The sequence below is a fragment of the Coregonus lavaretus genome, assembly GCF_964263955.1.
Source record: "Coregonus lavaretus genome assembly, chromosome: 22".
Classification (NCBI taxonomy): Eukaryota; Metazoa; Chordata; class Actinopteri; order Salmoniformes; family Salmonidae; genus Coregonus; species Coregonus lavaretus.
In genome coordinates this window covers 44,731,988-44,802,095 of record NC_140009.1, presented here as the reverse complement: position 1 = coordinate 44,802,095, position 70,108 = coordinate 44,731,988, and the positions used below count along the sequence as shown (strand labels likewise).

The 70,108-nt window shown below is 41.8% G+C and overlaps 1 protein-coding gene across 1 annotated transcript; it reads right to left on the bottom strand.

The window, feature by feature from the left end:
* Positions 1-9,531: 9,531 nt before the first annotated feature.
* LOC311149742 (beta-catenin-interacting protein 1-like) lies at positions 9,532-49,846 on the bottom strand (the record flags this gene model as incomplete). The annotated part of the gene is made up of 3 exons (XM_084186954.1): positions 49,736-49,846; positions 34,721-34,811; positions 9,532-9,590 (listed from the first exon to the last, which is right to left on the bottom strand). The coding sequence occupies exons 1-3, from the start codon at positions 49,829-49,831 to the stop codon at positions 9,532-9,534; spliced, it is 246 nt and encodes an 81-aa protein (XP_084043080.1). The 5' UTR covers positions 49,832-49,846.
* Positions 49,847-70,108: the final 20,262 nt, after the last annotated feature.

Below are 70,108 nucleotides of genomic sequence, written 5' to 3'. Positions count from 1 at the left end.
ATACACATTACTCTTACAGAATTTCCGCTAGGGCGAGGATATTGGAAATGTAATCAAAACCTACTGGATGACAACTTGTTTTTAACCAAGACAGAAGAATATAACTGGCTTTTTCCTACATAACATACAGTACCAGTCAAAAGTTTGGACACACCTACTCATTCAAGGGTTTTTCTTTATTTTTACATTGTGGAATAATAGTGAAGACATCAAAACTATGAAATAACACATATGGAATCATGTAGTAACCAAAATAGTGTTAAACAAATCAAAATATATTTCCTTGATGACAGCTTTGCACATTCTTGGCATTCTCTCAACCAGCTTCATGAGGTAGTCACCTGGAATGCATTTCAATTAACAGGTGTGCCTTGTTAAAAGTTAATTTGTGGAATTTCTTTCCTTCTTAATGCATTTGAGCCAATCAGTTGGGTTGTGACAAGGTAGGGGTGGTATACAGAAGATAGCCCTATTTGGTAAAAGACCAGGTCTGTATTATGGCAAGAACAGCTCAAATAAGCAAAGAGAAATGACAGCCATTATTACTTTAGGACACGAAGGTCAGTCAATATGGAAAATGTCAAGAAATGGAGTAGCAAAAACGATCAAGCGCTATGATGAAACTGGCTCGCATGAGGACTGCCACAGGAATGGAAGACCCAGAGTTACCTCTGCTGCAGAGTATAAGTTAATTAGAGTTACCAGCCTCAGATATTGCAGGCCAAATAAATGCTTCAGAGAGTTCAAGTCACAGACACATCTCAACATCAACTGTTCAGAGGAGACTGTGTAAATCAGGCCTTCATGGTAAAATTGCTGAAAAGAAACCACTACTAAAGGACACCAATAAAAAGAAGAGACCTGCTTGGTCCAAGAAACACAAGCAATGGACATTAGACCGGTGGAAATGTGTCCTTTGGTCTGGAGTCCAAATTTGAGATTTTTGGTTCCAACCGCCTTGTCCTTGTGAGACGCGGTGTGGGTGAACGGATGATCTACGCATGTGTAGTTCCCACCGTAAAGCATGGAGGAGGAGGTGTTATGGTGTGGGGGTGCTTTGCTGGTGACACTGTCTGTGATTTATTTAGAATTCAAGGCACACTTAACCATTATGGCTACCACATCATTCTGCAGCGATACGCCATCCCATCTGGTTTGGGCTTAGTGGGACTATCATTTGTTTTTCAAAAGGACAATAACCCAACACACCTCCAGGCTGTGTAAGGGCTTTTTTACCAAGAAGGAGAGTGATGGAAGTCTGCATCAGATGACCTGGCCTCCACAATCCCCCGACCTCAACCCAATTGAGATGGTTTGGGATGAGTCGACGGCAGGGTGAAGGAAAAGCAGCCAACTCCTTCAAGACTGTTGGAAAAGCATTCCAGGTGAAGCTGCTTGAGAGAATGCCAAGAGTGTGTAAAGCTGTCATCAAGGCAAAGGGTGGCTATTTGAAGAATATCAAATATCAAATATATTTTGATTTGTTTAACACCTTTTTGGTTACTACATGATTCCATATGTGTTATTTCATAGTTTTGATGTCTTCACTATTATTCTACAATGTAGAAAATAGTAAAAAGAAAGAAAAACCCTTTAATGAGTAGGTGTGTCCAAACTTTTGACTGGTACTGTATTCATTCATTTGTATGCAGATGATACAGTGTTGTATTCCATTGCTCCATCGGTTGACCAAGCCTTTTCGAATTTGCAATCAGATTTTCTAGAACTGCAGAGTTCACTATTGGATCTAAAGTTAATGATAAATGCAAACAAAGCAAAATGTATGCTTTCTTTCTAGGTCCCATAACCCAGATTTAAATTGATTGTAATGATTAGAACGGTACACAAATTGAGTGAGTTCCTTCCTTCAAATATCTTGGTATCTGGCTTGATGACAAACTGTCATTTCAAAAACATGTCACTGAGCTGATGAAAAAGTTTAAGTTCAAGGTTGATTTATTTTACAAAACAATGCATGTCTGACTTTTGTTAAAAATATTTAAATTGTGTTAATGATGGCGGATTGATCGATTTCAACGTTTTTAGTATACATTTTTTCAAGATGAGTGATGAGAAGAGAATCGTCCAGCCCATTGGGTATCTCACTACACCTCCATATGCCATGTCTTGAAATATGCAGACAGACGGATTAAAAGTAAATTGTAATACTAACTGACCTAAGACAGCCAACTTTCTAGCACCACCCATAACTTTTGGACTTCACAGCATTCCCAGAATGCATGGATTATTCTATACATTAGTTTATTAAGCGTACATTTTCATTAACTGCAATTTTGTTAGTTATGTTCCAACATTCCCTCCATCTTATGCAAACATCTGATCTTTTTAAGTCTTGGTTCCAATAGTTAAAAAAATAATAGAGATTGTCAGTTGGATATGCTCTCTGCAAGGTTTTGTATATCTTACCTATCATATGAACATCCTTCTCTGACTCAAATAAGATTCCCTCAAGGTTGCGCTGATGTCCAAAATATTTCAAATCGAAATTTCATGATATGTAACTTTAAGATCTACATTGGTCAGTCCAAAATTGCTTTTTAATTATGTCATGGAAATACATCTATTTCCTGTTACCAAGTCATTTAAGCTTTCAATGCCTTTAGTTTTCTATGTGGACCAATTTATCGGTGAATTCTGAAAGGCTGTCCAAGGATTGTTCCATAGGGTTATGTTTTTAGGGAGTGATATTGGTTCTTGTAGAATACGTTTCATTTTCTTCCATATTGTTATAGTGTTCTTAACTATGAAGTTGTTAATGTTCTTAGCTTTATCCTTTGAAAATAGACACGTAAAAAGATTCTGGTGATGAGCATGCGCATCTTCAATATGTACCCATTGTTCCTCTTTATTGCATTTAACTATATGTCGCAAGTTAAAGCCTTGGGTAGCGAGTTGATACAATTCCAAGTCTGGAAGGTTAAAACCACCCTCAGACTTAGGAAGATGTAAAACTTTCCTTTTTATTCTATGAAAATAATTTGCCCATATAAAGTCTGTTATGAATGTCTTAGGATGGGTAATTGGTATTACCGAAAAAAAGAAAAAAAACTTTGTGAGCCATGCCATTCTGAAGAGGTTTATTCTACTTATAAGATTTATGGGGAAATTGTTCCATTTAATTAGATCTGCTTTCATATTGTTAAGTAATGGAATAAAGTTATTTATATATATATATATATATATATATATTTGTAGTTTGTTTTCACTTAGTATTGTTACAAGTATTTAATATTTTTGTGGTCTACGTGAGTTATGTTTTTCCTATTGCCATTATTTAGTTATTTCCACGTTAATTGAAATTTTACAGTATTCTGAAAATATTTTTAATAAAGAGGGCATTGAGTTTTCAATATTGGTCAGGTATATCAGGAGATCATCTGCAAATAAGTTTTGTTTCTTTTCATGTTTACCAATACTGATACCTGTTACGTTATGGTCCTGTCTAATTCTTTCTGCAAGTGGTTCAATTGCCAGTACAAATAGGTTGGGGAAGAGGAGATATCTCTGTCTTGTGCCCCTTTCTAAAGTAATTTAATCAGATAATGTATTATTTGTGTATATTTTTGCTTTAGGACATTCATATAATATTTTGATCACATTTATAATTTCAGCTGGAGAGCTGAAAGCTTCTAAAGTTTTGAATAGAAAAGGCCATTCAAGACGATCGAAAGCCTTTTCGGCATCAAAAGCCATTACTGATGAATCTATATCTTGTTTTTTTGCGTATTGTATTAAACTGAAACATGTTCTTGTATTTATAAGTCTGTATTTTTTATAAACCGTTTGATTGATCCACTGCTAAAGGCATACTGTCCATACACACTATTATATACAGTATATACAGTTGAAGTCGGAAGTTTACATACACTTAGATTGGAGTCATTAAAACTCGTTTTTCAACCACTCCACAAATGTATTGTTAACAAACTTCTGGCAAGTGGTTTAGGACATCTACTTTGTGCATGACACAAGTAATTTTTCCAACAACTCTTTACAGACAGATTATTTCACTGTATCACAATTCCAGTGGGTCAGAAGTTTACATACACTAAGTTGACTGTGCCTTTAAACAGCTTGGACAATTCCAGAAAATGATGTCATGGCTTTAGAAGCTTCTGATAGGCTAATTGACATTATTTGAGTCAATTGGAGGTGTACCTGTGGATGTATTTCAAGGCCTACCTTCAAACTCAGTGCCTCTTTGCTTGACATCATGAGAAAATCAAAAGAAATCAGCAAAGACCTGAGAATAATTTTTTTTTACCTCCACAAGTCTGGTTCATCCTTCGGAGCAATTTCAGAACGCCTGAAGGTACCACGTTCATCTGTACAAACAATAGTACGCAAGTATAAACACCATGGGACCACGCAGCCGTCATACCGCGCAGGAAGGAGACACGTTCTGTCTCCTAGAGATGAACGTACTTTGGTGCGAAAAGTGCAAATCAATCCCAGAACAACAGCAAAGGAACTTGTGAAGATGTTGGAGGAAACAGGTACAAAAGTATCTATATCCACAGTAAAACGAGTTCTATATCGACATAGCCTGAAAGGCCGCTCAGCATGGAAGAAGCCACTGCTCCAAAACCGCCATAAAAAGCCAGACTACGGTTTGCAACTGCACATGGGGACAAAGATTGTACTTTTTGGAGAAATGTCCTCTGGTCTGATGAAACAAAAATAGAACTGTTTGGCCATAATGACCATCGTTATGTTTGGATGCTTGCAAGCCGAAGAACACCATCCCAACCGTGAAGCACAGGGGTGGCAGCTGTGGGGGTGCTTTGCTGCAGGAGGGACTGGTGCACTTCACAAAATAGATGGCATCATGAGGAAGGAAAATTATGTGGATATATTGAAGCAACATCTCAAGACATCAGTCAGGAAGTTAAAGCTTGGTCGCAAATGGGTCTTCCAAATGGACAATGACCCCAAGCATACTTCCAAAGTTGTGGCAAAATGGCTTAAGGACAACAAAGTTAAGGTATTGGAGTGGCCATCACAAAGCCCTGACCTCAATCCTATAGAACATGTGTGGGCAGAACTGAAAAAGTGTGTGAGAGCAAGGAGGCCAACAAACCTGACTCAGATACACCAGCTCTGTCAGGAGGAATGGGCCAAAATTCACCCAACTTATTGTGGGAAGCTTGTGGAAGACTACCCGAAACATTTGACCCAAGTTAAACAATTTAAAGGCAATGCTACCAAATACTAATTTAATGTGTGTAAACTTCTGACCCACTGGGAATGTGATGAAAGAAATAAAAGCTGAAATAAATAATTCTCTCTACTATTATTCTGACATTTCACATTCTTAAAATAAAGTGGTGATCCTAACTGACCTAAGACAGGGAATTTTTATAATAATAATTATATGCCATTTAGCAGACACTTGTATCCAAAGCGACTTACAGTCATGTGTGCATACATTTTTTAAGTATGGGTGGTCCCGGGGATCGAACCCACTACCCTGGCGTTACAAGCGCCATGCTCTACCAATTGAGCTACAGAGGACCTTTTACTAGGATTAATTGTCAGGAATTGTGAAAAACTGAGTTTAAATGTATTTGGCTAAGGTGTATGTAAACTTCCGACTTCAATTGTATTTAGGATCAGCTTCCCCTCCCCCAATCCTAACCATAAACATTAGTTGGAAAAATACAAAACTCACCCAAGTTCAAGTTTATTTGTCATATGCACAGGAAAACATGGTATGCAAAGGAAAACATGGTGTACACAGTAAAATGAAATGCTGACTTGTAGGTTAACCTCTCAAAAATGCGACAACAATAAGATAGGCAAATAAAGTAATAAAAAATAGAAGCTCAATGGAATAAAAATAGCATCTGCATCTAGGGACAACTTCAATCCTGTCTTCTGCCTCTTGAATAATTTCATATACTAAAAGGTTGATATGTGGGCAGAACGCTACTAAAGTTAGTCTTCACAAAACAATGTCTGTGACAATTAAATTATAGAATATAATAGTGTTTCAAAATTCCTTTAATGGTTCAGTTGGCTTAGGATATGGAAGCATTTAGTCAACACATGGTCAGCAGCTATAAAGCAAGAACCAACTAATCGATATCAACTGAGAGAAATACAAAGGCAATACAAAAAAACTCAAACGACAACTAGGTACAGTGGGGAGAACAAGTATTTGATACACTGCCGATTTTGCAGGTTTACCTACTTACAAAGCATGTAGAGGTCTGTAATTTTTTATCATAGGTACACTTCAACTCTGAGAGACGGAATCTAAAACAATAATCCAGAAAATTACATCGTATGATTTTTAAGTAATTAATTTGCATTTTATTGCATGACATAAGTATTTGATACATCAGAAAAGCAGAACTTAATATTTGGTACAGAAACCTTTGTTTGCAATTACAGAGATCATACGTTTCCTGTAGGTCTTGACCAGGTTTGCACACACTGCAGCAGGGATTTTGGCCCACTCCTCCATACAGACCTTCTCCAGATCCTTCAGGTTTCGGGTCTGTCGCTGGGCAATACGGACTATCAGCTCCCTCCAAATATTTTCTATTGGGTTCAGGTCTGGAGACTGGCTAGGCCACTCCAGGACCTTGAGATGCTTCTTACGGAGCCACTCCTTAGTTGCCCTGGCTGTGTGTTTCGGGTCGTTGTCATGCTGGAAGGCCCAGCCACGACCCATCTTCAATGCTCTTACTGAGGGAAGGAGGTTGTTGGCCAAGATCTCGCGATACATGGCCCCATCCATCCTCCCCTCAATACGGTGCAGTCGTCCTGTCCCCTTTGCAGAAAAGCATCTCCAAAGAATGATGTTTCCACCTCCATGCTTCACGGTTGGGATGGTGTTCTTGGGGTTGTACTCATCCTTCCTCTTCTTCCAAACACGGCGAGTGGAGTTTAGACCAAAAAGCTCTATTTTTGTCTCATCAGACCACATGACCTTCTCCCATTCCTCCTCTGGATCATCCAGATGGTCATTGGCAAACTTCAGACGGGCCTGGACATGCACTGGCTTGAGCAGGGGGACCTTGCGTGCGCTGCAGGATTTTAATCCATGACGGCATAGTGTGTTACTAATGGTTTTCTTTGAGACTGTGGTCCCAGCTCTCTTCAGGTCATTGACCAGGTCCTGCCGTGTAGTTCTGGGCTGATCCCTCACCTTCCTCATGATCATTGATGCCCCACGAGGTGAGATCTTGCATGGAGCCCCAGACCGAGGGTGATTGACCGCCATCTTGAACTTCTTCCATTTTCTAATAATTGCACCAACAGTTGTTGCCTTCTCACCAAGCTGCTTGCCTATTGTCCTGTAGCCCATCCCAGCCTTGTGCAGGTCTACAATTTTATCCCTGATGTCGTTACACAGCTCTCTGGTCTTGGCCATTGTGGAGAGGTTAGAGTCTGTTTGATTGAGTGTGTGGACAGGTGTCTTTTATACAGGTAACGAGTTCAAACAAGTGCAGTTAATACAGGTAATGAGTGGAGAACAGGAGGGCTTCTTAAAGAAAAACTAACAGGTCTGTGAGAGCCGGAATTCTTACTGGTTGGTAGGTGATTAAATACTTATGTCATGTAATAAAATGCAAATTATTACTTAAAAATCATACAATGTGATTTTCTGGATTTTTGTTTTAGATTCCTTCTCTCACAGTTGAAGTGTACCTATGATAAAAATTACAGACCTCTACATGCTTTGTATGTAGGAAAACCTGCAAAATCGGCAGTGTATCAAATACTTGTTCTCCCCACTGTACATTGAAAAATACACAGCTCTAGTCATACTGAACAACATGTTGAAAAATCTGATTGGTAGCAATTTGAACGGAGGAAACCGGGCACACACACACACACACACACAAAGATTAGAAATGAAGGCTGTAGGTCAACCATGACAGGTAGAGTATACAGTAAGCCATATATTTCTATTGTCTTTAAGATTAAGGAAAAACAATGCATAGACAAATTAAGTACAATAATGTTTTAAAACAACAGTAAATGTTAAAAGACTAACTTCTTTGCCATAGGTGGACAGTGTAACCATTTGTTGGCGATGTAAGTAACCATGATCGCGGAGGACATTCGATCGTAAAATTATTGGCAACAGGATAACGTGGATGACACTTTTTTTTTTACATAGATTAAAATGTTTCTTTAAAGAGCTAGTAGCTTCCAGAAACTTTGAGAATGTACAAGCAATGGTCATTGTGGCACGGCTTTCAAGACCCTCACAGATCTACTTAAATGTACAGTACACTGTTAACCACAAGGCAGGCTTGCTTGGTTTCAAAACATTAAGTTATACAATTATTTAAGTTAAGTGAGTTAACAAAATGTACTTACACACATTAAATATAGAGCATGTTACAAAAACAAACTCAGTTGGATTGAAACAAACAAAAAATATTCAATCGAATTGAAAGATTCCAGTTGCAATCGACGAACACAGAAAACAGATCTACATGTATTTTGATTCCAGCGCGTCAATTGCTGAAGGGTATTTGGAGGCAGTAAAAACACTGTAGTTTTCACTATGTTTCTAGTAGCTCCATGGAGTTGATATAATTACATTAGTGTGAGTCAAGAGCAACCTAGTCCAATCTAAAGAGTGCTGACATTATGCTCTTGGCTACTTTTGATAACGTTAGGAGTTTTGATTCGGCCCGTTTAGATTTGACAGTTTGGGAGCGAGTCAATTCAATCAATAATAAATTAGAACTACAGTATGTCCCTCGTCAGACACCTTTTAAAAATCATGTTAAATGTATCTTACAAAAGAAAATAAATATACAATTGGCACAATCAACTCATTATTGTATTTATCCCGTCTGTACAATAAAAAGGGTTATATCACTTCACAATAACCCAAAACCTTGTTTACTTTGGGAAAGGCCATGTGCAGCTGTGCATACTGTATCTGTGTTTGTGTGTGGTAGTGTCCTTGATTCTAATACTTGTCCCAAATTGGAAGCAGAGTTGCCCTCTTGACAGCCTATTGTTCAAAGCAGCAATAAGCAGCAAGAAGTACAATCGGTTTGACAGAATATGAAAACTATTAAACACAACAGTGTACAGTTAAAAAATAAACAAATTCAACCAAAAAAAGTAAACACAAATATTTCATTATCTTCCCGCAAGGTCATCAGGTAAAACACTCACATTTCGTTTGACCAAACAACAAGGTTCTACCATTGACCAGAGCAGATACGAAACAACATGGCCCAATGCCAAAAACAAAAAAACAAGACAAAAAAACAAGGTTTTGAATTTTTCAACGGCTTGCTCGACACCAAGGACCTAAGCCAAGGTAATGTATACCTACTGTGTCTGTGGCAATGGTGTGTGTCAGTTTGTAGAGGAAGGAGGCAGGATAAAAGGAAGGGGGGGAGAAAAGGTAAACAACACCCGGTGTCACCCTCTGTCCTTCCATCCATAACAGTTGCCCATTCTCTCTCCAGAAACTCAACAGTGTTGTGTCGGTCAGTGGAGTTTGGTTTGCCGGGGACGGGTCCAGGGTCACTGCCGCCGGTCTTCAGTTTCTTGTCGTGAAAAAGCCATCACCACGTCCTCCGCACCTGGCGACCCACAACCCCAATGGAACGTCAGGAGAGAGATATCAACAACACTCACAATAACAACAAACGCCATCTAGATATTCCTTCCACCTATACAAGTCCTATAAGTTCTGTGAATAAAACACACATAGTAATCATGAGCATGAGTAGCATACCTGTATCTACATTACATTTCAATAAACACTGTTTTTAGGAGGAATCTCTTGAAATCGTTGCTTGTATGAATTAATAGTCCATCTATTCTTATTGTAGGGTGTCCAACCACACGCGCTTTGGCAATGAAATGTCACTTCCTTATGTTCCAAAATACATTTTACCAAGACAAATATGATTCTTCATGTTCTGAATCGTTCAGATGGGTCTTTCTCTAACATATCATTAACATCATATGCAAAAAGTCAGATTTCGCAGCCTAATTCATCTGATAATAAGCACCGAGCTCTGTTGACAGAGCGGTGCCGCTTTCTCATAGCAACTTTTGAGGACTTTACATGATGTGGCGTTGTCCGCAAACTTGTTTCCGCGGGTCGCAAAAAGCTACATTTGCATGACACAAGCTGAAATAAATGTAAAAAGCGTTGACAATAAAAAGCTTACGGTATGCTCAGTGCTTCGTTGACATTTCAGAGATACGCTTATTTTTGTGAGAATCTTTTAAAAAGAACAGGAATTTTGCATCAATATGAAAAGTGTATACTAAAATATGAAAAGACTACATGTCATGTCTCAAAATTGATATCTATCTTACCTCTATATTGTTTTATGTCCTCTGGATTCGAGAAGAAAGATGACGAGTTCAACGGTGAGCCTGTCAGTTAGCTTTAATTCTTGCACAGCATCCAGCCTAGCTGACGCAATGCTATTTTCCAGACTAAATCAATGGCCTCCAGAAAAACACAGCAACCCTCCCGCTAGACATGATTGGCTGAGATAATGAGTGGGCTGGACATGCCGAGAGATGAGTTTGGATTGGTCTGCCATATAGCACGCTTCTGTCAATAACATGAGCTGGTCAGTATGTGTAGGTAATCCTTTCTAACGCAGATTTTTTGAAAGATATCACGTAGTAGAACTGCATAAGTGTTGCTCTCCACTTTCGGGAGGACTGAGTTTTGAAACCAGTGGAATTAGAGTATGATAGCTAAGGAGATGGAGAAAATTCTGGCGTTTGATTGAAAATATGCAGACGGAGTTGAAAAGAGAACACATAGAAGGCTGTTGTATAAAACACCTGTCTCCGGATTACATCTTCAAACTAAGGGCAACCATGGCATCCGTGACAGAGAGGGAGAAGCTAGCTAGCTACATTTTCAGATATTACACGTTTCTAATTTTGTCAGAAAGTAGTTTTAATTTCAAGTTAAAGTGTACTGTTAGTTAGCTAGCTAATGTTAGCTGGCTGGCTTGCTAGCTAACGTTACGTGTAGGATCTGTGTAGTAATATTATTCGTATCTCAGAGCCATTTGCATTGGTAGTTATAGCCTAATGTTAGCTAGCTAACATTGAACCTGGTTGGTTAGCTACCTGCAGATTCATGCAGGGTAGTAACGTTATGAGTTGGGATTATGGTTCATTGTTTAGCTAGCTAGCTACATGTCTAAACAAAAGACTTCACTATGCAAGTAACCATTTCAATAGCATGTTAATGATGTCATTGCGACAACTGTCGATAGACGTAGCTGGTAAATTCGCTCTGGCTAGCTGCACCAATTTCAGAGCACACTCGTCTGAGTGTGCTAGAGTGCAGAATAACTGACAAATTTACATTGACTATGGCCAGTGTCAGTAAATGTTGCCAAAAAAGCATAATTAAATTGTTAAATTAAAATGTGGCCAGCAGCACAGTCACAGTCACCAACGCTCTGGATAACATAAAAACAGCCTAACCAGCTCTGCTAAGGCGAGTAAATTGGTCAGTGAGCTTTTCTCTCATTTGTGTCTGGAAGTAGCTAGCAAGCTAGCCAACGTTAGCCAGTTAGCTTGGGTGCTTGACTGCTGTTGTTAGGTCAGAACGCTCGGATCAACCCTACTCCTCAGCCAGAGCGTCCAGTGTTCGCTCTGAACGCTCCAAGAATGAAATGCTCTGAGTTTATGAACGCCCAGAGCGCACTCTGAGCACACTCTGGCACTCCAGATTAAATTTAAGAACACACCCGTAGTATAAACCAGCCTTTAGTCTTGAAATCTTTGGTTGTTTAGTACATGGCCTCACATGTGAATCCTTAAGAGATGGATGGGGCTAAGGCTTAAGAAGGTGTCAACGATGCTGAATGGATGTAGACAAAGAAGAGCTCTCCTGTAGTTTTACCAAAACATTCAAGTAACCTTTTCTCAAAAGTGAAGTTACAAGTTAATCAACTTTCAAAGCAGAATTATTTTCCCATTGTTCCTCAACTGTAGTGTATGATATACCATTTTCTAGCTCTGAGTCTCTACTTTTATCCAATGTAAAAAATACAATTTTAAATGTTGTTACATAAGACCGAATCGAGCCGGTCGGTCACATACAGTGGGGGAAAAAAGTATTTGATCCCCTGCTGATTTTGTACGTTTGCCCACTGACAAAGACATGATCCGTCTATAATTGTAATGGTAGGTTTATTTGAACAGTGAGAGACAGAATAGCAACAAAAAAAATCCAGAAAAACACATGATAAAAATTTTATAAATTGATTTGCATTTTAAATGAGGGAAATAAGTATTTGACCCCTCTGCAAAACATGACTTAGTACTTGGTGGCAAAACCCTTGTTGGCAATCACAGAGGTCAGACGTTTCTTGTAGTTGGCCACCAGGTTTGCACACATCTCAGGAGGGATTTTGTTCCACTCCTCTTTGCAGATCTTCTCCACGTCATTAAGGTTTCGAGCCTGACGTTTGGCAACACGAACCTTCAGCTCCCTCCACAGATTTTCTATGGGATTAAGGTATGGAGACTGGCTAGGCCACTCCAGGACCTTAATGTTCTTCTTCTTGAGCCACTCCTTTGTTGCCTTGGCTGTGTGTTTTGGGTCATTGTCATGCTGGAATACCCATCCACTACCCATTTTCAATGCCCTGGCTGAGGGAAGGAGGTGCTCACCCAAGATTTGACGGTACATGGCCCCGTCCATCGTCCCTTTGATGCAGTGAAGTTGTCCTGTCCCCTTAGCAAAAACACACCCCCAAAGCATAATGTTTCCACCTCCATGTTTGACAGTGGGGATGCTGTTCTTGGGGTCATTCCTCCTCCTCCAAACACGGCGAGTTGAGTTGATGCCAAAGAGCTTGATTTTGGTCTCATCTGACCACCACACTTTCACCCAGTTCTCCTCTGAATCATTCAGATGTTCATTGGTAAACTTCAGACGACCGTGTATATGTGCTTTCTTGAGCAGGGGGACCTTGCGGGCGCTGCAGGATTTCAGTCCTTCACGGCGTAGTGTGTTACCAATTGTTTTCTTGGTGACTATGGTCTCAGCTGCCTTGAGATCATTGACAAGATCCTCCCGTGTAGTTCTGGGCTGATTCCTCACCGTTCTCATGATCATTGCAACTCCACGAGGTGAGATCTTGCATGGAGCCCCAGGACGAGGGAGATTGAGAGCTATTTTGTGTTTCTTCCATTTGCGAATACTCGCACCAACTGTTGTCACCTTCTCACCAAGCTGCTTGGCGATGGTCTTGTAGCCCTTCTAGCCTTGTGTAGGTCTACAATCTTGTTCCTGACTTCCTTGGAGAGCTCTTTGGTCTTGGCCATGGTGGAGAGTTTGGAATCTGATTGCTTCTGTGGACAGGTGTCTTTTATACAGGTAACAAGCTGAGATTAGGAGCACTCCCTTTAAGAGTGTGCTCCTAATCTCAGTTCGTTACCTGTATAAAAGACTCCTGGGAGCCAGAAAACTTTCTGATTGAGAGGGGGTCAAATACTTATTTCCCTCATTAAAATGCAAATCAATGTATAACATTTTTGACATGCGTTTTTCTGGATTTTTGTTGTTGTTATTCTGTCTCTCACTGTTCAAATAAACCTACCATTACAATTATAGACTGATCATTTCTTTGTCAGTGGGCAAACGTACAAAATCAGCAGGGGATCAAATACTTTTTTCCCCTCACTGTATGCGCACATACTTTTTTTTCCAGTTCTAAAAAAATATATTTTTCTCCATAAAATAATTATGTGAGTACTTGAACAGTCAAAACATTTCAAATGCCCACCCCTAATACCAATCCTGGATTACAAGTTTTGCCGTGCTAAAGTCAACAATAAGGTTTTGGGGTGTGGAGTTTGGAGAAAACGACTGAAAACCGAACTCTACACCCCCCCCCCCCCCCCTTGAAGCTGGTATTGATTTTGATATCAATACCAGCTTTAGTATCACGACTCTCGATACCATCAAGATACTACCAAAACATGGTAAAGTTGGTTTGAGATTCGATATTCGCCAGACATTCGGAACTTCAAACATCAATATTTTCATACTACGATTTGAGCTACAGTGGCTTGTGAAAGTATTCACCCCCCTTGGCATTTTTCCTACTATGTTGCCTTACAACCTGGAATTAAAATGGATTTTTGGAGGGTTTGTATCATTTGATTTACACAACATGCCTACCACTTTGAAGATGCACATTTTTTTTGGGGGTGAAACAAACAAGAAATAAGGCAAAAAAACAGAAAACTTGAGCGTTCATAACTATTCACCCCCCCAAAGTCAATACTTTGTAGAGCCAACTTTTGCAGCAATTACAGCTGCAAGTCTCTTGGGGTATGTCTCTATAAGCTTGGCACATCTAGCCACTGGGATTTTTGCCCATTCTTCAAGGCAAAACTGCTTCAGCTCCTTCAAGTTGGATGGGTTCTGCTGGTGTACAGCAATCTTTAAGTCATACCACAGATTCTCAATTGGATTGAGGTCTGGGCTTTGACTAGGCCATTCCAAGACATTTAAATGTTTCCCCTTAAACCACTCCAGTGTTGCTTTAGCATTATGCTTAGGGTCATTGTCCTGCTGGAAGGTGAACCTCCGTCCCAGTCTCAAATCTCTGGAAGACTGAAACTGGTTTCCTTCAAGAATTTCCCTGTATTTAGCGCCATCCATCATTCCTTCAATTCTGACCAGTTTCCCAGTCCCTGCTGATGAAAAACATACCCATAGCATGATGCTGCCACCACCATGCTTCACTGTGGGGATGGTGTTCTCGGGGTGATGAGAGGTGTTGGGTTTGCGCCAGACATAGCGTTTTCCTTGATGGCCAAAAAGCTCAATTTTAGTCTCATCTGACCAGAGTACCTTCTTCCATATGTTTGGGGAGTCTCCCACATGGCTTTTGGCAAACACCAAACGTGTTTGCTTATTTTTTTCTTTAAGCAATGGCTTTTTTCTGGCCACTCTTCCGTAAAGCCCAGCTCTGTGGAGTGTACGGCTTAAAGTGGTCCTATGGACAGATACTCCAATCTCCGCTGTGGTGCTTTGCAGCTCCTTCAGGGTTATCTTTAGTCTCATTGTTGCCTCTGATTAATGCCCTCCTTGCCTGGTCCGTGGGTTTTGGTGGGCGGCCCTCTCTTGGCAGGTTTGTTGTGGTGCCATATTATTTCCATTTTTTAATAATGGATTTAATGGTGCTCCGTGGGATGTTCAAAGTTTCAGATATTTTTTTATAACCCAACCCTGATCTGTACTTCTCCACAACTTTATCCCTGACCTGTTTGGAGAGCTCCTTGGTCTTCATGGTGCCGCTTGCTTGGTGGTGCCCCTTGCTTAGTGGTGTTGCAGACTCTGGGGCCTTTCAGAACAGGTGTATATATACTGAGATCATGTGACAGATCATGTGACACTTAAATAAAGTCCACCTGTGTGCAATCTAACTAATTATGTGACTTCTGAAGGTAATTGGTTGCACCAGATCTTATTTAGGGGCTTCGTAGCAAAGGGGGTGAATACATATGCACGCACCACTTTTCCGTTATTTATTTTTTTGAATGTTTTGAAACAAGTTATTTTTTTCATTCCACTTCCCCAATTTGGACTATTTTGTGTATGTCCATTACATGAAGTCCAAATAAAAATCCATTTAAATTACAGGTTGTAATGCAACAAAATAGGAAAAACGCCAAGGTGGATGAATACTTTTGCAAGGCACTGTAGAAACCTTTGCAAAGGGTTCTACCTAGAACGAGAAATAAACAGCAATATAGCAACAAGATCAATCAATCAATCACTGTGTACAGTGTGTGTGTGTGTGTGTGTGTGTGTGTGTGTGTGTGTGTGTGTGTGTGTGTGTGTGTGTGTGTGAGGAGAAACCGAGAGATAGAAGAGGATCAGATGGAGCATGCCTAAGATCACACATTACACCAGATAGAAAAGACTGACCCTAGCCCCCCGGCATATAGGCTATTGCAGCATAGATACTGGGGACGGAGACGGGTGGATTGAGCAACACTGTGGCGCTGTCCAAAACTACTCCTTGACAAGGCCAATCAGGCAGGATAAACACCACCCACTTTGCCAAAGCACAGCCCTCACACCACTCAAAGGAAATTGTGGAGGAAAAATGTATAGTCTGGAGAGACAGCCTTGAATGGTACATCTTGTCTCATACAATCATTGGTTCCTGTAGGTGCTGGGTAGAGATATGAGGGGGAGACGGTCATGACACCCTCCAGAACGCCCAGAATATGTTCTATAAGTTAAGATAGGAGACGGTGCCAGACACATGCAGGAACCAACCCTATGAACCATGCCTATGTAGCTTGTCTGTGCAAGCATTATAAGAGAACTAACGGGACTGCCCCAGGAGAGCTCAATTCAGACCGGTACTTTATGCATCTAAGTTTGACTGTGACCTCTCCAGCTTGCTGACAATAAAGAGTGATTCATTTAATATTGACTTAGTGTCTCCCTGTGTTGAATTTCCTCGACAAAATCAACAGACCAGGTCGAGTATAGCCCAGGAAGATCTCCCCCACCGCGCTAGCCATAGGGGGCGCAAAACCGGACAGGAAGATTACGTCAGTGAATCAAACCGCCCAAGGGAGTCAAGTATAGTGAACAAAGCCTGGCATGACGTGATGTGCCCTCATAGGGACGGCATGTGAGAGCGTGAGCAGGCCAATGACTCGGCCTCCGTAATAGGGTCAGAGAATCCCAGGAAAGAGAGGAGAGCTGGCCAGGAAGAGACAGCAAGGGTGGTTCCTCTCGCCAGTGTCTTGCCGTTCACTTTCTCACCCCTGATAGCACTCAATCATAGGTCCCACTTAAGAGATGAGTCTTCAGTAAAGACTTAAAGGTTGAGACCGATTCTGCTTCTCTGACATGGATTGGCAGACCATTCCATAAAAGAGAAGCTCTATAGAAGAAAGCCCTCCCTCCAGCTGTTTCCTTTTAAATTATAGGGAAAATAAAGAGGCCTGCATCTTGTGACCGTAGTGTACGTGCAAGTACATTATGCTTTGTAGGTGAACAGTAAAACCTTGAAATCATCCATAGCCTTAAAAGGAAGCCAGCTAGAGAGGCTAGCACTGGAGTAATATGATCAAATGTTTTGGTTCTAGTCAAAACATCTAACAAGAAATGGGAGACTGAAGGCTGAGTGGAGGGTAAACATAGGTGTTGTCTGAAGAGATGGTTTGTGAGTCTGGTTTTAAATAGGCAAATTATGTGATGGTGGTTGGAGAAGTTTTAGAGGAGTGCAGCTGAGCTGAAGGCAAGGTCCCCAGTGGCCAGGTGTCTGGTGTTGGGGGTGATATGGAAGCAGGAAGTCAGATTAGTAGAGTGAGTGACAGGGGATTTAGGTGTGCAGCATGTCAGAGGTAAGAAAGAGCCAGGACAGAGAGGCTATAGAGATTATCGTTGCAGTAGTCCAGGTAAGAGGTGACAATATGACAAACTGTTCAACACAATACTTTTTAGAATGCCCAAAACCTGGCCGTCCAACTTTGCAGAGTGTTGAGTCTTATTGTTGTGTGAAACTGAGGGAGTCAGAGAGTTGGGGCTCTAATGTTGTGCTTTATGGGAAAACCAAAGGCTTTGCAATGTGTGTCCCTACCCTGTGAACATTTCAAATTTGGTTTGAGGTGTCTAGGTCACATGGTCAAGGAGCTTTTGAAAATTAAGTATTTTATATATATATATATATATATATATACAGTGGGGAAAAAAAGTATTTAGTCAGCCACCAATTGTGCAAGTTCTCCCACTTAAAAAGATGAGAGGCCTGTAATTTTCATCAACGTCAAATGAGAAAAAAAAAAAATTCTCCAGAAAATCACATTGTAGGATTTTTTATGAATTTATTTGCAAATTATGGTGGAAAATAAGTATTTGGTCACCTACAAACAAGCAAGATGGCTGGCTCTCACAGACCTGTAACTTCTTCTTTAAGAGGCTCCTCTGTCCTCCACTCGTTACCTGTATTAATGGCACCTGTTTGAACTTGTTATCAGTATAAAAGACACCTGTCCACAACCTCAAACAGTCACACTCCAAACTCCACTATGGCCAAGACCAAAGAGCTGTCAAAGGACACCAGAAACAAAATTGTAGACCTGCACCAGGCTGGGAAGACTGAATCTGCAATAGGTAAGCAGCTTGGTTTGAAGAAATCAACTGTGGGAGCAATTATTAGGAAATGGAAGATATACAAGACCACTGATAATCTCCCTCGATCTGGGGCCCCACGCAAGATCTCACCCTGTGGGGTCAAAATGATCACAAGAACAGTGACAAAAATCCCAGAACCACACGGGGGGACCTAGTAAATGACCTGCAGAGAGCTGGGACCAAAAGTAACAAAGCCTACCATCAGTAACACACTACGCCGCCAGGGACACAAATCCTGCAGTGCAAGACGTGTCCCCCTGCTTAAGCCAGTACATGTCCAGGCCCGTCTGAAGTTTACTAGAGTGCATTTGGATGATCCAGAAGAGGATTGTGAGAATGTCATATGGTCAGATGAAACCAAAATATAACTTTTTGGTAAAAACTCAACTCGTCGTGTTTGGAGGACAAAGAATGCTGAGTTGCATCCACAGAACACCATACCTACTGTGAAGCATGGGGGTGGAAACATCATGCTTTGGGGCTGTTTTTCTGCAAAGGGACCAGGACGACTGATCCGTGTAAAGGAAATAATGAATGGGGCCATGAAAGGGCATTGAAGATGAAACGTGGCTGGGTCTTTCAGCATGACAATGATCCCAAACACACCGCCCGGGCAACGAAGGAGTGGCTTCATAAGAAGCATTTCAAGGTCCTGGAGTGGCCTAGCCAGTCTCCAGATCTCAACCCCATAGAAAATATTGGGAGGGAGTTGAAAGTCTGTGTTGCCCAGCGACAGCCCCAAAACATCACTGCTCTAGAGGAGATCTGCATGGAGGAATGGGCCAAAATACCAGCAACAGTGTGTGAAAACCTTGTGAAGACTTACAGAAAACGTTTGACCTGTGTCATTGCCAACAAAGGGTATATAACAAAGTATTGAGGAACTTTTGTTATTGACCAAATACTTATTTTCCACCATAATTTGCAAATAAATTCATTAAAAATCCTACAATGTGATTTTCTGGAATTCTTTTCTCTCATTTTGTCTGTCATAGTTGACGTGTACCTATGATGAAAATTACAGGCCTCTCTCATCTTTTTAAGTGGGAGACTTTGCACAATTGGTGGCTGACTAAATACTTTTTTTCCCCACTGTATGATACAAATTACAGACCTCTACATGCTTTGTAAGTAGGAAAACCTGCAAAATCGGCAGTTTATCAAATACTTGTTCTCCCCACTGTAAGACTCGTTTTACTGTGGATATAGATACTTTTGTACCTGTTTCCTCCAGCATATTCACAAGGTCCTTTGCTGTTGTTCTGGGATTGATTTGCACTTTTCGCACCAAAGTACGTTCATCTGAAGGAGACAGAACGCGTCTCCTTCCTGAGCGGTATGACGGCTGCGTGGTCCCATGGTGTTTATACGTGCGTACTATTTTTTGTACAGATGAACGTGGTACCTTCAGGCGTTTGGAAATAGCTCCCAAGGATGAACCAGGCTTGTGGATGTCTACAATTTTTTTCCCTGAGGTCTTGGCTGATTTCTTTTGATTTTCCCATGATGTCAACCTGTCCCTGACCGAGTCTGTCAAACCAACATGTTTCATGCAGACCACCATAGTCCCTGTGCGAAAGAACACCAAGGTAACCTGCCTAATTGACTACCGACCCATAGCACTCACGTCTGTAGACATGAAGTGCTTTGAAAGGCTGGTCATGGCACACATCAACACCATTTTCCCAGAAACCCTAGACCCACTCCAATTTGCATACCACCCTAACAGATCCACAGATTACGAAATCTCTATTGCACTCCACACTGCCCTTTCCCACCTGGAAAAAAAAAGGAACACCTACGTGAGAATGCTATTCATTGACTACAGCTCAGCGTTCAACACCATAGTGCCCTCAAAGCTCATCACTAAGCTAAGGACACTGGGACTAAACACCTCCCTCTGCAACTGGATCCTGGACTTCCTGACGGGCCGCCCCCAGGTGGTAAGGGTAGGTAACAACACATCTGCCATGGTGATCCTCAACACAGGGGCCCCTCAGGGGTCCGTGCTCAGTCCCTTCCTGTACTCCCTGTTCACCCATGACTGCATGGCTAGGCACGACTCCAACACCATCATTAAGTTTGCCGCCGACACAACAGTGCTAGGCCTGATCACCGACAACGATGAGACTGCCTATAGGGAGGAGGTCAGAGACATGGCAGTGTGGTGACAGGATAACAACCACTCGCTCAACATGATCAAGTCAAAGGAAATGATTGTGGACTACAGGAAAAGGAGGGCCAAGCACGCCCCCATTCTCATTGACGGGTCTGTACTGGAGCAGGTTGAGACCTTCAAGTTCCTTGGTGTCCACATCACCAATGAACTATCATGGTACAAACACACCAAGCCAGTCGTGAAGAGGGCACGACATGCCTATTCCCCCTCAGGAGACTGAAAAGATTTGGCATCGGTCCTCAGATCCTCAAAATGTTCTACAGCTGCACCATCGAGAGTACCCTGACTGGTTGCATCACCGCCTCATATGGCAACTGCTCGGCCTAAGACCGCAAGTGACTACAGAGGGTAGTACGTACGCTCCAGTACATCACTGGGGCTATGCTTCCTGCCATCCAGGACCTCTACACCAGGCGGTGTCAGAGGAAGGCCCTAAAAATTGCCAAAGACTCCAGCCACCCTAATCATAGACTGTTCGCTCTACTACTGCACGGCATGCGGTACCGGAGCGCCAAGTCTAGGTCCAAAAGGCTTCTTAAACTCTACTGGATGGGTGACCCAAAATCGGGACAGTTGTTGATCAATACGGATAATGTGACTACAATGACGTTGTAAAGAAAAGTACATTTTCACAGACATATACATGTCTTATATGGGCAAAAAGCTTAACTGATTGTTAGTCTAACTGCAGTGTCCAATTTACAGTAGGTATTACAGCAAGAAAATACCATGCTATTGTTTGAAGATAGTGCACAACAAAACACTTTTATCAAGGCAACTGGTTTGATACACTCACCTCTGAAGGTAAATAATGTACTTACATTCAGTAATCTTGCTCTGATTTGTCATCCTGAAGGTCCCAGAGATAAAATGTAGAGTTGTTTTGTTTGATAAAATCAATGTTTATATCCTAACAAGATCCGTGTTGTATACAGCGTTTCGCCTAAATTCCGACAGTTTCAACTTGCAACAAAACATTGACATAATATAAACGCTACACCTTGTCTCACCCAGTCAAGTTAGATTTTTCTGCGATCCTCATTCTGCATGATGTATAGGTTACACAAAAGCTATTGAGCCCACCAAGAACTGACATGATTACGCACCAATGAGGCGGGCGGTGTTCACTTGATTGACTGTATCTTGGTCCAATAACAACCTATCATTCTGAAACATAGCTAGCTAGATAGCCAATGAGCTAAGATTTACAGGAGTATGAGATGGTCCTTTGGTTGAGGAAAATCCTGTGTATTCAGCACGCGCGCAACACGGTTTAGTGTCCATTGGAAATCTAAACAAGGAAGTGGCGCATCGCGTTACGCACAGCTCGATATAGTAAACAAAGTTTACTACAGATTTTGAAAGTACAATATGGCTACTAATACTGGAAAAGCTAAATCTAAGTCCAGGTATACAGATGAGGACGGGATTATATCAGAAATCGACCGGGAAAGTGTCACAGAACCAGTAGATGAGGACTTACTGAATATAGTTTAGACTCAACAGCTGAAGATATGTTTTTGGAAGGAGAGGACGCCACTTTAGACTAGTAAGTGAAATAAAAAATGTCTACTCATGCTAATGCAGTTGTTTGAATGGTTGCATATTGTTCATTTGAGATATGTTTGTGATTTTTTCTTTGATAGAGAGATATATATATATATATATATATATACACACACACACTACCAGTCAAAAGTTTGGACACACCTACTCATTCAAGGGTTTTTCTTTATTTTTACTATTTTCTACATTTTAGAAAAATAGTAAAGACATCAAAACTATGAAATAACACATATGGAATAATGTAGTAACCAAAAAAGTGTTAAACAAATCAAAATATATTTTATATTTGAGATTATTCAAATAGCCTTGATGACAGCTTTGCAAACTCTTAGCATTCTCTCAACCAGCTTCACCTGAAATGCTTTTCAAACAGTCTTTAAGGAGTTCCAACATATGCTGAGCACTTGTTGGCTGCTTTTCCTTCACCCTGCCGTTGACTCATCCCAAACCATCTCAATTGGGTTGAGGTTGGGGGATTGTGGAGGCCAGGTCATCTGATGTAGCACTCCATCAATCTCCTTCTTTGTAAAATAGCCCTTACACAGCCTGGAGGTGTGTTGGGCCATTGTCCTGTTGGAAAACAAATGATAGTCCCACTAAGCCCAAACCAGATGGGATGGCGTATCGCTGCAGAACGATGTGGTAGCCATGCTGGTTAAGTGTGCCTTGAATTCTAAATAAATCAGACAGTGTCACCAGCAAAGCACCCCCACACCATAACACCTCCTCCTCCATGCTTTACGGTGGGAACTACACATGCGAAGATCATCCGTTCACCCACACCGCGTCTCACAAAGACACGGCAGTTGGAACCAAAAATCTCCAATTTGGAATCCAGACCAAAGGACATATTTCCACCGGTCTAATGTCCATTACTCGTGTTTCTTGGACCAAGCAGGTCTCTTCTTATTATTGGTGTCCTTTAGTAGTGGTTTCTTTGCATCAATTCGACCATGAAGGTCTGATTTACACAGTCCTCTCTGAACAGTTGATGTTGAGATGTGTCTGTTACTTGAACTCTCCGCAGCATTTATTTGGGCTGCAATTTCTGAGGCTGGTAACTCTAATGAACTTATCCTCTGCAGCAGAGGTAACTCTGGGTCTTCCATTCCTGTGGCGGTTGTCATGAGAGCCAGTTTCATCATAGCGCTTAATGGTTTTTGCAACTGCACTTGAAGAAACTTTCAAAGTTCTTGACATTTTCCGTACTGACTGACCTTCATGTCTTAAAGTAATAATGGAATGTCGTTTCTCTTTCTTATTTGAGCTGTTCTTGCCATAATACGGACTTGGTCTTTTACCAAATAGGGCTATCTTATGTATACCACCCCTACCTTGTCACAACCCAACTGATTGGCTCAAACGCATTAAGAAGGAAAGAAATTCTACAAATTAACTTTTAACAAGGCACACCTGTTAATTGAAATGCATTCCAGGTGACTACCTCATGAAACTGGTTGAGAGAATGCCAAGAGTGTGCAAAGCTGTCATCAAGGCAAAGGGTGGCTATTTGAAGAATCTCAAATATAAAATTTATTTTGATTTGTTTAACACTTTTTTGGTTACTACATGATTCCATAGGTGTTATTTAATAGTTTTGATGTCTTCACTATTATTCTACAATGTAGAAAATAATAAAAATAAAGAAAAACCCTTAAATGAGTAGGTGTCCAAACTTTTGACTGGTAGTGTATATATATTTTTTTACTTCAGTTTATTTTAGAAAATACTTTACCACCGCATTTCACTGTAAGGTCTACCCCTGTTGTATTCGGCAAATGAGACAAATACAATTTGATTTGATTTGATTTTGAATTCAGGACATAAAGTTAATTTATTTACCACATTTTCTTGCAGTTTTACTTTATTGCAAACAGCATACTTGTTCCTTCTTTTCACTCGGTCATTTAGGTTAGTATTGTGAAGTAACTACAATGTTGTTGATCCATCCTCAGTTTCTCCTATCACAGCCTTTAAACGCTGTAACGGTTTTAAAGTCACCATTGGCCTCATTGTGAAATCTCTAAGTGGTTTCCTTCCTCTCCGGCATCTAGGGTTGGCCGGTTTCTAGATTTTCATATCTTCATACCGTCCTTCTCTCTTTCCGGGATTTACGGTATTACCATTTTAGTACACAAGGGGGCGCCAAACCCCAAAAGACCATTGGGCATCTGTTACCAGAAAGCGAAGAAAATTAGCACAAGTAATCAAATCAAATGTTATTGCAGGTGTAGCGAAATGCTTGTGTTCCTAGCTCCAACAGTGTAGTCATCTCTAACATTTCACACAAATCTAAAAGTACAAGAATGGAATTAAGAAATGTATAATACTTGCACGAGCAATGTCGGAGTCCGAAGTGTGTGTGTGTGTGTGTGTACACACAAACACTTCGGACTCCGACATTGCTCGTGCTAATATTATACATTTCTTAATTCCATTCTTGTACTTTTACACACACAGTTGAAGTCGGAAGATTACATACACTTAGGTTGGAGCCATTAAGCCACTCCACAAATTACTTGTTAACAAACTATAGTTTTGGCAAGTCGGCTAGGACATCTACATTGTGCATGACACAAGTAATTTTTCCAACAATTGTTTACAAACTGATTATTTCACTTATAATTCACTGTACCACAATTCTAGTGGGTCAAAAGTTTACATACACTAAGTTGACTGTGCCTTTAAACAGATTGGAAAATTCCAGAAAATGATGTCATGACTTCAGAAGCTTCTGATAGGCTAATTGACATAATTTGAGTCAATTGGAGTTGTACCTGTGGCTGTATTTCAAGGCCTACCTTCAAACTCAGTGCCTCTTTGCTTGACATCATGGGAAAAATCAAAAGAAATCAGCCCCAAAAAATGTGTAGACCTCCACAAGTCTGGTTCATCCTTGGGAGCAATTTCCAAACCCCTGAAGGTACCACGTTCATCTGTACAAACAATAGTACGCAAGTATAAACACCATGGGACCACGCAGCGGTCATACCGCTCAGGAACAAGACGCGTTCTGTCTCCCAGTTTCCCAGTCCCTGCCGATAAAAAACATGGGATGGTGTTCTCGGGGTGATGAGAGGTGTTGGGTTTGCGCCAGACATAGCGTTTTCCTTGATGGCCAAAAAGCTCAATTTGAGTCTCATCTGACCAGAGTACCTTCTTCCATGTGTTTGGGGAGTCTCCCACATGGCTTTTGGCGAACACCAAACGTGTTTTCTTTTTTTTTCTTTAAGCAATGGCTTTTTTCTGGCCACTCTTCCGTAAAGCCCAGCTCTGTGGAGTGTACGGCTTAAAGTGGTACTATGGACAGATACTCCAATCTCCGCTGTGGAGCTTTGCGGCTCCTTCAGGGTTATCTTTGGTCTCTTTGTTGCCTCTGATTAATGCCCTCCTTGCCTGGTCCTTGAGTTTTGGTGGGCGGCCCTCTTGGCAGGTTTGTTGTGGTGCCATATTCTTTCCATTTTTTTATAATGGATTTAAATGGTGCTCCGTGGGATGTTCAAAGTTTCTGATATTTTTTTATAACCCAACCCTGATCTGTACTTCTCCACAACTTTGTCCCTGACCTGTTTGGAGAGCTCCTTGGTCTTCATGGTGCCGTGGAAAAAATTAAGAGACTACTGCAAATGTTTCTTGAATCAGCATCTCTAAATGTATGACAGCCATTCCATTCCAGTTTTTGTGTATGTCCATTACATGAAATCCAAATAAAAGTCCATTTAAATTACAGGTTGTAATGCAACAAAATAGGAAAAACGCCAAGGGAGATGAATACTTTTGCAAGGCACTGTATCCATGGTTTTTGGTTTGGGTAGATTTTAATGGTCACAGTGGGAACATCCCCTATACACGTCCTTATGAACTCGGTCACCGTGTCAGTGTATACGTCAGTGTTATTCTCAGAGGCAACCCGGAACATGTCCCAGTCTGCGTGATCAAAACAATCTTGAAGCATGGATTCCCATTGGTCAGACCTGCGTTGAATAAACCTTAGCACTTGTACTTCCTGTTTGAGTGTCTACCTATAGGAACGGAGGAGCAGAATGGAGTCGTGATTTGATTTGCCGAAGGTAGGGCAGGGTAGTGCCTTGTAGCCATCCCGGAAGGGAGAGTAACAATGGTCGAGAGTTTTTGAAGCGTGAGTACTACAGGCAATGTGTTGATAGAACTTCGATAGCGTTTTCCTAGAATTTGCTTAAAATTTCCCTGCTACAATAAATGCTGCTTCAGGATATGCGGCTTCCAGTTTGCACAAAGTCCAATGTAGTTCCTTGAGGGCCGTAGTAGTATCGACTTGGGAATATACATGGCTGTGACGATAACCGAAGATAATTCTCTTGGGAGGTAATGCGGTTGGCATTTGCTTTGGAGATATTCTAGGTTGGGTGAACAATAGGACTTGAGTTCCTGTACATTACCACAATCACACAATGAGTAGTTAATCATGAAACATACACCTCCGCCATCCCGGAGAGTTCTTTACTCCCATCTACACAATGTACTGAGAACCCAGCTGGCTGTATGGACGGGGACAGTATATCCGGAGAGAGCCATGATTCCGTGAAACAGAATATGTTACAGTCCCTGATGTCTCTCTGGAAGGATATCCTCGCCCTGAGCTTGTCTACTTTATTGTCCAGGGACTGAACATTAGCGAGTAATATACTCGAAAGCAAATGGATGGTGTGCACGCCTCCTGAGTTGGACCAGAAGTCCACTTCGAATACCTCTTCTCTGCCAGCGGCGACTTGGAGCAGCCTCAGGGATAAGTTCAATTGCCTTGGAGGGTACGAACAAAGGATCCAATTCGGGAAAGTCATATTTCTGGTTGGAATGCTGGTGAGTTACCGATGTTCTGATATCCAAAAGTTATTTCTGGCTGTATGTAATAAAGCAAAAAAATTATCTAGGCTTATTCCTGGGCGCACACGGCGCCTGTGTCGTGTCATGCTGGGGTAGGCAGTACCATCGCCTGCCTGACTGAGAAGTACTGGTGGCCCACCTTGGCTAGGGACGTCCGGGTTTACGTCTCTTCCTGCTCCATCTGTGCCCAGTTTAAGACACTCAGACACCTCCATTATGGAAAGCTCCTTCCACTGCCGGTTCCACAACGACCCTGGTCTCACCTCTCGGTGAACTTTGTCACTGACCTCCCCCCCTCTCAGGGAAACACCACCGTTCTCGTCGTTGTGGACTGGTTTACCAAAGCTTGTTTCCTCCTTCCTCTGCCTAGGCTCCCGTCGGCCATGCAAACCGCGGAGGCCCTTTTTACGCACGTCTTCCGGCACTACGGGATCCTGGAGGACATTGTGTCAGACCGTGGTCCTCAGTTCACCTCACGCATATGGAAAGAGTTCATGGAACGCCTGGGGGTCACGGTCAGTCTCACCTCCGGGTATCGTCCTCAAGCTAATGGGCAGGTGGAGAGGGTCAATCAGGAAGTGGGCAGGTTCCTGAGGTGTTACTGTCAGGACCGGCCGGTGGAGTGGGCGGATTTTCTACCTTGGGCTGAGTACACGCAGAATTCCCTCTGCCACTCCTCCACTAACCTCACTCCTTTCCAGTGCGTGTTGGGGTATCAGCCGGCCCTGGCACCTTGGCATCCGAGCCAGACCGAGGCCCCTGCGGTGGACGAGTGGTTTCGGGCGCTGAGGAGATCTTGAACGCTGCGCACACTCGTCTCCAGCGGGCCAGTGTGTTGGCACAAGGAACAGGCTGACCGCCACCGCAATGAAGCACCTGTTTTCTCTCCAGGCGACTGGGTCTGGCTCTCCACCCAGAACCTGTGGTTTGTGGGGCCGTTTAAAGACCTGAAGAGGGTACTGTTTGCAACTCCTTGCTGATTACCGCATTAACCCGACATTTCATGTGTCTCTCCTCAGGCCAGTGATGCCTGGTCCCATCGCTGAGGCTGGACCCAGTGATGCCCCGCCTCCTCCTCTGGACATTGAGGGAGGTCCGGCGTACTCAGTCCGCGAAGCCCTGGATTCGAGGCGTCGGGCGGGGTGTCTCCAGTACCTCATCGACTGGGAGGGGTACAGCCCAGAGGAGCGGTGCTGGGTTCCTGCGGTGGACATTCTGGTTGCTTCAGTGACCAGGGATTTTCACCGTCAGCGACCTGAACAACCCGCAACGCGTCCCTGTGGGGGTGGAGGGGGGGGGGCACTGTCACGGATCCCCCCGGTACTGCTGCTCAGTCCGTTCACCAGTTCCGGAGGTCTACGTCACCGGCTTTCTAGGCGTAACTGACATGGATCATTACCACCAACCCCGGACTGTCTTGTCTCATTAAGCACACCTGGTACCCATTCCCCCTGATTAGTATGTGTATATATGTGCCCCCTGTTCCCCATTGTCCTTGTCGATTATTGTCCCAAGTCCGTTGGTCTCGTGAGTACTGTGTATTGTGCTCTGGTTGTTTACGGGTCTCGTCCCGTGTATTGTGTAGAGGTTATACCTCACTCTTTGTTTGGGTTACATCCCTTTTGTGTGTGTGTGTGTGTGTGTGTGTGTGTGTGTGTGTGTGTGTGTGTGTGTGTGTGTGTGTGTGTGTGTGTGTGTGTGTGTGTGTGTGTGTGTGTGTGTGTGTGTGTGTGTGTGTATATATATATATATATATATATATATATATATATATATATATATACACACACATACATACACACACACACACACACACACACACACACACACATATACACACACATACACACACGTTCTTTTACTGTTGCTCTAATTATTTGCTATTGTTATTTTTTACTTTTTCTATTTTCTTAAAACTGCATTGTTGGTTAGGGGCTTGTAAGTAAGCATTTCACTGTAAGGTCTACACCTGTTGTATTTGGCGCATGTGGCAAATACAATTTGATTTGATTTGTGTTGGGTGGAGTAATAAAACCCCTAATACGTATTCCTGCGCCTGTCTTCTAATCATTATACAACGTGACATCACCTGTCAATACACAGCTGGACTCACTTGCTCCCGCTTTGTGCTATTTACACACAAACACGTGACTGGCTAACTGTTCGGGGGAACTACGGTAAGCTACAAAATGTATTTACTTACAAAGTAGCTACAAATATAAAAACATAATTGGAAAACTTCAAAGAAAGTGTTTCAACGGTATTGAAAAACCATCCTGTGGCTATTTACAAATACTGGCAACTGAGTTAGGAAGGATGCCTGTATCATAGTAGTGACTGTGTGTATTGATACACCATACAAAAGTGTATTTAATAACTTCACCATGCTCAAAGGGATATTCAATGTCTGCTTTTTTATTTTTACCCATCTACCATTAGGTGCCCTTCTTTGCAAGGTATTGGAAATCCTCCCTGGTCTTTGTGGTTGAATCTGTCTTTGAAATGCACTGCTCGACTGAGGGACTTTACAGATACAGTGCATTTGGAAAGTATTCAGACCCCTTGACTTTTTCCACATTCTGTTCCGTTACAGCCTTATTCTAAAACAGATTAAATCGTTTTTCCCCCTCATCAACTACACACAATACCCCATAATAACAAAGCAAAAACAGGTTTTTAGACATTTTTGCAAAATGTATAATCATTTTTTTACTGAAATATCACATTTACATAAGTATTCAGACCATTTACTCACTACTTTGTTGAAGCACCTTTGGCAGCGATTACAGCATTGAGTCTTGGGTATGGCGCTTCAAGCTTGGTACACCTGTATTTGGGGAGTTTCTCCCTTTCTTCTTTGCAGATCCTCTCAAGCTCTGTTAGGTTGGATGGGGAGCGTTGCTACACAGCTATTTTCAGGTCTCTCCAGAGGTTCTATCGGGTTCGGGCTCTGGCTGGGTCACTCAAGGACATTCAGAGACTTGTCCCGAAGCCACTCCTGCTTTGTCTTGGCTGTGTGCTTAGGGTCGTTGTCCTGTTGGAAGGTGAACCTCACTCCAGTCTGAGGTCCTGAGCAGGTTTTCATCAAGGATCTCTTTGTACTTTGCTCCATTCATCTTTACCTCAATCCTGACTAGTCTCCCAGTCCCTACCACTGAAAAACATCCCCACAGCATGATGCTGCCACCGCCATCCTTCCCCAGATCTGTGCCTCGACACAATTCTGTCCTGGAGCTCTACGGACAATTCCTTCAACCTAACGGCTTGGTTTTTGCTCTGACATGCACTGTCAACTGTGGTACCTTATATAGACAGGTGTGTGCCTTCCAAATCATGTCCAATCAATTGAATTTACCACAGGTGGACTCCAATCAAGTTGTAGAAACATCTCCAGGATGATCAATGGAAACAGGATGCAATTTCGAGTCTCACAGCAAAGGGTCTGAATACTTATGTAAATAAGGTATTTCTGTTGTTTATTTGTAATACATTTGCAAAAATGTCTACAAACCTGTTTTCACTTTGTCATTATGAGGGACATTCAATGTCAGTTATTGTTTTTTTTTACCCATCTACCAATAGGTGCTCTTCTTTGCGAGGCATTGGAAAACCTCCCTGTCTCTGTGGTTGAATCTGTTTGAAATTCCCTGCTTGCTCAACTTAGAGATAATTGTATGTGTGGGGTACAAAGATGAGGTAGTCATTCAACAATCATGTTAAACACTATTATTGCAAACAACTTGAATACTTATGTGACTTGTTAAGCACATTTTTACTCTTAAACTTCTTCAGGCTTGCCATTAGAAAGGGGTTGAATACTTGTTGACTGAAGACATTTCAGCTTTTCATTTTTAATTAATTTGTCAACATTTCTAAAAACATAATTCCACTTTGACATTTTGGGGTTTGTGTATAGGCCAGTGACACAAAATCTCTATTTAATCCATTTTAAATTCAAGCTGTAACACAACATGTGGAAAAAGTCAAGGGGTGTGAATCATTTCTGAAGGCACTGTAGCCTAAGAATCTTAAAGGAAAATGGAAATATCAATAGCTATTTCAACTAGAGAATCAATGGCGCGTAGCTGATGATATAGGCCTACAGCCCAATGATGCACCCTGCTGGTACATACGCACATGGTACTGGATGTCGGCTGTAAAACAAAAGGAGTTGGTAAGCAACTTTAGTGGGAAATCTGCTGTTGCTAGGGCCGTGCACAGACCTTTCAGGGGGCATGTGCCCAAAATGAGAAAAGGGCACCCCTCTTTAAAAAAAAAGATGACTTTCATAATTAATATCTAGAAATTCATAACATTACAAATGCATAGCCCTATTTATTACTGTAACAACACACTCACTCATCATCACAAATTGTAAACGAGCTAGTTAGTTACAGTGCTTCCTAAACACATGATTGACATTGGGAAAAGAGGGTTAGTTAGCTAGCTTGATTTCTTTTACTGATTGTAATTTATCTTCAATGCTCATATCAACCCACTGGGCACACCATGTCATTTCAACTTGGAAATGTGGATAATATTTGGTTGCGATGTTGATCAATGAGATGTCAACCTTTATTCACCCACTCAAAAAGACAGACAGAAGTCTGTTGAATTCACAATGTGTTAACACTGCACTTTCAACCATTTAAAAGCACAACAAAGTTCAAATGGGAATACAATGTAAGATATTTTGTACAACTTCATGTTTTATGACTGTGCTTCATCTGATAGCATAACCAAATGCCCTGGATTGCTGTTGAGATTACATTAAAAGTACATAGTGGAGGTGATCAATGCTGTTCAAAATTCTGCACAGATTATTACAGCAATTGTAAAGATCTCCACAGACCTGGGACCTTTGAATGCTGTTTTGAACAGGCATACTTTTTATGATTGCATAAGAAGATATTTATAGTTACAGTAGGCTAACATTAAAATGTGGCCATGGATGTGTTACTCATTTTAAGGTCGAAAAAAATCAATCAAATCAGATTGTATTTGTCACATGCGCCGAATACAACAGGTGTAGACCTTACTGTGAAATGCTTACTTACAAGCCCTTAACCAACAATGCAGTTTTAAGAAAATAGAGTTAAGAAAATATTTACTAAATAAACGAAAGTATAAAAAATATATATACAAAAAAAACAACAATGAGGGGGTACCGGTACTGAGGCAATGTTGGGGGTACAGGTTAGTCAAGGTAATTTGTACATGTAGGTAAAGTGACTATGCATGGATAATAAACTGCGAGTAGCAGCAGTGTAAAAACAAAGTGGGGGTGGTGTCAATAAAAATAGTCCAGGTGGCCATTTGATTAATTCTTCAGCAGTCTTATGGCTTGGGGGTAGAAGCTGTTAAGGAGCCTTTTGTACCTAGACTTGGCGCTGCGGTACCGCTTGCCGTGCGGTAGCAGAGAGAACAGTCTATGACTTGGGTGACTGGAGTCTTTTACAAGTTTTTGGGCCTCCTCTGACACTGCCTAGTATATAGGTCCTGGTTGGCAGGAAGCTTGGCTCCAGTGATGTACTGGGCCATAAGCACTACCCTCTGTAGCGCCGAGCAGTTGACATACCAGGCGGTGATGCAACCGGTCAGGATGTTCTCGATGGTGCAGCTGTAGAACTTTGAGGATCTGGGGAACCATGCCAAATCTTTCTCCTAAGGGGAAAAGGCTTTGTCGTGCCCTCTTCATGACTTTCTTGGTGTGTTTGGACCGTGATAGTTTGTTGGTGATGTGGACACCAAGGAACTTCAAACTCTCGACCTGCTCCACTACAGCCCTGTTGATGTGAATGGGGTCGTGTTCGGCCCTCCTTTTCCTGTAGTCCACGATCATCTCCTTTGTCTTGCTCATGTTGAGGGAGAGGTTGTTGTCCTGGCACCACACTGCCAGGACTCTGACCTCCTCCCTATAGGCTGTCTCATCGTTGTCAGTGATCAGGCCTACCACAGCTGTGTCGTCAGCCAACTTAATGATGGTGTTGGAGTCATGCTTGGCCACGCAGTCATGGGTGAACAGGGAGTACAGGAGGGGACTAAGCACGCAGCCCTGAGGGGCCCCCGTGTTGAGGATCAGCGTGGCAGATGTGTTGTTGCCTACCTTTACCACATGGGGGCGGCCCATCAGGAAGTACAGGATCCAGTTGCAGAGGGTGGTGTTTAGTCCCAGGGTCTGTGGGCACTATGGTGTTGAACGCTGAGCTGTAGTCAATTAACAGCATTCTCACATAGGTGTTCCTTTTTTCCAGGTGGGAAAGGGCTGTGTGGAGTGCGATTGAGATTACGTCATCTGTGGATCTGTTAGGGCGGTATGCAAATTGGAGTGGGTCTAGAGTTTCCAGGATGATGGTGTTGATGTGGCTTGTTTACTCCTGAACTTATTTAGGCTTGCCATAACAAAGGGGTTAAATACTTATTGACTCAAGACATTTCAGCTTTTCATGTTTTATTAATTTCCCAAAATGTCTAAAAACATAATTCCACTTTGACATTATGGGGTATTGTGTGTAGACCAGTGACACAAAATCAAAATTGTATCCATTTTAAATTCAGGCTGTAAGAGAAAATGTGGAAAAAGTCAAGGGGTGTGAATAATTTCTGAAGGCACTTTATAACCCATGGCATATAGGATAGACCCATAGTTTATTGGGACCTCTCTTCAGGCTTTCACAGCTTTCCATATCTGAGGACAAAAAACATCACAAAGAAACAGGCTTCATTATACTCAAATTAGATAGCACAGAATATTATGGTGTGAATATCTCTCTCCTCAAAAGTTTAACCCTAAAGGGACTGGATAATCTTTTCATAATGTCCTCACACAAATTGACGTGCCCTATCCAGTATCCTACACTCTACCTTTACTGACAGCTGGAGCTGCAATTTCACCTTCTTCCATGCCTGTTATTTACAATGATTACATCAAGAAAGCTAGCTTATAGGAAGTTAGCTAGCTGATGGCATTTAATTAACTTAGCTAAACCGTGTGTAAAGTTACCTAGCTAGCTAAAGTCTCAGTTGAGTAAGCTTATAAAGTGGCCTACTAGCTAGCTGATAATGCATAGCTTTTTACATTTAAATATATTTTTTGTACATGTATTTACTTACTTTAATAGGTTCTCCTACTGCCTCAATCTTTTTGAGTCCTTACAAAAACAAAATAAATGGGCAATCTTCACGATATTTTAGGTGGTAGCAAAGTGCAGCCAGCAGCCATGTGGACGAATGGAGACAAGGAAAAAAGTGTTAGTCACCAGAACGGTTTAGAATGTGTTGTGACGTTTGACTTTACCAGCGTAATTCACTTTCAATTTTAATAAAATATAAAAATCGCAGACTGTCGGCCACACTTGATAATATGAAAACTAGCACCTGAAATTAGCATAGGCAACAACTACCCGGACGGAAAACAGTGACGCACATAACACACAGGATCCCTTCTACGGGTGTGTGGGGGGAGGGTTCTTGAAATGTAACATCCAATCACAATCTTGCCATTCAGCGGACCATTCAAATCATTTTTGCAATAGAACATTCTCCAGACCTCCAAGAGACGTGTGACAACGACATGATTTTGGAAGTATGGCAACGCGAGACTAAATGCTGCCTAACAACACATTGTATAAACCAGCTAATCTTTTCATAATAGTCCTACAAGATAGCTCCACCCAGACAGCCTGTCGGTCTGGTGAGTAATTCCCCAGGGCTGGTAGACCAGAGATCAGGGGTGTGTTCACTAAGGTGAAACATTTACAACATTGCAGATAAAAAACATTTAATGAATAAGGCTAAAAGAAATCGCAGTTCCACATGGCAGACAATACAATCTGTTATACATAGTGCTTTACTATCTGTTGTACATAGTGCTTTACTATCTGTTGTGTGTGTGTGTGTGTGTGTGTGTGTGTGTGTGTGTGTGTGTGCGCGCTTACCCTGGTCCATGTTGTGCTGTGGTAGTTGGCTCATCTGAGCGTGGACCACGCCTGCGTAATTCCGTAGAAACGCCTCCTCACTCGGCGTTAGCTAAAAATAAATAAATGTCATTCATAAAAATGAATGAATGATTTATAACAATATCTTTGAAATAACCTATGCACCAAATACCTACGCTACTAGCACAAACTATGGGTATTCGTCAGATCTGGTCAGAAAATAGTTGTATTTTGTAGTTCATTTGAAAATACCAACTTTTCAAAAAATTTGAGGTAATCAAAAGGTAGTCGAATATAGAGAATCAACTTAAGGCAATTATTTATTTTGATATACAGTACCAGTCAAAAGTTTGATTTGTTTAACACTTTTTTGTTTACTTCATGATTCCATATGTGTTATTTCATAGTTTTGATGTCTTCACTATTACTCTACAATGTAGAAAATAGTTTTAAAGAATAAAGAAAAACCCTTGACTGAGTAGGTGTCCAAACCTCTGACTGGTACTTTATATATACACACATTATATATATACACACATTATATATATATACACATTATATATATATACACATATATATATATATATATATATATATATATATATATATATATATATATATATATATATATATATATATATATATATATATATATATATATATATATATATATATATATATATATATATATATATATATATATATATATATATATATATATATATATATACACACATATACACACACACACACACACACACACAGTGGGGAAAAAAAGTATTTAGTCAGCCACCAATTGTGCAAGTTCTCCCACTTCAAAAGATGAGAGAGGCCTGTAATTTTCATCATAGGTACACGTCAACTATGACAGACAAATTGAGGAAAAAAAATCCATAAAATCACATTGTAGGATTTTTAATGAATTTATTTGCAAATTATGGTGGAAAATAAGTATTTGGTCACCTACAAAAAAGCAAGATTTCTGGCTCTCACAGACCTGTAACTTCTTCTTTAAGAGGCTCCTCTGTCCTCCACTCGTTACCTGTATTAATGGCACCTGTTTGAACTTGTTATCAGTATAAAAGACCTGTCCACAACCTCAAACAGTCACACTCCAAACTCCACTATGGCCAAGACCAAAGAGCTGTCAAAGGACACCAGAAACAAAATTGTAGACCTGCACCAGGCTGGGAAGACTGAATCTGCAATAGGTAAGCAGCTTGGTTTGCAGAAATCAACTGTGGGAGCAATTATTAGGAAATGGAAGACATACAAGACCACTGATAATCTCCCTCGATCTGGGGCTCCACGCAAGATCTCACCCCGTGGGGTCAAAATGATCACAAGAACGGTGAGCAAAAATCCCAGAACCACACGGGGGGACCTAGTGAATGACCTGCAGAGAGCTGGGACCAAAGTAACAAAGCCTACCATCAGTAACACACTACGCTGCCAGGGACTCAAATCCTGCAGTGCCAGACGTGTCCCCCTGCTTAAGCCAGTACATGTCCAGGCCCGTCTGAAGTTTGCTAGAGTGCATTTGGATGATCCAGAAGAGGATTGGGAGAATGTCATAGGGTCAGATGAAACCAAAATAGAACTTTTTGGTAAAAACTCAACTCGTCGTGTTTGGAGGACAAAGAATGCTGAGTTGCATCCAAATAACACCATACCTACTGTGAAGCATGGGGGTGGAAACATCATGCTTTGGGGCTGTTTTTCTGCAAAGGGACCAGGACGACTAATCCGTGTAAAGGAAAGAATGAATGGGGCCATGTATCGTGAGATTTTGAGTGAAAACCTCCTTCCATCAGCAAGGGCATTGAAGATGAAACGTGGCTGGGTCTTTCAGCATGACAATGATCCCAAACACCGCCCGGGCAACGAAGGAGTGGCTTCGTAAGAAGCATTTCAAGGTCCTGGAGTGGCCTAGCCAGTCTCCAGATCTCAACGCCATAGAAAATCTTTGGAGGGAGCTGAAAGTCCGTGTTGCCCAGCGACAGCCCCAAAACATCACTGCTCTAGAGGAGATTTGCATGGAGGAATGGGCCAAAATACCAGCAACAGTGTGTGAAAACCTTGTGAAGACTTACAGAAAACGTTTGACCTGTGTCATTTCCAACAAAGGGTATATAACAAAGTATTGAGAAACGTTTGTTATTGACCAAATACTTATTTTCCACCATAATTTGCAAATAAATTCATTAAAAATCCTACAATGTGATTTTCTGGAAAAAAAATCTCATTTTGTCTGTCATAGTTGACGTGTACCTATGATGAAAATTACAGGCCTCTCATCTTTTTAAGTGGGAGAACTTGCACAATTGGTGGCTGACTAAATACTTTTTTCCCCCACTGTATATATGAATAATATGCGTGATAATATAGGCAGTTAATGCGAAGGATTGTTACCTAGAACCAGGATTGCCATTAAAAAAAATTACATTTTCGCAAACAATTATTATTTTGGCAAACAATTATTGTGATTCATCCTATATTGTTCCTAACATCATTTCCCCACAGCAACAGATGTGGGATACCTACACAACTTGCATATACAGTTGTAGCGGTTTGAGAAGGCATGCAAAATTGAGCAAGAATGGGGAGATTTGATTAACCAATGTCAAGTCCTAGCTGATGGAGCTCAGATACACCCCCTTCCCATGAAACACACACACGCTGGTCCACTGTTGTGACCATTTTCCCATGCATCTCTACGCAGTCAGACCTTTGATTATTTTGTGCCACCTGGGCCACAATAATTTGCCCCATCTCTGATTGTCCTAGTGTGACCCTCTCCCCATGGGTTACTGCAGCTAGTGTTGCCAGCACTGCCACTACCTGGGTGGAGGCACCCAACCGTAATTCCCACTGGCTAGGTACAAGGTCTTCAAGGTTCTCATTAGCAGCTTTGAGAAAAGAAATTATATTACGCTCACCATTCCGGGGGCTTTGGCTTTGCAGGACTAACCCTGCCAGGTGAGGCTCAGACTCTTGGGCGGTGCTGCTTTAGTGGGTCTCTGACTGCATTTATCTTTCTGTCTTGGCTGCGTATACGCTACCTGCAGTAGGCCTAAAAAACATCTCAGGACTTCTCCTTAGTGTATGGGTCGCTCAGGTGGGTGTCTAGGGTATAGGGTTTGGGATTGTTCCATCATGATAGGACAATAAATAAATAAATAAATAAATAAATAAATAAATAAATAAACTATTGTTATGGGATATACATTTTAAAACCAATTATATATGCACAAAATAGAAAGATCTCTCTGTCACAAGTCCTGCTCGCAGACACACATGGGCTCTGGCATTTCCAACCATTTTCCTTTTTCACTCACTTAACTCCACACTTTTCCAAACAGAAAAACACACACACCCCACCTTCCACCACAATACACCCACACATACCCACATACTGTGCCTTCTATGTCCTCTGTGTTTTTATCCTTACCATGTTGATTCTTACCTAATTTCAGGCTTTCGAGTACTTTTGTGTTCCAGTTCTTTATATTTGAAGATGTATAATTCTTCATCAATTACAATAATTATTATTTCTTTTAATGCTGTCTTTTATCCATTTATAAATACTATAAATAGAAAGCCGAATACTAATTATTTTACAACATTACCCATCTTGAATGGTATAGTGTATTTGTAGTTTATTTCTTTATCAATTGTTGTGTTTTATTGTTTTCCTATATATTATTTTATTACAATCCCTACCGTGGATAGTATTGGGTGTATTCCATTATTCGACTCCTCTATAGGAACTTTGTATTATATAGAATAGCCATGGAGTAGTTGGTTATCAATATACAGTTTATCGACTTCGAGAGCTACACATACATCTAATTAGCATAATAAAAAAATCCACATAAAATCTGTGAGATAGTTTTTTTTTTGTTGCATTGATGCATCGCAAGCCACAGCATCCGCCGATGTCGTACTTCCGCATCTGCGGTGAAAGGTGACAGAGCTAGAGCGGTGTTTGTCAGACCATGATACATCCCAAAAATTGGTCTGCTCACAAAATCGCCTGTAGTGTCCGAACGGTTTGGCCGGTTTGGACTCTCTTGAACACGATGGTGTTCTCAGGTTTTGCTCTATGACCTCCACAAGCGTCTTGGGACTCGTCTGAAATTGGTACAGCCGATCTGCCAACTTCTGTCTGCAGCGTCCGAACAGTTTGGGCTACACATTAATATGACCCCTCTGTGGAAAGGTGAGACACTCACGAACATGTACCTGTCGGAAGTTTACAGTTGGCAGATACACTTAGGTTGGAGTCATTAAAACTCGTTTTTCAACCACTCCACACATTTCTTGTTAACAAACTATAGTTTTTGCAAGTCGGTTAGGACATCTACATTGTGCATGACACAAGTAATTTTTCCAACAATTGTTTACAGACAGATTATTTCACTTATAATTCACTGTATCACAATTCCAGTGGGTCAGAAGTTAAATACACTGAGTTGACTGTGCCTTTAAACAGCTTGGAAAATTCCAGAAAATGATGTCATGGCTTTAGAAGCTTCTGATAGGCTAATTGACATCATTTGAGTCAATTGGAGGTGTACCTGTGGATGTATTTCAAGGCCTACCTTCAAACTCAGTGCCTCTATGCTTAACATCATGGGAAAATCAAAAGAAATCAGCCAAGACCTCAGAAAAGAAATGGTAGACCTCCTGGTTCATCCTTGAGAGCAATTTCCAAACGCCTGAAGGTACCACGTTCATCTGTACAAGCAATAGTACACAAGTATAAACACCATCGGACCACGCAGCCGTCATACCGTGCAGGAAGGAGACGCGTTCTATCTCCTAGAGATGAACGTACTTTGGTGCGAAAAGTGCAAATCAATCCCAGAACAACAGCAAAGGACCTTGTGAAGATGCTGGAGGAAACAGGTACAAACTTATCTACATCCAGAGTAAAACAAGTCCTATATCGACATAACCTGAAAGACCGCTCAGCAAGGAAGAAGCCACTGCTCCAAAACCGCTATAAAAAAGCCAGACTACGGTTTGCTACTGCACATGGGGACAAAGATCGTACTTTTTGGAGAAATGTCCTCTGGTCTGATGAAAAAAAAATAGAACTGTTTGGCCATAATGACCATTGTTATGTTTGGAGGAAAAAGGGGGATGCTTGCAATGCCGAAGAACACCATCCCAACCGTGAAGCAAGGGGGTGGCAGCATTATGCTGTGGGGGTGCTTTGCTGCAGGAGGGACTGGTGCACTTCACAAAATAGATGGCATCATGAGGAAGGAAAATTATGTGGCTATATTGAAGCAACATCGAAAGAAAACAGTCAGGAAGTTAAAGCTTGGTCGCAAATGGGTCTTCCAAATGGACAATGACCCCAAGCATACTTCCAAAGTTGTGGCAAAATGGCTTAAAGACAACAAAGTCAAGGTATTGGAGTGGCCATCACAAAGCCCTGACCTGAATCCAATAGAAAATGTGTGGTCAGAACTGAAAAAGCTTGTGCGAGCAAGGAGGCCTACAAACCTGACGAGCTCTGTCAGGAGGAATGGGCCAAAATTCACCCAACTTATTGTGGGAAGGTTGTGAAAGGCTACCCGAAACGTTTGACCCAAGTTAAACAATTTGAAGGCAATGCTACCAAATACTAATTGAGTGTATGTAAACTTCTGACCCACTGGGAATGTGATGAAAGAAAGAAAAGCTGAAATAAATCAGTCATTCTCTCTACTATTATTCTGACATTTCACATTCTTAAAATAAAGTGGTGATCCTAACTGACCTAAGACAGTGAATGTTTACAAGGATTAATTGTCAGGAATTGTGAAAAACTGAGTTTAAATGTATTTGGCTAAGGTGTTTGTAAACTTCCGACTTCAACTGTATGGAGACTGTTTAGTGTCAAAAATAAGGGTCCAAATTAATAACAAATGTTTCCTGATTTTTCTTATATATATATATATATATATATATATATATATATATATATATATATATATATATATATATATATATATATATATATATATATATATATATATATATATATATATATATATATATCTCAGATATAGGACAGACACTTCAAAACAAAACTTCCATTATATATTTTTGGGGGGGACCATCTTATTCAATGTGTTTGTATGGGCTAATAGCAGTAAGGAGCCCCCCCAAAAAATAAAAATAAATAAACATTTCATGAAATTGTTTTATACTTCAAGGGGTCTTAAAATTCCAAATCAAATAGCAAAATGATCCTTGGTATGACTTTAAAACATTTCCACATACCTTAGACAGGGTTTAGACTGTAATTGGTTAGGTGCCAGCTCGTTATATTTCTTGTCCTGCAGTGGAATGTATACAACGGTCACAATAACAGCTGAAAACTCCTTTGGGAGGTAGAAGGGTCGCAGGTATTCCAAGACAGGGGAACAATGGGTCGAGACTACCACTGTGCTCGAGTCAGCACACCATTTATTGTTGATGAAGAGGCAAACCCCTCTCGATTTCCCGGACTCTATTGTCCTGTCCTGTCCACTCTGTGAATGGAGAATCCATCGAGTTGGATAAACATGGGGGGGTATCTTGTCCGAAAGCCATGCTTTCGAAAAGCAGATAACATTGCAGTTATGAGAGTCCCGTTGGTAGCAAACCCGCGATCGGCGGTCATCCATCTTATTATCAAGTGACTGTACCAATGGAGGAAAGAGGTGGATGGTTTTCCTTTCGCCTTAATCCCTCCAGGGCTCCCCTCTCCTGCCTCTGTAACGCCGGCATTTCCTCTTGCATACCCCGAAAATTGGGTGGGAATTACAGAAAGAGCCCAGGGCAGATGAGTTGAAGTCATAATTTGAAGCTGAAATTTGGGTAAGTAACTGCCGATGTGATGTTCAAAATGTCTTGATGGTTATAAGAAATGATAGCGGATACATTTCATGAAAATAAAGCAAAGATAAACTCCAAAAGAATTACAAAATAGCAAAGTTGGGTTGGATCTTCTAGTACGGCGCCATCTTATCCAGTCGGTAGGCATAGATCTGTTCCACTCCACTGGACAGATGGTAAGCTCAACTCTGATGCCCCTGGGAGACTGGTCAATAGCAAGGTGTAGGAGGTCGGGAGGGAGGCAGTCTGACCATCCTCCATCTATCCTGTAAATTCCGCTGGAGGAGGACCTAACGGCCCAGGGACTCGGCTCTGATCCTGGTAATTGACCAACAGCCGGCAGCCGGCCAGTGGCTACAAACCCTGTCCATACCACCAGCCTACCGCGCCTCCCAACGCCATCCATTGCTGCTGGTGCAGAGAGTCAAGCTAGCCTGGCTCAAAGCCCCCCACCCCCTTGCACGAGGCAAACCCATCCCGTTCCCCCACTTCCTTCCCCATTGGATTCCATCACAACCACCATCAATTGTGGGCAGCTCGATGGTGAGAGATGTTGGCCTGCCTACAGTCTGAGGAGTGGCTAAGGTTCACTGTCACCTTGATGTATGGGTCCATGATACAAGGCCTGATATTCTGGTTCTCACGGAGACCTGGCCAATGTTCCCTCTAAGCTGCGTGCAGGTGCACAATAGCCCAGAGACTGCCACGCAGCTCCCCGGGCCTGCCATGCAGAAATAATATCAGCCAGAGAGAAACACGAGATTGAACTTCACTCAACTTTCTACACTATCAACATTTCCCTTTACTGTGGCAATTGTGATAGAATCAACGCAATATTAGCCACTTTCAATGCAACATACCGAAACAAAACAAACTCTGCAAGAGATTTTGTTTTAGGCAGAACGAATCTGAGTATGCGCAAGATTCAGCCCATACTCTACACAGACCAGTGCGGCATACCCAATCAGAGCTGCAGTAGGCCTATATGCAAATAGACCATTGCCATATATGGAACTGTGCCGTTTACTTTGATCTGGACTGTGTTACCAGCTGTGGTCGTGAGTAGATGCGCTTGTTTTGAGATCAGAGCAAGAGCTGCATGTAGCCACGTGTGCACATTTTGTTCACATCCTTTGCTAGTAAGTGAGTTATTAGCCCAGTTATAGATAATTTGTAGTCAGCAATAGGGGAGTGATTGCTTCCTACAAGAGCACAAAACTTGTACATCTTTGAAAAGCCTGTCAGGTAAAGAGTTTTTTCTTGTCTTAAAGGGGCAGTGTTGTATTTTGAGACAGGCTTGAAAAAGCTAAGTAGCCAATGGGCAGAGGGTAGCACAATATGTGTGATTCTCTGTAATAATGGTATGGGAATAATAATGCATTTTATTTTGTTAAGTGGTTTCTTGCATCAAACAACACAACAACATTTTCAGTCACCTCCTTGTCTGAAGGATAAGTGGATAAACAGGTTAATGTCAAGCCCTGCATGTTCTTTTCAAAAGTCCCATGGAATGTAGGCCTACATTGAACACCACACATTGGCTGCTACTGTAGGCTGAATGATAGAACAGCTACTTCCATGTTCAAATATTATGGGATGCATTTTCTCCATTGTTTATGGTAGGCCACTCTTGTAGGCCTACATTATGATCAAATAGCCACAGTAGCCTACTTGGCCACTGTTAAAACTAACTTAAAGCGGGTACAACCTCACTGTTCACAGTAAAGTATTGCTGAAATTTGCACAGAATTTTCACAACATTCACGTTTGCACTCAGCAGACCTGAAATATTGGGAACAATGAACCTGGCTCAAGGGTTCGATCATGGATAAGGACATTTCAATTGCTGATTACATCTTCAGGTGTGATAAGACTGAAAAAGGGTGGAGGGTTGGCTATATGTGTGAAATCAACTTGTGGCATCATATTCTCAAAGTATCACCATCCCAAAAAAGTTTGAGTGTTCGGTTATAGATGTGGCCTTATGTCAAAATACACATTTGTTTGTAGCGGGGATTTACCGCCCCCTTGCTGCACTGACAAATGCTGTTGATATTATTTCTGAATATTAATAAAAAACTGTTTCTGTCACCTGAATTTGTTATTTTAGGAGATTTTAAACTGGATTGGCTTACCCCGGCCTGTGATTATTTGAATAATATTTGTCTGGACTTTAACTACTCAATTAATCTCCAAACCTTCATGGATTTCTGTAAGAAACCCAGCAAACTCCTCACTTTTTTACATTTCTTTTTTTTTTACAAATAATAATATAATGTAATATAATATGCCATTTAGCAGACGCTTTTATCAAAAGCGACTTACAGTCATGCGTGCATACATTTATTTGTGTATGGGTGGTCCCGGGGATCGAACCCACAACCTTGGCGTTACAAGCGCCGTGCTCTACCAGCTGAGCTGAGCTAAATAGCCCCCACAAGTACTTATTAAGTGGTGTCTTTGCGAATAACATCAGTGATCATTGTCTTGTTGGATGTATTAAAGATTCTAAACAAAAAACATAGATACTCGTATAATTATGAAGATACATTTTTTTTTTTTTTTTACTCACCCCAGGCGCTTCTTCATGATACAGTGAATAGAAGTATTCACCCCCCTTGGATTTCTTCATATTTTATTGTGTTACAAAGTGGTATTAAAATGGATTTGTAATTCTTTGTCAACGATCTACACAAAATACTCTAATGTAAAAGTGGAAGCAAAATGTGAAATTAATGAAATACAGAAATATCTAATTTACAAAAGTATTCACCACCGAGTCAATACATGTTAGTAACCCCTTTGGCAGCTGTTACAGCTGTGAGACAATGTGCCTTCCAAGGCGAGGACAAAGGAGCAGATCGTGGACTACAGGAAATGGATGACCGAGCGCACACACACACACACACACACACACACACGCACGACAATGCCTCGTCCCCCTCAGGAGGCTGAAAACATTTGGCATGGGCCCGCATATCCTCAAAAAGTTATACATCTGCACCATCGAGAGCATCTTGACTGGCTGCATCACCGCTTGGTATGGCAACTGTTTGGCATCTGACCGCAAGGCGATATAGAGGGTAGTGCGTACGGCCCAGTACATCACTGGTGTCGAGCTCCCTGTCATCCAGGACCTCTATACCAGGCGGTGTCAGAGACTGCAGTCACTCAAGCCACAGACTGTTCGCTCTGCTACCGCATGGCAAGCGATACCAATGCACCAAGTCTGGAACCAACAGGACCCTGAAAAACTTCTATCCCCAAGCCATACCCATACTACCTGTATTTACCCTTTTTTGCACTAACTCTCTTGCACCAACTCTACGCACACACACTGTACTCTACCCACACACTCACACCCCAACAAACACACATACCATGCACACTAGGGCTGTCCCCGACAAAAAAAATATATTGGTCGACAGAGACATCTGTTCTTTTGACCAATCGATTGGGCAAGATTTTTAAACGTGTATTTTTCTCTCTCTCTCACACACACACACACACACACACACACACACACACAGTGAGGGAAAAAAGTATTTGATCCCTTGCTGATTTTGTACGTTTGCCCACTGACAAAGACATAATCAGTCTATAATTTTTATGTTAGGTTTATTTTAACAGTGAGAGACAGAATAACAACAAAAAAATCCAGAAAAACGCATGTCAAAAATGGTATGAATTGATTTGCATTTTAATTAGGGAAATAAGTATTTGACCCCTCTGCAAAACATGACTTAGTACTTGGTGGCAAAACCCTTGTTGGCAATCACAGAGGTCAGACGTTTCTTGTAGTTGGCCACCAGGTTTGCACACATCTCAGGAGGGATTTTGTCCCACTCCTCTTTGCAGATCTTCTCCAAGTCATTAAGGTTTCGAGGCTGAAGTTTGGCAACTCGAACCTGCAGCTCCCTCCACAGTTTTTTATGGGATTAAGGTCTGGAGACTGGCTAGACCACTCCAGGACCTTAATGTGCTTCTTCTTGAGTCACTCCTTTGTTGCCTTGGCCGTGTGTTTTGGGTCATTGTAATGCTGGAATACCCATCCACGACCCACGGTACATGGCCCCGTCCATCGTCCCTTTGTTGGGGTGAAGTTGTCCTGTCCCCTTAGCATAAAAACACCCCCAAAGCATAATGTTTCCACCTCCTTGACGGTGGGGATGGTGTTCTTGGGGTCATAGGCAGCATTCCTCCTCCTCCAAACACGGCGAGTTGAGTTGATGCCAAAGAGCTCAATTTTGGTCTCATCTGACCACAACACTTTCACCCAGTTCTCCTCTGAATCATTCAGATGTTCATTGGCCAACTTCAGACGGGCATGTATATGTGCTTTCTTGAGCAGGGGGACCTTGCAGGCGCTGCAGGATTTCAGTCCTTCACGGCGTAGTGTGTTACCAATCGTTTTCTTGGTGACTATGGTCCCAGCTGCCTTGAGATCATTGACAAGATCCTCCCGTGTAGTTCTGGGCTGATTCCTCACCGTTCTCATGATCATTGCAACTCCACGAGGTGAGATCTTGCATGGAGCCCCAGGACGAGGGAGATTGACAGTTATTTTGTGTTTCTTCCATTTGCGAATAATCGCACCAACTGTTGTCACCTTCTCACCAAGCTGCTTGGCGATGGTCTTGCAACCCATTCCAGCCTTGTGTAGGTCTACAATCTTGTCCCTGACATCCTTGGAGAGCTCTTTGGTCTTGGCCATGGTGGAGAGTTTGGAATCTGATTGATTGATTGCTTCTGTGGACAGGTGTCTTTTATACAGGTAACAAACTGAGATTAGGAGCACTCCCTTTAAGAGTGTGCTCCTAATCTCAGCTCGCTACCTTTATAAAAGACACCTGGGAGCCAGAAATCTTTCTGATTGAGAGGGGGTCAAATACTTATTTCCCTCATTAAAATGCAAATCAATTTATAACATTTTTGACATGCGTTTTTCTGGATGTTTTTGTTGTTATTCTGTCTCTCACTGTTCAAATAAACCTACCATTAAAATTATAGACTGATCATTTCTTTGTCAGTGGGCAAACGTACAAAATCAGCAGGGGATCAAATACTTTTTTCCCCCCTCACTGTGTGTGTGTGTGTGTGTGTGTGTGTGTGTGTGTGTGTGTGTGTGTGTATATATATATATATATATATATACACACACATACACACACACCCACACACACAGTGAGGGAAAAAAAAAAATATATATATATATATATATATATATATATATATATTTTTTTTTTTCCCTCACTGTGTGTGTGGGTGTGTGTGTATGTGTGTGTATATATATATATATATATATATACACACACACACACACACACACACACACACACACACACATACATACATACATACACACTGTGCCACTCAGGCTCCCGAGTGGCGCAGTGGTCTAAGGCACTGCATCTCAGTGCTTGAGGGGTCACTACAGACCCCCTGGTTCGATTCCAGGCTGTATCACAACCGGCCGTGATTGGGAGTCCCATAGGGTGGCGCACAATTGTTCCAGCGTCGTCCGGGTTTGGCCGGTGTAGGCCGTCATTGTAAATAAGAATTTGTTCTTAACTGACTTGACTAGTTAAATAAAGGTAAAATAAAATCTATATCTATCTATCTATACATACACACACACACGTTGAAAAGTTAGGGGTCACTTAGAAATGTCCTTGTTTTCGAAAGAAAAGCAATTTTTTTGTCCATTAAAATGACATCAAATTGATCAGAAATACAGTATAGACATTGTTAATGTTGTAAATGGCTATTGTAGCTGGAATCGGCAGATTCTTTATTGAATATCTACATAGACGTACAGAGGCCCATTATCAGCAACCATCAGTCCTGTGTTCTATTGGCACGTTGTGTTTGCTATTCCAAGTTTATCATTTTAAAAAGGCTAATTGATCATTAGAAAACCCTTTTGCAATTATGTTAGCATAGCTGAAAACTGTTGTGCTGATTAAAGAAGCAATAAAACAGGCCTTCTTGAGACTAGTTGAGTATCTGGAGCATCAGCAATTGTGGGTTCGATTACAGGCTCAAAATGGCCAGAAACAAATAACTTTCTTCTGAAACTCGTCAGTCTATTCTTGTTCTGAGAAATGAAGGCTATTCCATGCGAGAAATTGCCAAGAAACTGAAGATCTCGTACAACGATGTGTACTACTCCCTTCACAGAACAGCGCAAACTGGCTCTAACCAGAATAGAAAGAGGAGTGGGAGGCCCCGGTGCACAACTGTGCAATAGGACAAATACATTAGTGTCTCTAGTTTGAGAAACAGGCGCCTCACAGGTCCTCAACTGACAGCTTCATTAAATAGTACCCGCAAAACACCAGTCTCAACGTCAACAGTGAAGAGGCAACTCCGGGATGCTGACCTTCTAGGCAGAGTTGCAAAGAAAAAGCCATATCTCAGACTGCCCATCTTAATCTTTTCTTTGTATTGGCCAATCTGAGATATGGCTTTCTTTCACACACAAAACAAAAATTGAATAAAACCGTACATCATATAACATCATTTGCTTGGCACCTAAAACCCTCAAACTTTTACAGATGCACAATTGAGAGCATCCTGTCGAGCTGTATCACCGCCTGGTACAGCAACTGCACCGCCTGCAACCGCAGGGCTCTCCAGAGGGTGGTGCGGTCTGCCGAACGCATTACCGGGGGCAAACTACCCGCCCTCCAGGACACCTACAGCACCCGATGTCACAGGAAGGCCAAAAAGATAATCAAGGACATCAACCACCTGAGCCACTGCCTGTTCACCCTGCTATCATCCAGAAGGCGAGGTCAGTACAGGTGCATCAAAGCACTAGTCACTTTAATAAATGTTACTCATCTCATATGTATATACTGTATTCTATAATATTCTACTGTATCTTAGTCCATGCCGCTCTGTCATTGCTCGTCCATATATGTATTCTTAATTCCATTCCTTACTTAGATTTGTGTGTATTGGGTATTTGTTGTGAAATTGTTAGATACTACTGCACTGCCGGAGCTAGAAACACAAGCATTTCGCTACACCCGCAATAACATCTGCTAAACACATGTATGTGACAAATAAAATTTTATTTGATCATTCCACCATTACATATGGGTATTTCTATAACCTAGGGTACCAGTGAGGATTCCCTACACTGGACAACTTGTTACAGCTGTTAAGTCATTGATAATAATCTGCCAATTTTAAATAAAGGGTGTTTAATCATTTATCATGGTAGGTGTCTTGACAGATTTGTCCAAAATCGGGTGACATAAAACATTACCTTTCTGTCCTTGCATTTATGGGAGTGTAAGTTGTCGTTATATCATATATTAAGCATTAATCAACTAAATTAGACATTGAACTTGAACCCTGTCAGAATCCTGGATCTAGCTGTCGGACAGTTTTTTTGTACAGAGATCTCAAAAATGCAGTGTACCTACATAACATTTTGGGTCTTATGTTACGTGGCGAAAACAGTTTAAATGGGCACACAAATCCTAAATAATAAATGCGATTGGAAAATCATAAGAGTCACCTTATTTTTTCCCCAAACTATTTAGAAATGTTGATCCCAATGTCACACATTGACCCTATTATTTATAGAAAGACCCATATCTACAACAAAATGTATAACACCACCCTACAACAATATTAAAATGTACTTGTGTGTCGAGTGTGTGTGCTAGCGTATGCATATGTGTGCATCTCTTCAGCCTTTTTTAAAAATCAGATTTTACTGCTTGCATTAAGTACTTGATGTGGAATAGAGTTCCATGTAGTCATGGCGCTGTGTTTTACTGTGCGTTTCCCATAGTCTGTTCTGGACTTGGGGACTGTGAAAAGACCCCTGGTGGCATGTCTTGTGGGGTATGCATGGTTGTCTGAGCTAGTCATTTGAACAGATAGCATGGTGCTTTCAACATGTCACTTGACCATATGACCGGGCAGTAGTTCAGGTGCGACAAAACTAGGGCCTGTAGAACTTGTTTTGTTGATAGCAATGTCAAATGTGTTTTGAGCAGTTTAGTCTCCTCAACTTACTAAATGTCCACTCATTCATTACAAGATTTCGTAGAGGTTTAGTGAATGGTTTTTCACAAAGCATATTTAAAACTATAGTTATCCCAGGTCTGGTATACGTACATTTGATCCCATCTTCTTCAGCATGAGCAGGACCCGCACTTTCTGCTGGATGTACATCTCTTCAGGAGACTTCCCCGGGGCTTCCTCGCCGTTCATCCCCCCTGCTCCCGTAGCTCTGAGACACACAGTCATTTTTTAGAAAGTTAACTTGCACAACGTAACCTGCTACCAGGAGCATAAAAAAAGTGTACTCAATAAAAATAACAACTCCAGCACTCTGGTAATCTTACTGCTTCCAACAATGTAGGGACCAGAATGGAAAATATAGCTGCGAGCAGCAATGAACGGGGTTCACAGGACGACAGAAATGACACAAGATCAGTTATTTTTACGATATATCACATGGTTCGTCTGCATAATTTAAATCTAACATTCATTTGCATGAGAGAAAGTCCACTTGATCAATAGTTATTGCTCTAGTATCCTATGCCACTGGTGCCAAATTACATATATAGTGGCACCAACTGGTCTGGTGCAGCCATCTAAGGTTGCAGTGACTTTATATTCAACAGCTTCTAAGTACATATACATAAGGTATACATTCCAATCAGTTCAGTTCTTATAGCCCTAGTGTGATATGGTGACATCTATTGGTGTAGCGTGGCCGACTTTGAATGCATTAACTAATCATTCTCATTTGGGTCTATATACCAAATCTGGAGTCAATCTGATTTATTGTTCATGAGAAGAAGATTTTATAGGTATTTTAAGCATTGGCATATGTGCTAACGTGCAACTATAGGTACAGTGACGGTCATATTTGAATGCAGCAATAATTTTTTCTCAGAACCATTCAAGACTGATGTAATGAGTCTAAATACAACATCTGTAGTGAATCTGACATATGGTTCATGAGGAGAAGATGACTGCAGATGATTTTGAGCAATAGCGTTACATATGCAAATAATAAATCGTTTTTTTAGATATCAATACCAAATTCAGTGCGTTTCATCTTAAGGACATCCATGATAGCGATGACAAGTTTCAAGTTGATAGGACACTGTGGAGTGGATTTACAGTGGTTTAAAATTGCCACGTAATTTCTTTTATTTTTATCATCAATAACTATTTTGACCAATCCCTTATCTTCTCTCAAACTAAGTTAAGACATGTACAGTGGGCCTACATGCTGTTATTTGTACTTATGATCATGAGAAGCAGTTTTTCAAAAGGTTTTCCCACATTGCCAAGATGGAGGAATATCTATCCTGACGGACCTTATGGGTCCTTGAGGAAAAGTTGTTCAGCATGAGGAAAGATTCCTACATAAAATATTTCATGTTTGTAGGTCAAACTGGGCAACGGATATGAGGGTTTAAGTGATACTGTTTATAACAGCACCACCTATAGGCTAATCTTTTATTTTATATACCAAGTTACTCATGGCCTCTAGTTTCTGTGTGCCAAATTAGAAAATAAGTTACAAATCTATGCTTGAGTTATTTGACAATGTAAAACAAAAAAAACGAATTTTCCACAAACAGGTTTCTATGCCACAACCAATAAGCAGAGCACACCGACCTTGGGCTCTTCAACATTATGGTTTGCCTTTTCAACGCCACAATCTACACAGTTTGGATGCTGTAATTATCTTTTGGACGAACGTGCGAAGGTAGCCTACAGAAGATTTTTGAAGTAGCCTAATCATATTAAAACATTGTGACTGGTTGTGTTTATGCCACACAAAGGTATTACATTTTTAAAAGTTAAAATTACAAATATTTAGGCTATATTGAAGCGTTAGGTTCTAGGTGTGTGAGGAATAGCCGCTCGGATCGGAGGCAGGGATCTAGTTAAGCTTTCCTGAATAACTGGGCCTGCTGGGAGAATATGTGGCCACATTATTCTAGGACGAATTGGGACAGGGGTGTCAAACTCATTCCATTGAGGGCCTAGTGTCTGCTGGTTTTTGGTTAAGACCCTGACATCCAGGTAAGGGGAGTTCCTTACTAATCAGTGACCTTAATTCCTCAATCAAGTACAAGGGAGGAGCGAAAACCCACAGACTCTCGGCCCTCCGTGGAATGAGTTTGTCCCATGTTTCATGAGAATAATTGTTTTAATATATTTTTTTAACTTACATACGCACAAAAAGCTTATTTCTCTCATATTTTGTGCACACACGTGTTTACCTTTGTATTTGTATTTATTATGGATCCAAGGCAGCAGCTACTCTTCCTGGGGTCCAGCAAAATGAAGGCGGTTTATAAAAATGTGAAAACATTACAATACATTCACAATAGATTTCACAACACATTGTGTGCCCTCAGGCCACTACTCCACTACCACATATCTACAACACAAAATCCATGTGTGCGTGTGTGTATGCATTTGTCAGTACTTGTGTTTGTGTCTCTTCACAGTCCCCGCTGTTACATAAGGTGTATTTCTATCTTTCTTTTTTTTTTTTTTTATCTTGCATCAGTTACTTGATGTGGAACAGAGTTCCATGTGGTCATGGCTCTATGTAGTACTGTGCGCCTCTCATAGTCTGTTCTGGGCATGGGGAATGTGAAGAGACCTCTGGTGGCATGTCTTGTGGGGTATGCATGGGTGTCCGAGCTGTGTGCCAGTAGTTCAAACAGATAGCTCGGTGCATTCAACATGTCAATACCTCTCACAAATACATGCAATGATGAAGTCAATCTCTTCTCCACTTTGAGCCAGGAGAGATTGACATGCATATTATTAATGTTAGCTCTCCGTGTACATCCAAGGGCCAGCCGTGTTGCCCTGTTCTGAGCCAATTGCAATTTGGCACCTCTTTGTGGCACCTGACCACACGACTGAACAGTAGTCCAGCTGCGACAAAACTAGGGCCTGTAGGACCTGCCTTGTTGATAGTGTTTTTAAGAAGGCAGAGAAGCACTTTATTATGGACAGACTTCTCCCCATCTTAGCTACTGTTGTATCAATATGTTTCGACCATGACAGTTTACAATCCAGGGTTACTCCAAGCAGTTTAGTCACCTCAACTTGCTCAATTTCCACATTATTCATTACAAGATTTAGCTGAGGTTTACGGTTTAGTGAATGATTTGTCCTAAATACAATGCTTTTAGTTTTTGAAATATTTACGACTAACTTAATCCTTGCCACCCATTCTGAAACTAACTGCAGCTCTTTGTTAAGTGTTGCAGTCATTTCAGTCACTGTAGTAGATGACTTGTATAGTGTTGAGTCATCTGCATACCATTTCAAGGCTGCGTTGAAACAATGATTTATCAGTGAACCATGCCCTCCTCAGATAATCCCTACCATCATGTCGCTGAGTTGTAATATTGCTGATGCAAATGTACATTGTCCCAGGGGCGTTGGCAGTCAAAATGTAAGTAACCTAATTGTTGTCCCTCTAACTCCCCTGAATGCCTCTGTCAAGCCTACAGCTATTGTATGCAGTAATCATATGCCTATGAATGAGTTATACTTTTAGCACAGAGGCAGCTTTCCCAAGTAGGAAGTCCACTGTTTGCAGCTCACCCTGCACTATCAGCTCAAACATACATATCACTGTCAAGTCTACCTCCAAAAAGTGCTAAAAAAATAGCCCACATTAACAAATGTAGCCTAAGAAACAAGGTTCATGAAATCGATAACTTGCTAGTAACACAAGTCATATACTGACTATCTCTGAAACTCACTTAGATAATACTGTGGTAGCAATACATTGTTTCAACATCTTCAGAAGAGACAGGAATGCCAATGGTGGAGGTGTTGCCTTGTATGTTAAGAGTCATGCCTCACCTAAAGCCCATTATTGTGGGAAGCTGCTATAGACCACAAAGTGCTAACAGTCAGTATCTGGATAATCCTGTATGTGTCAAATGCTTGATAATGTAAGTGATTTCAACAAAGAGGCATACTACATGGCCAAAGGTATGTGGATACCCCTTCAAATTAGTGTATTCGGCCATTTCAGCCACACCTGTTGCTGACAGGTTATCAAATCGAGCACAAAGCCATGCAATCTCCATAGACAAACACTGGCAGTAAAAATGGCCCATACTGAACAGCTCAGTGACTTCCGAAATAGCACGATCATAGGATGCCACCTTTCCAAAAAGTCGCCAAACATCAGTGCCCGACCTCACTAATGCTCTTGCGGCTGAATGGAAGCAAGTCCCCGGAGCAATGTTCCAACATCTAGTGGAAAGCCTTCCCAGAAGAGTGGAGGCTGTTATAGCACCAAAGGGGGGGACCAACTCCATATTAATGCCTATGATTTTGGAATGAGATGTTCGACAAGCATGTGTCCACATACTTTTGGTCATGTAGTGTATATTTTCTGGGGGACCTAAATATTGACTGGCTTTCATCAAACTGTAACCAGTGCCTGCAACCTGGTTCAGGTTATCAGTCAACCTACCAGGGTATTTACAAATGGCACAGGAATTAAAATCATCCACATGTATTGATCATATCTTTACTAATGCTGCAGAAATCTACTCTAAAGCAGTATTCAAATTCATCGGATGTAGTGATCATAATATATACTGAACAAAAATATGAAACACAACATGCAACAATTTCTAAGATTTTATTGATTTACAGATCACAAGGAAATCAGTCAATTTATGGATTACACGCGACTGGGAATACAGATATGTATCGGTTGGTCACAGATACCCCAAAAAATTTTAAGTAGGGCCATGGATCAGAAAAGTATCTGTTGTGACCACCATTTGCCTCATGCAGTGCAACATCTCCTTCGCATAGAGTTGATCAGGCTGTTGATTGTGGCCTGTGAAATGTTGTCCTGCTCCTCTAAATGGCTGTGCGAAGTTGCTGGATATTGGCGGAAACTGGAAGACACTGTCGTACGTGTCGATCCAGAGCATCACTCCTGCGTTGTCTCCGTGCTGCTGCGCTGTAGTAGCTGACGTGTATAGTGTTGAGTCATCCGCATACATAGACACACTGACTTTACTCAAGGCCAGTGGCATGTCATTAGTAAAGATTGAAAAAGGTAAGAGGCCTAGACCGCTGCCCTGGGGAATTCCTGATTCTACCTGGATTATGTTGGAGAAGCTTCCATTAAAGAACACCCACTGTGTTCTGTTATCCAATCGCAACAACAAAAGTCTGCTCAGAACCCAACCAATGATTATCAAAAGCCGTGCTATAAATTCTCTGAAAACCCAAAGATTCCTAGATGGCCTTCCAGACTCCCTCCACCTACCCAAGGACATCGGAGTACAAAACTCAGTTAACCACCTAACCGAGGATCTAGATTTAACCTTGCATAATACCTTAGATGCAGTCGCACCTCTAAAATTGTCACAAGAAATTAGCTCCTTGGTACAGAAAATACCTGAGCCCTGAAGCAAGCTTCAAGAAAATTGGAACGGAAATGGCGCTCCACCAAAGTGGAAGTCTTCCGATTAGCTTGGAAAGACAGTACCGTGCAATATCGAAGAGCGCTCACTGCTGCTCGATTAGCCTACTTTTCCAACCTGATTGAGGAGAATTAAAACAATCCAACATGTATTTTTGATACTGTCGCAAAGCTAACTAAAAAACAGCACTCCAAGAGGATGGCCTTCACTTCAGCAGTGACGAATTCTAGTTAAGTTATTGTCACATGTACAAGTACAGTGAAATGATTTTCTTGCAAACTCAAAACAACAACGCAATAATCAATAACAATGCATTACTAGAAAAAAAGCACAAGAAATACACAAAGTAAGTAATTAAGCATACTATATACAAGAAAGATTTAAAAAGTAAGTTCCAATACCTTTACATGTGCAGGGATACTGGAGTGATGGAGGTAGATATGTATAGGGGTAAGGGGACAAGGCAACAGGATATAAGATGAAGAGTAGCAGCAGCTTGCATGTGAGTGGGTGTGCGGGTGTGTAGAGTCAGTATAAAGGTATGTGCATATTATGTGTGAGTGAGCAAATGCTGGAGAGTGTGTTTGTGTGTGTGTTGGAGTGACAGTGTGTGTGTGTATGAGTGTGTAGGGCCCTGTGAGTGTGCATAGAGACTGAAATAAAAGGTAAATAAAGATACAAGGTAAACTCTGTCCGTGTAGCTATTTATCAGTCGTATTGCTTGGGGATAGGAGCTGTTCAAGAGCCTGTTGGTGTCAGACTTAATGCACCGGTACCTCTTGCCATGCGGCAGCAGAGAATAGTCTATGGCTTGGGTAGTTGGGGTTTTTGACGATTTTCCAGGCCTTCTTTTCACACCGCTTGATATAGAGGTCCTGGATGGCAGGGAGCTCGGCCCCAGTGATGTAATGGGCTGTCCACACAACCCTCTGTAGCGCCATGCGATTGAGGGCGGTGCTATTGCCATACCAAGCAGTGATGCAGCCAGTCAATATGCTCTCAATCGTACAGCTGTAGAACCTGTTTATGCCAAACTCAAATCTCCTGAGGGGGAAGAGGCACTGTTGCGCCTTCATGACTGTGCGTGTGTGTTTGGACCATTTTAAGTCTTTAGTGATTTGGACACCGAGGACCTTGAACAATTGACCCACCCAATAAGATAAATAGGTAAATCCCGCCATCTATCCAATTCTTCCCCAACCTTTTTGAGAAGTGGAGAATAGTTCAGTTGATATGTCTTAATAATTTCAGAAATAATTTGTAATCCCAGATGTGTCATTTTCTGAAGTCTCCAAGAAAACAGCTGGTCTAAGATTGGGTTCTGCATAGCTGCCCTGTTAAAAGGCATGATTATACTCTTCGATAGGTTTATTTTATATCGTGAAAAGGTCCCATATTCTTTCAAGATGTCAACTAATGGTCGGAGTGACATTTCTGGTTTAGTGAGGTGAAGCAAAATGTCATCAGCATATAACGAGACCAGATGTTCGCGCCCACCTATACATTGGGGAGAACAAGTATTTCATACACTGCCGATTTTGCAGGTTTTCCTACTTACAAAGCATGTAGAGGTCTGTAATTTTTATCATAGGTACACTTCAACTGTGAGAGACGGAATCTAAAACAAAAATGCAGAAAATCACATTGTATGATTTTTAAGTAATTAATTTGCATTTTATTGCATGACATACGTATTTGATACACCAGAAAAGCAGACCTTAATACTTGGTACAGAAACCTTTGTTTGCAATTACAGAGATCATTCGTTTCCTGTAGGTCTTGACCAGGTTTGCACACACTGCAGCAGGGATTTTGGCCCACTCCTCCATACAGACCTTCAGGTTTCGGGGCTGTCGCTGGGCAATACGGACTATCAGCTCCCTCCAAAGATTTTCTATTGGGTTCAGGTCTGGAGACTGGCTAGGCCACTCCAGGACCTTGAGATGCTTCTTACGGAGCCACTCCTTAGTTGCCCTGGCTGTGTGTTTCAGGTCGTTGTCATGCTGGAAGACCCAGCCACGACCCATCTTCAATGCTCTTACTGAGGGAAGGAGGTTGTTGGCCAAGATCTCGCGATACATGGCCCCATCCATCCTCCCCTCAATACGGTGCAGTCGTCCTATTCCCTTTGCAGAAAAGCATCCCCAAAGAATGATGTTTCCACCTCCATGCTTCACGGTTGGGATGGTGTTCTTGGGGTTGTACTCATCCTTCTTCTTCCTCCAAACACGGCGAGTGGAGTTTAGACCAAAAAGCTATATTTTTGTCTCATCAGACCACATGACCTTCTCCCATTCCTCCTCTGGATCATCCAGATGGTCATTGGCAAACTTCAGACGGGCCTGGACATGCGCTGGCTTGAGCAGGGGGACCTTGCGTGCGCTGCAGGATTTTAATCCATGACGGCGTAGTGTGTTACTAATGGTTTTCTTTGAGACTGTGGTCCCAGCTCTCTTCAGGTCATTGACCAGGTCCTGCCGTGTAGTTCTGGGCTGATCCTTCACCTTCCTCATGATCATTGATGCCCCACGAGGTGAGACCTTCCATGGAGCCCCAGACCGAGGGTGATTGACCATCATCTTGAACTTCTTCTATTTTCTAATAATTGCGCCAACAGTTGTTGCCTTCTCACCAAGCTGCTTGCCTATTGTCCTGTAGCCCATCCCAGCCTTGTGCAGGTCTACAATTTTATCCCTGATGTCCTTACACAGCTCTCTGGTCTTAGCCAGTGTGGAGAGGTTGGAGTCTGTTTGATTGAGTGTGTGGACAGGTGTCTTTTATACAGGTAACGAGTTCAAAACAGATGCAGTTAATACAGGTAATGAGTGGAGAACAGGAGGGCTTCTTAAAGAAAAACTAACAGGTCTGAGAGAGCCGGAATTCTTACTGGTTGGTAGGTGATCAAATACTTATGTCATGCAATAAAATGCAAATTCATTATTTAAAAATCATACAATGTGATTTTCTGGATTTTTGAAGTGTACCTATGATAAAAATTACAGACCTCTACATGCTTTGTAAGTATGAAAACCTGCAAAATCGGCAGTGTATCAAATACTTGTTCTCCCCACTGTACATCTTACGAGAACCTGAACTAACCTAAATAATGTGCCCCCTCAGATATGCAAGGAGAGCTTCCCATAAAATTAGGGGGGAGGCAGAGTTGTTATTGCTGCTAAGAAATGTGTCGATATGAGTGTTCAGAAATGTTACAAATGTGGGATTATTTAGTAATTATGTGCCAAACCACCTTCTTGAGGGTGGTTGTGTTTTACTGACTGGTAATGAAGCCAGCAGGGCAGAATGATCTGATATAGATCTTGGTAAATACTTACACCTAGTAGTTAAACTTCCCTTGCCTGCAGGAATAAGAAACAAGTAGATTCTAGAGTAATTTATGGACAGGAGAGTAAAATGAGCATTATTTAACCTTTTGGTTGTGAAATCTCCATGTCTACAAGTCCAAAATCTTTCATTTCTGCTTTTAACATTTTAGATGCCTGTGTGAGGTTGATACTATTAGAGGAAGATATATCACTGGAAGATTCCAGTACCAAGTTAAAATCACCTGCCATTAATATCTCTGATGAGGGGCACGTTACCTAAAAAAATATGTCTTGGTAAAATGTAGGATCCTCATGGTTAGGCCCATACACATTCACAATGGTAAAGTGTGCAAAGCTGTCATCAAGGCAAAGGGTGGCTACTTTGAAGAATCTCAAATATATTTTGATTTGTTTGACATCTTTTTGGGTTACTACATGATTCCATGTGTTATTTCATCGTTTTGATGTCTTCACTATTATTCCACAATGCAGAAAATAGTAAAAATTAAGAAAAACCCTGGAATGAGTAGGTGTCCAAACTTCTGACTGCTACTGCATGTGCAATTATACTCCTGTTGTAAAGAGAAGCAATGTGCTTAATATTAGGAAAGTTGAGAAATAAATATAGTAGCCTGGCCTAGAGAAAGCTGATGGGATCCTCCTCTTTTTAATAGAGGCCTTCACTCCGTTTTCTCACGCAATTGCATAGCCTATAGAAATGTTGCTTTCAGTTCAAGGGCTCTCATTAAGTGTGTGATTACATTTTTGATTACATTTGCATTGATGTCAGAGTGGTTAGAGGGACAATAGAGTGCTGAGTACCAGGCAGTTAGCAAGTTAGGTAGGCTACTAATGACCATCAGCAGCATCAGAGCTTGGAGAAGCCTAATTACGTGACTAAACGGTCACGTGGAACTTGACTGCCTTCATGACTCGTAACAACCCCACTCGTGAGGTGGTAAATTACCTTTTAATGACATCAGACCAAGGCTCTGCATCTGTCCTCATGCTCCTAGACCTTAGTGCCGCCTTTGACACCATCTTATCTGTCGGAGAAAGATATCAGTTCGTCTCTGAATGGTTTGTCCTCTGACAAATCAATTGTAAGTGTCGGTGTGCCTTAAGGTTAGTTGTAGGAACACTAATGTTTTCAATATATATATATAAATAAATAAATAAATAAATAAATAAATAAATAAATGTATGTATGTACAGTTAGGGAAAAAAGTATTGATCCCCTGCTGATTTTGTACGTTTGCCCACTGACAAAGACATGATCAGCCTATAATTTTAAATGGTAGGTTTATTTGAACAGTGAGAGAAAGAATAACAAAAAAAATCCAGAAAAACGCATGTCAAAAATGTTATGAATTGATTTGCATTTTAATGAGGGAAATAAGTATTTGACCACTCTGCAAAACATGACTTAGTACTTGGTGGCAAAACCCTTGTTGGCAATCACAGAGGTCAGACGTTTCTTGTAGTTGGCCACCAGGTTTGCACACATCTCAGGAGGGATTTTGTTCCACTCCTCTTTGCAGAACTTCTCCAAGTCATTAAGGTTTCGAGGCTGACGTTTGGCAACTCGAACCTTCAGCTCCCTCCACAGAGGGATGGGATTAAGGTCTGGAGACTAGCTAGGCCACTCCAGGACCTTAATGTGCTTCCTCTTGAGCCACTCCTTTGTTGCCTTGGCCGTGTGTTTTGAGTCATTGTCATGCTGGAATACCCATCCACGACCAATTTCAATGCCCTGGCTGAGGGAAGGAGGTTCTCACCCAAGATTTGGCGGTACATGGCCCTGTCCATCGTCCCTTTGATGCGGTGAAGTTGTCCTGTTCCCTTAGCAGAAAAACACCCCCAAATCATAATGTTTCTACCTCCATGTTTGACGGTGGGGATGGTGTTCTTGGGGTCATAGGCAGCATTCCTCCTCCTCCAAACACGGCGAGTTGAGTTGATGCCAAAGAGCTCAATTTTGGTCTCATCTGACCACAACACTGTCACCCAGTTCTCCTATGAATCATTCAGATGTTCATTGGCAAACTTCAGACGGCCCTGTATATGTGCTTTCTTGAGCAGGGGGTCCTTGCGGGCGCTGCAGGATTTCAGTCCTTCACGGCGTAGTGTGTTACCAATTGTTTTCTTGGTGACTATGGTCCCAGCTGCCTTGAGATCATTAACAATATCCTCTCGTGTAGTTCTGGGCTGATTCCTCACCGTTCTCATGATCATTGCAACTCCACGAGGTGAGATCTTGCATGGAGCCCCAGGCCGAGGGAGATTGACAGTTATTTTGTGTTCCTTCCATTTGCGAATAATCGCACCAACTGTTGTCACCTTCTCACCAAGCTGCTTGGCGATGGTCTTGTAGCCCATTCCAGCCTTGTGTAGGTCAACAATCTTGTCCCTGACATCCTTGGAGAGCTCTTTGGTCTTGGCCATGGTGGAGAGTTTGGAATCTGATTGATTGATTGCTTCTGTGGACAGGTGTCTTTTATACAGGTAACAAACTGAGATTAGGAGCACTCCCTTTAAGAGTGTGCTCCAAATCTCAGCTCATCACCTGTATAAAAGACACATGGGAGCCAGAAATCTTTCTGATTGAGAGGGGGTCAAATACTTATTTCCCTCATTCAAATGCAAATCAATTTATAACATTTTTGACATGCGTTTTTCTGGATTTTTTAAATTGTTATTCTGTCTCTCACTGTTCAAATAAACCTACCATTAAAATTATAGACTGATAATTTCTTTGTCAGTGGGCAAATGTACAAAATCAGCAGGGTATCAAATACTTTTTTCCCTTCACTGTATATACACACACACACATTCAAGAGTTTCTTTATTTTTACTATTTTCTACATTGTACAATAGTAGTGAAGACATCAAAACTATGAAATAACATATGGGATCATGTGTTAAACAAATCAAAATATATTTTATATGAGTTTCTTCAAAGTAGCCAACTTTGCACACTCCTGGCATTCTCGCAACCAGCTTCATGAGGTAGTCACCTGGAATGCATTTCAATTAACAGGTGTGCCTTGTTAAAAGTTAATTTGTGGAATTTATTTCCGTCTTAATGCGTTTGAGCCAATCAGTTGTGTTGTGACAAGGTAGGGGTGGTATACAGAAGATCGCCCTATTTGGTAAAATACCAAGTCCATATTATGGCAAGAACAGCTCAAATAAGCAAAGAGAAACGACAGTCCATCATTACTTTAAGACATGAAGGTCAGTCAATCCGGAAAATTTCAAGAACTTTGAAAGTTTCTTCAAGTGCAGTTGCAAAAACCATCAAGCACTATGATGAAACTGGCTATCATGAGGACCGCCACAGGACAGGAAGACCCAGACTTACGGAGGATAAGTTCATTAGTTACCAGCCTCAGAAATTGCAGCCCAAATAAATGCTTCACTGAGTTGAAGTAACAGACACATCTCAACATCAACTGTTCAGAGGAGACTGTGTGAATCAGGCCTTCATGGTCTAATTGCTGCAAAGAAACCACTACTAAAGGACACCAATAAGAAGAAGAGACTTGCTTTGGCCAAGAAACACGAGCAATGGATATTAGACCAGTGGAAATTTGTCCTTTGGTCTGGAGTGCAAATTGGAGATTTTTGGTTCCAACCGCCGTGTCTTTGTGAGACGCCGTGTGGGTGAACGGATGATCTCTGCATGTGTAGTTCCCACCGTGAAGTACGGAGGAGGTGGTGTTATGATGTGGGGGTGCTTTGCTGGTGACACTGTGATTTATTTAAAATTCAAGGCATACTTAACCAGCATGGCTACCACAGCATTCTGCAGCGATATGCCATCCCATCTGGTTTGGGCTTAGTGGGACTATCATTAGTTTTTCAAAAAGACAAATGACACAACACACATCCAGGCTGTGTAAAGGCTATTTGACCAAGAAGGAGAGTGATGGAGTGCTGATTCAGATGACCTGGCCTCCACAATCCCCCGACCTCAACCCAATTGAGATGGTTTGGGATGAGTTGGACCACAGATTGAAGGAAAAGCAGCCAACAAGTGCTCAGCATATGTGGGAACTCCAAGACAGTTGGAAAAGCATTCCAGGTGAAGCTGCTTAAAAGAATGCCAAGAGTGTGTACTTTGAAGAATCTCAAATATATTTTGATTTGTTTAATACTTTTTTGGTTACTACATGATTCCATATGTAAAAAAATAGTACGAATAAAGAAAAACCCTTGAATGAGTAGGTGTCAAAACTTTTGACTGGTAGTGTGTGTGTGTGTGTGTAATGTATGCACGCATGACTGTAAGTCGCTTTGGATAAAAGCGTCTGCTAAATGGCATATTATTATTATATATATTTTTTTACATTTGAGTGATTTAGTAGACGCTCTTATCCAGAGCGACTTACAGTTAGTGAGTGCATACATTTTTCATACTGGGAATCGAACCCACAATCCTGGCGTTGCAAGCGCCATGCTCTAGCAACTGAGCTACAGGACACACAGGGAAAGTATTCAGACCCCTTGACTTTTTCCACATTGTTACGTTACAGCCTTATTCTGAAATTGAAAAAAATATAATTTTTTTCTCAATCTACAGCGAAAAGGTTCTTAGAAATGTTTGCAAATGTATTAAAAATAAAAAACAGAAATACCTTTTTACATAAGTATTCAGAACCTTTGCTATGAGACTTGAAATTAAGCTCAGGTGCATCCTATATCCATTGATCATACTTGAGCTGTTTCCACAACTTGATTGGAGTCCACCTGTGGTAAATTCAATTGATTGGACAAGATTTGGAATGGCACAAACCTGTCTATATAAGGTCCCACAGTTGACAGTGCATGTCAGAGCAAAAACCAAGCTATGATGTTGAAGGAATTGTCCGTAGAGCTCCGAGACAGGATTGTGTTGAGGCACAGATCTGGGGGAAAGGGTACCAAAAAATGTCTGCAGCATTGAAGGTCCCCAAGAACAAACTGAGCAATCGGGGGAGGGAACCACTCGATTTCATCCCTACGTTATATCGGCATCGAACATGTCACCCTCCCTAGGAGAGGGGGTGACATCAACAACTTATTGTTCAAACGAGAGGCTGCCTGGATCTTTAATTCTTAAGACCCTTGCTCCCGTCGGTCTCAACGTAGACTTTGATCTGAAGCCATTCTTGTGATTATTGTGATTTTGCTATTCATTGAAAATGTTTGTAGGCCTATGTAGCCAAATTGTATTTATGATAATTTTTTTTGTATGTTCTGTTTATCTGTGAATTAACCAATGATATCAGACCACACCCGGCCATGATTACAGACACCTGTGTGTGTCGTTTGAAACTATATAAAACTAGTTACCCGCAGTGTTTGTCACTATACCCTAATGAAGACAGCTTGTCTGTCGAAACGTTGGTTATTCGGTTATAAAATTATTGCATCCGAGCTCCTAGAGCGTGCGGCTCTCCTTTACTTTTCACTTTGACGGACCGCCAGAGTTCCTCTGTGGAGACGGGAGAACCTTCCAGAAGGACAACCAGCTCTACAGTACTCCACCAATCAGGCCTTTATGGTAGAGTGTCCAGACGGAAGCCACTCCTCAGTAAAAAGGCACATGACAGCCCGCTTGGAGTTTGCCAAAAGGCACCTAAAGACTCTCAGACCATGAGAAACAAGATTCTCTGGTCTGATGAAACCAAAGATTTAACTCTTTGGGCTGAATGCCAAGCGTCATGTCTGGAGGAAACCTAGCACCATCCCTACGGTGAAGCACGGTGGTGGCAGCATCATGCTGTAGGGATGTTTATCAGCGGCAGGGACTGGGAGACTAGTCAGAATCGAGGGAGATCCTTGAGATCCTTGATGAAAACCTGCTCCAGAGCACTCAGGACCTCAGACTGGGGCTAAGATTCACCTTCCAACAGGACAACGACCCTAAGAACACAGCCAAGACAACGCAGGAGTGGCTTCGGGACAAGTCTCTGAATGTCCTTGAGTGGCCCAGCCAGAGCCCGGACTTGAACATCTCTGGAGAGACCTGAAAATATCTGTGCAGCGACGCTCCCCATCCAACCTGACAGCTTGAGAGGATCTGCAGAGAAAAATAGGAGAAATTCCCCAAATACAGGTGTGCCAAGCTTGTAGCGCCATACCCAAGAAGCCTCAAGGCTGTAATCGCTGCCAAAGGTGCTTCAACAAAGTACTGAGTAAAGGGTCTTAATACTTATGTAAATGTGGTAAAGAAATTGTTTTAATACATTTGCAAAAATTACAAAAAAACTGTTTTTGCTTTGTCATTATGGGGTATTGTGTGTAGATTGATGAGGGGGAAAAAAATGTAATCCATTATAGAATAAGGCTGTAACGTAACAAAATGTGGAAAAAGTCAAGGAGTCTGAATACTTTCCGAATGCACTGCACACACACACACCTCAGTGAACTAATCCATTGCGGAGGCCTAGACTAAAAGCCGATTTATGCTTGATCAGAAAATATGGTCGGAGGCTCCATATGGAGATCGTGATGCAATTGCGGAGCCTCCAGAGGCATGCAGAGGCCAAATCGAGCTCCTTACCGCATCGCCATGCGCCTCCCAAATGTTGTAACAATGTGGAGGCCTCTGTATAGCTCCGCATTGACATGATTTGTTGATGGTTGGTGGGGGCAGTACATCCTTTATAAACACAAACTCACTTCCTTGACAACAGCTCTGCACTGTGCCTCGAAGCACAAGAAGTATGAATGCCCTGACTTCACCGTAAATGCTGCATGGCCAATGACCTCTACCTTTAAACCCATGGATGCCGTTTTTTCATAGCGCCCTTTGTTTTATCACAGGAGACAGTTTTATTACTCACTGTATTCTTTACCAAAAGGTTGGATGGACCTCTTTGAAGTCACATAGATCACATCATTATGCTCTTTTTGTTTACAAAACCCTGACCCACAAGCTTCCGACTTACTGAACATCACAGTTAAGATTTAAACTGACAAGTTAACAAACCCATTCACATTGGTGTCTAGGGAGTTTGGTAAATCAGTCTTTAATTTCCATGCACCTTACGTGTGGCATTATCTAAAATACACTTTAAAAAATTGGAGGAAGTGGTGCCTCTAGGGCATTTCAGACGGTTGTTAGGGGACCTTTTTACTGAAGAATGTGTATTTTGCTTCTCATGTATTGTTGTGTATAATGTATAGTTTAATGTGTTTACTGTATTTTGATGCTATACAGGGTTCATCTGTATAGCACCAAAGAATGGCGCTGGAGGAGATGGCTGCAGTTTTATGGCCTCCTAACCAATTATGCGTGTTTTTTCACGTTATTTGTAAATTATTTTGTATATAATGTTTCTGCCACCGTCTCTTATGACCGAAAAGAGCTTCGGTATATCAGGACAGCGATTACTCACCTCGTACTGGATGAAGCTTTTTTTCTTTAACGAGTTGGACGCAAAGGATTTTTCTTCCGACAAGGCCCAAATCCCCGTCATTCGCTTGAGAAAGAGACAGAGCTATCGGGGACGTAGGTCGGGGTGCCTTGTAAGGATCCGACAGCGAGTGCGTAATCTGCCTCTACCATCAGTCCTATTAGCCAATCTTCAATCATTGGAGAACAAATTGGATGACCTAAGATTACAATCTTTGGATAACAAAATAGACTAAGATCACAGATATCCTACCAAAGGGACATTAAAAACTGTTATATCTTTCACCGAGTCGTGGCTGAACGACGCCATGGATAACATACAGCTGGCGGGATATACGCTGTGTATATTTGTAAACAACAGCTGGTGGACGAAAGCTAATATTAAGGAAGTGTCGAGGTTTTGCTCGTCTGAGGTAGAGTATCTCATTATAAAAGCTGTAGACCACATTATTTACCAAGAGAGTTTATCTATATTTTTCGTAGCTGTCTATTTACCACCACAAACCGATGCTGGTACTAAGACGGCACTCAACGAGCTGTATAAGGCCATAAGCAAACAGGAAAATGCTCATCCTGAGGCAGCGCTCCTAGTGGCCAAGGACTTTAATGCAGGGAAACTTAAATCAGTTTTCTACCAGCATGTTAAATGTGCAACCAGAGAAAAAATAAAATAAAAAATAAAAACTCTAGACCACCTTTACTCCACACACAGACGCGTACAAAGCTCTCCCTCGCCCTCCATTTGGCAAATCTGACCATAACTCTATCCTCCTGCTTACAAGCAAAAATGAAAGCAGGAAGCACCAGTGACTGGGTCAATAAAGAAGTGGTCAGATGATGCAGATGCTAAGCTATAGGACTGTTTTGCTAGCACAGACTGGAAAATGTTCCGCGATTCTTCCGATGGCATTGAGGAGTACAGTGGTGGTCAAAAGTTTTGAGAATGACACAAATACTAATTTTCACAAAGTCTGCTGCCTCAGTTTTTATGATGGCAATTTGCATATACTCCAGAATATTATGAAGAGTGATCAGATGAATTGCAATTAATTGCAAAGTCCCTCTTTGCCATGAAAATTTACTTCATCCCAAAAAAACATTTCCACTGCATTTCAGCCCTGCCACAAAAGGACCAGCTGACATCATGTCAGTGATTCTCTCGTTAACACAGGTGAGTGTTGACAAGGACAAGGCTGGAGATCACTCTGTCATGCTGATTGAGTTAGAATAACAGACTGGAAGCTTTAAAAAGGAGGGTGGTGCTTGAAATCATTGTTCTTCCTCTGTTAAACTTGGTTACCTGCAAGGAAACACGTGCCGTCATCATTACTTTGCACAAAAAGGGCTTCACAGGCAAGGATATTGCTGCTAGTAAGATTGCACCTAAATCAACCATTTATCGGATCATCAAGAACTTCAAGGAGAAAGGTTAAATTGTTGTGAAGAAGGCTTCAGGGCTCCCAAGAAAGTCCAGCAAGCGCCAGGACCATCTCCTAAAGTTGATTCAGCTGCGGGATCGGGGCACCACCAGTGCAGAGCTTGCTCAGGAATGGCAGCAGGCAGGTGTGAGTGCATCTGCACGCACAGTGAGGCGAAGACTTTGAGGATGGCCTGGTGTCAAGAAGGGCAGCGAGGAAGCCACTTCTCTCCAGGAAAAACATCAGGGACAGACTGATATTCTGCAAAAGTTGCAGGGATTGGACCTCGGGGAACAAAACATCGAAACTTTGTCTCCATGGCCAGGAAACTCCCCAGACCTTAATCCCATTGAGAACTTGTGGTCAATCCTCAAGAGGCGGGTGGACAAACAAAAACCCACAAATTCTGACAAACTCCAAGCATTGATTTTGCAAGAATGGGCTGCCATCAGTCAGGATGTGGCCCAGACGTTAATTGACAGCATGCCAGGGCGGATAGCAGAGGTCTTGAAAAAGAAGGGTCAACACTGCAAATATTGACTCTTTGCATAAACTTAATATAACTGTTAATAAAAGCCTTTGACACTTATGGAATGCTTATACTTCAGTATAACATAGTAACATCTAACAAAAATATCTAGAAACACTGAAGCAGCAAACTTTGTTAATACCAATACTTGTGTCATTCTCAAAACCTTTGACCACGACTGAACACCACATCAGTCACTGGCTTCATCAATAAGAGCATCGATGACGTCGTCCCCACAGTGACCGTACGTACATACCCCAACCAGAAGCCATCGATTACAGGCAACATCCACACTGAGCTAAAGGGTAGAGCTGCCGCTTTCAAGGAGCAGGACTATAACCTGGACGTTTATAAGAAATCCCGCTATGCCCTCTGACAAACCATTAAACAGGCAAAGCATCAATACAGGACTAAGATTGAATCCTACTACACCAGCTCCCATGCTCGTCGGATGTGGCAGGGCTTGCAAACTATTACAAACTACAAAGGGAAGCACAAACGCGAGCTGCCCCGTGACACGAGCCTACCAGACGAGCTAAATTCATTCTATGCTCGCTTCGAGGCAAGCAACACTGAAGCATGCATGAGAGCATCAGCTGTTCCAGATGACTGTGTGATCATGGTCTCCGTAGCCGATGTGAGTAAGACCATTAAACAGATCAACATTACGAGGACGTGTACTCCGAGCATGCGCTGACGAACTGGGAAGTGTCTTCACTGACATTGTCAACCTGTCCCTGACTGAGTCTGTTATACCAACATGTTTCAAGCAGACCACAATAGTCCCTGTGCCCAAGAACACTAAGGTAACCTGCCTAAATGACTACCGACCCATAGCACACACGTCTGTAGCCATGAAGTGCTTTGAAAGGCTGGTCATGGCTCACATCAACACCATTATCCCAGAAACCCTAGACCAACTCCAATTTGCATACCGCCCCAATAGATGATGCAATCTCTATTGCACTCCACACTGCCTTTTCCCATCTGGACAAAAGGAACACCTACGTGAGAATGCTATTCATTGACTACAGCTCAGCGTTCAACACCATAGTGCCCTCAAAGCTCATCACTAAGCTAAGGATCCTGGGACTAAACACCTCTTTCTGCAACTGGATCCTGGACTTCCTGATGGGCTGCCCCCAGGTGGTAAGGGTAGGTAACAACACATCTGCCACACTGATCCTCAACACAGGGGCCCCTCAAGTCCCCTCCTGTCCTCCCTGTTCACCCATGACTGCTTGTCCAGGCAGGACTCCAACACCATCATTAAGTTTGCCGACAACACAACAGTGGTAGGCCTGATCACCGACAACGATGATACAGCCTATAGGGAGGAGGTCAGAGACCTGGCCGTGTGGTGCCAGGATAACAACCTCTCCCTCAACGTGACAAAGACAAAGGAGATGATTGTTGACTACGGGAAAAAGAAGAGGGCTGCGCACGCCCCCATTCTGATCGACGGGGCTGTAGTGGAGCAGGTTGAATGCTTCAAGTTCCTTGGTGTCCACATCACCAACAAACTATCATGGTCCAAACACCAAGACAGTCATGAAGAGGGCACGACAAAGCCTATTCCCCCTCAGGAGACTGAAAAGATTTGGCATGGGTCCTCAGATCCTCAAAAAGTTATACAGCTGCACCAGAGAGCATCCTGACTGGTTGCATCACAGCCTGGTATGGCAACTGCTCGGCCTCCGACCGCAAGGCACTACAGAGGGTATTGCGTACGGCCCAGTATATCACTGTGGCCAAGCTTCCTGCCATCCAGGACCTCTATACCAGGAGGTGTCAGAGGAAGGCCCTAAAAATTGTCAAAGACTCCAGCCACCCTAGTCATAGACTGTTCTCTCTGCTACCGCACGGCAAGTGGTCCCGGAGCGCCAAGTCTAGGTCCAAAAGGCTTCTTAACAGCTTATTTCCCCGAGCCATAAGACTCCGGAACAGCTAATCAAACGGCTACCCGGACTAGTTATTTTTTACTTAACACTTATTTTTCTAAAACTGCATTGTTGGTTAAGGGATTGTAAGTAAGCATTTCACTGTAAGGTCTACACCTGTTGAATTCGGCGCATGTGACAAATATCATTTGATTTGATCTGGAAGAGAGACCTTGGTCTCAGCATTGACTCCCTGTCAAATTAAAAGGTTAAATAAATAAAAGCTGCATAGAGATTAGTTACAGGTTAAAAGATAGACCAATATTATTTATATAAATAGTGTAGAGAAAATCGGTTTTCCGTTAAAACAATGAGAAAAAAAAATCACACAATTCCACATCAATTTACAATGCAGAATAATGGTCCTAGTTCGTACAGTACCTGTTAAAAAATGGGGACACCTACTCATTCAAGGGTTT